The sequence below is a fragment of the Pelodiscus sinensis genome, chromosome 8, assembly GCF_052426305.1.
Source record: "Pelodiscus sinensis isolate ZL-2025 chromosome 8, ASM5242630v1, whole genome shotgun sequence".
In the NCBI taxonomy this organism is placed as follows: domain Eukaryota; kingdom Metazoa; phylum Chordata; order Testudines; family Trionychidae; genus Pelodiscus; species Pelodiscus sinensis.
In genome coordinates this window covers 35883079-35955167 of record NC_143059.1, presented here as the reverse complement: position 1 = coordinate 35955167, position 72089 = coordinate 35883079, and the positions used below count along the sequence as shown (strand labels likewise).

Genomic DNA, 72089 nt, shown 5'->3' with positions numbered 1-72089 from the left:
GTAATTGAGATTTACAAATACTGGGTAGAGATCTTGAAGTTTCTGGTCTCAGTCACTGGGATTAGAACAGATGCGGTTGTACCTAAGGGCTTGACTATAGATGATGGATCATATGGTATGTCCTGATGGAAGCTGGAGGCATGTAGGTAAGTGTAGTAGTCAGTGGGATTTCTGTAGAGAGTGATATTTAATTTTCCATTAGTGATTTGTACTGTGGTGTCCAGCAAATGGATCTCTCGCGTTGAATGGTCCAGGCTGAGATTGATGGTGGGGTGTAGGTTGTTAACGTCTCTGTGGAATGCGTCCAGTGTTTCTTGGCCATGAATACAGATCATAAAGATGTCATTGATGTAGCGTAAGTAAAGGAGGGGTAAAAGGGGACGGGATCTGAGGAAACATTGTTCTAAGTCAGCCATAAATATGTTAGGATACTGTGGAGCCATGCGGGTACCCATGACTGTGCCGCTGATCTACCAGAGCTACCTTCGTTGACCATTCATAGCTACAAGTGTAGACTTTGACAAGAGATTTAGGGTACAAATAGAGTAAATTACTGGTTCTTTGGGACTAGGAGAAACCTGAATATTATGATTTTTGGTAGAAGGGAATATCTATCACAAGGGAAGACTTGTCAGGCTGGCAAGACAGAGACAGGTCTAGGTCATGGCCATTACAGTTAATGAGATGTTCACTCTTTAACTTGTGTTTGTGCTCTGGTTTGTAGCAGTTTGCCCTGATGGTGCCTGCCAATAGTGTTGCCTGATGCCTGATCTACACTGAAAAGTTTAGTCAACACAGCTGTTTCAGTCATGGATGTGAAAGAAGCTACACCCCCACCTAGCATAGCTATGTCAACCTAACTCTCAATTCTGTCAATGGAAGAGTGCTTCCATCAGTGTAGCTACCTATCATTGTTGAGGGAGATAGGTTTTTTTTTTTTTTTTTTTTTTCCCTCATCCATGCAGAAAAACATTTTCCCTCAGAATAGGCTGTATTTATACTACAGACATTTCAGAGGAGTAGCCATGTTAGTCTGTAAGTGGAAAAACTTATAACACAACAAATAGTCTTGTAGCACCTTAGATAATAATAAAAAATGTAGATGGCATCATGAGCTTTCATGGGCATAATCCACTTCTTCAGATGGATGGCATTTAAGGGGTTCAGTTTTCAAATAAATAGCATGGAGAAGGAATGGGGGGGGGCTGAGAAGAGGAGGAAAAAGAAGGGAAAAAAGGGGAAAAGCAATTGTCAATTAGAGTGTCCATGCTAAATTAAGCTGACAAGAATACTTAGTATCCTTTATTTTGTTTTTTATGTCATTAGGACGTGGAATGTAGTGGGCCATCCAGCCAATGTCTTTGTTTAGACTTCCATTGTAGGAATCAAACTTGTAAATGAAATTAATTTCTGTAGCTTCCCTGTCGAGCTGGCTTTTGAAATTGGTTTGAAATAATACAGTGACTTTGAGATTCAGTATTGAGTGCCCAAGCGAGTTAAAATGTTCCCCAACACATTTTTGTGTCCAGTTTGGACAATATACCTGGCAGCAGGGCATTGCTGACATTTGATGGCATAGATCACATTGGTGGATGTACCTTTGTATGAGCTTCCCTGGCCCTGTGCGACATCCTGGGAGGGGAGGTACTGGCTCCATGGACAAGCTGACCTACTGGCTAGTGGACATGGTGTGTTGGCCACCTCCTCCTCAACCGTCACACCCTCTGGGACGCGTGTCCAGGCCAGAATCGACAACAAGGGGAGATAACCCGCCCCCCCCCCCCCCAGGATGCCATCAAGCTTGGTGAAGAAGTGATAGGTCTGGGGTGTCACTCCTGCTCAGGAACTTCTTTCCCTGCCTTGGCGTAGACCTGGCAGAGTTCTTTTATTTTCATTTTAACCTGGTCCAGAGAGTGGCTGTGCCCCCTCTGGCCCACGATGTCTGCCATGGGGCCACAGACATCCTCATTTTTGCCTGGATGTTGGAGTGTTTCCTCCAGATCTCCATAAGATCCAGGATCTCTGTATCAGTCCACGAGGATGCCCTCCTCTTTCGGCCCTGGACAGGAGGTGGCTGCCTGCTCCTTTGCAGGAGTGGGGGGCTCGGAGGGAGCACGGGGATTTGACATGGCAGCAGCGATAGCTTTCAGGGCTTTGCTGTGTGGCACATTATGAGCTGGGTCTGCTGTGTGCCACAAACTCTTTTCCCTATGGCTGCAGCTTTAAGGGCTGCAGGAGAAGTAAATCTATAGAATTCTGATGAGTATGGATAGAGTGGTCACCAGGGCACATGAGGGAAGCCCTGGAGGCCACTTACTTTGAAATAACTCTAGCTGCACTGTCTACACACATCCTATTGTGAAGTAACTATTTTAAAATAGTCATTATTCCAGGTAAAATGAGGGTTACAAAATGTGGAATAAGAAGCCTGATATTTCAAAATAATTTCAAAATAACGGGCTTGCTCTGTACACACTCACTTTGTAATTTTTAAACAGTGTTAGTTATTTCAAAATAACACTGATGTATAGACATGCCCAGAGAGCAAGAGAGAGAGAAATTTCTCAAGGATTAAGTTAGACTGAAGAACTTGTCTGCATCCCAATAAAAATCAGTGGATAATTACGACTTTTTGTCTTCTACCTGGTTTTGATTTTAAACCTACAGTCTTATCTATTGTGAAACAAATATCCCATTTATTTTATGTTTTTAAACCTGTTGTTGCTTTTCACAATACAAAGCATTTGGCTCAAAAGAAGTGACAAAACTGTTTATCAGCAAATGTTCCAACATGACAGAAGCGAGAATTATTGACATCATCAACCCCAAGACAATTTCAACCCACAGCTGAAGTTAATTTTGTGTGAAGCCATCAATTCTATTCATGATTCCATCGCTGTCTTTCATTGAAAAATGAAATGAAAAATAAAATTAAGTGATGGGGTCTTTCATTGAAAAATTATATAGAAATAATTAAAATAAAATGTATATTTCTGCAAATGTGCAATTGAGGCTGTTAAGACACTGCATGAGCAAGCATACTTCACATAATCAAAGGGAAAAAAGTTCTCATGTTACTGTTATCAGGTATCATTATATACTAAATGGGAAAACTGAAATTTAATGATTTAGCAAAACATTAAAAAGTAATATTGATACAGGTTGCAAGGGTTGCTAATGCTCCAGGATTGGCCTGAGTCCCCAGCAATTAAAGATTATCATAATCTATAAGAATATGTCCAACCAAAAATGACAACAGTACTGTTTGTTACAAAGCCACATACAAAACATGGTTTATTAGCTCTTAGCTATTTTATAAAGAATTAGATGAGGAATAAGTTAGCAGCAGGCTTTAATTGCTATTGTTGTAAATGGGGCCCATAGATATAATCACACATTTTATGATTAGACAGAAAAGCTATTTTTCCCCATAAGTGTTTATAGAAAGGCAGTCTGGAGAAACTGAGAAGTCTATATGTTTCCCTAATGTATGTACTGGGGATCAGAATTGAGTTTGTCAGCAATGACTAGTTTCTAGACAGTATATATTTGTTCTAATTTGATGTAAATAGAAATTAGGTCTTGGGTAGTTGACAGCATCCCTTTTACACATGAGCTTTATTGGCAAAGCTTAAATGAAAGCTTTGTGAATCACACATGTGACAAAAGCACTTTTAATGTGGGATTTTTTAACTAAAGCTTTCCAAGATCCTGCTGAAAAGATTAGATAGGATCAAATGATAAATGAGTTTCTAACCCAGATAATTAAAAAAAAGGGGAAAATGTATTTTTATATATGCATATGTAATGCACACACAAAGACCTTACTATAAACTTTTATAAGATTTGCAATATTAACAAATACTATATGATCCAAATATGGCAGAATGAGAATACATTACTCCATTTTAGGATAAAAAAAAGTCTGCGAGAGAAGCAGTTTAACAGCCTTGTAAACTTAAAACTGCTGGAAAGTCATGAACAACTGTTCAGACCAAAGATTCAAGTAGCTTTATCTTTTGCATGTCCTTCAGCATGGTGATCCCTTATTTAAAACATACTTCAGCAAAACCGTAGCCTTCCTCTAGAGGAAGTGTACATAAAAAGAAAGTAGACTGAAAAATGAAAATCAAAAGAAGCACATGCTCAATATGATCATCCATTCCATTCCTTCTCCCCCACCCCACATCTGATCTGCTACCCATATGTAGTAATACAGTAATTCCTCATTTAACACTATAGATGCGTTTCTAAAAATGTTTGTGCTAAGCGAAAATGTGCTATGGGGATCAATTTCCCATTAAAAATAATGAAAAAGGTGGGGGCTGCGTTTCAGGTGGTGGTGGCAAAGTCAATTTTTGTTGGTGCTGGGCCGTCAACGTCAACATTAGATGATGTAGATGGAACAGGGCTATCTTGTTCATCAGCTGATTTTTTTTAGGTTGAACATGAAAAAAACTTGATAGATTACTGCTTTGCTCCTTTTTGTGTTTTGTTGTAAAGCTGCTTGTAGCAAGATATGGTGCTTTCTAAGCTTTTCGCTACTTTTGAGCTCCATTCACGATAAACACATGTCGCCGCGGTTTGTTAAAACACAAAGATAAACATGTGAGTGAGCGGAGGAGCACTGTGACCACATGTAATCATACGCTCATGTGTATTACCACTGTTTTCACCAACTTATACTGCCACGTGAAGTAGTCCACAACTTGATTATTTTCATGTTATTTCAGGGATGGTCGTGTTATTCAAAAAAGTTCCCTAAAAAAAATCATGCTGTTACAAAAACGTGTTAGGCAGGCACGTGTTAAAGAACCAATTACTGTATATAGCCCATAGAATGCAATCTAGTCTATGAAACTAGATCTAACCTACAGCAGTGTTTCACTCCATAAGCTTGGATGTGCTCAGATACCAGTTATGGGCATAATATAGTCCCAGATTTCAGAATACATTATACAGGATTGTGATTTTATGCAGTGAATTACTTCATTATCCATAACAATGATGTTAAACAAAACAAAGAACAAATGGAAATGAATTCAATGAATTCCTATTTCCTAGTTATTTTTTGTGTGGAGAAAGAGTGAATCATTTTATGGTATTTTTTCACAACCCTTCACTTCCCCCCATTCCTAAATAATTTCACAGCAGGAAGGTAACAGGAAAAGTTTGAAACAACTGCTGGTGCCCAGTCACCATTTATTAGCCAAGGCTTACTCCTGGTGAATTAGACACAAAAAATGAATGCTACCAGGGGAAAACAAACCTTGTTTTCCCTCCCTTTCTTATGGAGAAAAACTGACAACCATGAACCTTAAAGCCTCAAAATCTAAAAGTTGTGTTTTTTACAAATTTAAAGTCATGATTTGTATGCCAATCTTATGGTATTTGCAGGTTTAAATCTTGGGTTTGAAAACTTGGGTTGTGAATAATCATGACTTATTGAAACCTGTCATGGGGAGTCATACTATAGAAAACATGAGATCAATATATAGAGACTGGCTAAATGAAACTTATGATATTTCTTCTACATAAAAGAAATCTATTTATTGTATCCTTCCTCTATAAAAAGTAGCTCTATGGAAAAGTATATTATCAAATATAGTGTGTGTGTGGGGGGGGGGGGAGGGAGAATTACAAATCCCTTTTCCTCCCGTTTTAGGTACATTTATTCTTTTTTAATTAAGTCTCTTTTTTGATTTAGGCCTCCTTCTTGTCTTCTGTCCCACAAAGCCTGAAAGGCAGCTCAAAAGACAGTAATTCATGCTCAGACATGTATCTTTAATTCCTTTTGCATTGCAAGCATTCAATTGGCATATTACACAACATGGGTCCAAACTACAGGCAGTCCCCGGGTTACGTACAAGATAGGGACTGTAGGTTTGTTCTTAAGTTGAATTTGTATGTAAGTCGGAACTGGTAAATATTGTAGGGGAAACTCTAGCCAATCATTTCTCCAGAGCTCAGTTTTACTCTCCCACACCTCACTTCCCTCAGTCCTTTATTCTCAAGCTGAGGTGTCTGCTGGGAAAAGCTGCTCCGCACCTCCCTGGTCTGCTGGGGGGGACGCTAGCTTCGCGTCTCCGTGGTCTGCTGGGGTGAAGCAGCTAGTGCGGGGTTGCCTCACCCCGTTTGTAAGTAGGGATCCGATGTAAGTCGGATCCATGTAACCCGGGGACTGCCTGTACTTTGCACAGCCAGGCTGAAATTAATGGACCAACCTTGTGGAACAATTCACTAGACCAACATAATTGCTGCAACTTACATTTTGGGAGCCAGAACTGCAAGACCCTAGAAAAACTTGTTTTATTGCCCCAACCCTGGTTTGTTGTCATTTATTTTGAAAATAGGAGGTGAAATGGTGGTGAGAAAAAATAAAGTCCCTTCCACTAGACCACCATACATTTAAATACAACAGGAGTCAGAATTTGTTTTTAGTGATAAAACCTAAGTGTGCCAATGGGATCTGGTGTGTGTTGTCTTCACAAAGACACTACTAGCCAATCAGAATGTCACTTTGGACAATTTGGCCACAGCCAAATTGTAAGGGTGACTAAAGCTTGTTTCACCATTTACATTTGGCTTTGATTTTAACCTCAGGATATTTATACAAAAGTCTAGGAGGGCCCCCCTCTTAGATTACAAACAAGAAAACTGAATAATAAATTGAAGATGTGATAAGGTATAGAATGGAAATCATGTGCCATTCCAAAGATGCATACGTTTTAGTGGTTCCATGATGGTTTATTCATGAAATGATTTTAAAGCAATTTAAAACTTTCATTTGAAAAGAGCTATACAAATATTACAGCAAGAATTAGAATGATGTTTAAGATTCATCTTTAGAATTAAAGGTAACTTTTAACATTTGATTCTTAAAACTGAATTAACCATAAAACTGTGTGTGGAATGTCTACTCAAAATTACAGACCAAGGGTACATCTAGACTACATGCCTCTGTTGCCAGAGGCATGTAGATTAGGCTACCAGACATAGTAAAATGAAGAGGCAATTTAAATAATCGCCGCTTCATTTAAATTTACATGGCTGCCGCGCTGAGCCGACAAACAGCTGATCAGCTGTTTGTCGGCTCAGCGCAGTAGTCTGGATGCGCAGGTGGCGACATCAAAGGTATTTGTCGACCACCCAGGTAAACCTCATCCCAGAAGGCTTACCTTGGTGGTCGACAAATATCTTTGAGGTCGCCACCTGCGCGTCCAGACTATCGCACTGAGCCGACAAACAGCTGGTCAGCTGTTTGTCGGTTCAGCACGGCAGCCATGTAAATTTAAATGAAGCGGCGATTATTTAAATCTCCGCTTCATTTTACTATGTCTGGTAGCCTAATCTACATGCTTCTGGCGACAGAGGCATGTAGTCTAGACGTACCCCAAGTGTGAATGTTTCCACAAATACAGAATTTTCTTGGTTTGATACAAATGGACTCAATATTTTAAGAAAATCACCATTACATTACTGATTAGTCAACTGTAATTTTTCAGTAAAAGTGTGATCGGAGGAGGAGGAATGGATCTGCAGGAAGACTTGCTGTTGATGTGGACACAGGCAAAAGGAGGGCAGACATGCACAGAATTAAAAAAAATGAACTAAAAATAAGCTTATCAGGTAGCTTAATAAAAAATAAGCTTATCAGGTAGTTGACTGGAGTATTGACTGCTTGTTCCCCCCCCCTCCCCCCCGCTGCCTCTGAGAGGCAGCAGGAACAGAGGGGGAAACAGGAGCCAATTCTGGGGGGAGCCAGCTTAAAAGTTGGTCCCCCCCCAGCACTGTCTCCGTGGTAGCCAAGGTTGGCCATGCAGGGGCTGCTCCAGCAGTAGCCCTTGTCCACTGCGAGTCTGGGCCACTATGAAAAGGGGCTGGTGCTGGAGCAGCTTCTGCTTTCAGTGGCCAGGGCTGGCCACGGGCAGGGGTTGGTCCAGTAGTAGCCCCTGGCCACAGCCAGCCCTGGCTGCTGTGAACAGTCAGCCCTGGCCGCTGTGAATGGAGCAGTCCATGCCTGTGGCCAGCCCTGCTTACCACAAACAGAAGCTGCTCCGGCAGCAGCCCACAGCAGCCCCTGTTTGCAGCATCTAGGGCCTGCTGCCAGAGCAGCCCCTGCTCACAGCTAGCCCAGGCCACCACAAACAGAGACTGCTCCAGCAGCAGCTCCTGTTTGTGGCAGACAACCAACAAGGGCTGTTGGAATCAACATGCGCTGGCACCGAACAGTCCTGACTCACGCTGATCTGCAACGCTGCGCCTCTGCATTTAAAATGTAGTTTGAACCACTGGCTCTTACTATATTTAAAATGCAAAGCCGCAGCACGGGCAGCTTCAGAAGCCGTATTGAGCTGGGACTACATGATTAGCCATATAACTGCAATTTAACATCCTAAATGCACATCTCACCCTCAACCCCCAATTTGGTACTAAGCATCTTCCTACTTAACCCACTGCAATTTGAAAGTTCTGCAAGGAAGGCAAAACAAAACAAAGCCCTAAAGAAAACAAAACCTCCCTGGTCCGAAAATCCTTCTTAACCCCATAAGTAGATGACCTGCAGCATCTGCCAGGCCAGGTTCCACTCCTAATTCAAGTGAGCTGCTGAAAAAAAGCCAAAACAAACTCCATGTGGTCCCTGTAAGCTAAATCCTAGGAGCAGAGGAAAGATGGCCAATCTGCACCCCTCTCCCCCAACTGGCAATGGGTGCCAGAGATTCCGAGGGGAAGGAGCTATTTATCATCACTCATCAAATGTCTCCCTCCTTTGCTACTGGGACTTTGCTACTCCCTCTTTTCACCACTGGCCCCATCAAGCTCCCTCAACCTGATCCAGGTGAATGGTATTTCTGATAAGCCCAAACTTTTCAAATAGCTATGTTTCTGATGACATTTGTACTGTATTTCTGATGACATTTGCTTCTGTTTCTGTTCCAGGCTGCCACCTCAGAAGTATTGGCCGGGAGAAGCCGAGAAAATTTTCTAAAATACATCCCTTATGGGGTGTACGTCCAGAAGTGAGACTAACGCTATAGCGCTTAGGCTTAATTCTATGTCACTGATACTTTGCTTGTCATAAATGTGGTCAGGTTGTTCAATGTAATACAACCACACAGTTGCTTATTTAAAAAAAATCCATTTTAAGATATATCTTTATTGTTACACCATATTTAGCTCATTACTAATACTAAAAAGTAAGTTTATTAATTGATTCTAGATGCTGCATTTCAACATCAAGTGTTCACTCTCTTCCCTAGGCCATCCTATTCTGAATGTCTAAATATTCTGGACACACTGCAAGGTAAAGATATTTGGTAGATTATCTGATAAAGGTGTGGGTGGTCAGTAACAGTTAAATATAGTTATTGATTACTGGGTAGTTTTAAAAATTGGAAGGGGTACTAAGAAGCAGAACCAGAGTAAAGTCTTTGTAGGCCGTAGGCACTCTCATAATCGTAGGTCTTTAAATTAGATCATATATAAATATATAAGGAATTCATGGTATCTGATTCTAAAATATGAAGGTTTGACCAAAGACAAAGAAAGGCACGTTTATAAGCAAAGTGAACAAAGCCATCCTGAACAAGAACTTTCACTGATTAAGTTCAATTTTAGTCTTAGAAGCGTATTTTTCCGTTTGTTGTTTTTTTTTATCGCCATTCTTTCTACTTGCTATCATTTCAACCTATGTCCTTTTGTTAAGGAAACTTGTTTTTCTTTTACCATAAGCCAATTCAGTGCTTTGACTGAAGTGGAGCATTTGTCAACCACATTAATGTTAATAAGCTGCAGTGTAATGTCTTTTTAAAGAAGCAGCAAATTGAACTTCTGTAAGTTTTAAACAAGAGGGTTGAACGCTACTGTATAGGGAAGACAGTTTTGAAGAAATTTGGGACTGGAAGGATGCTGGGGTCACCCTGTAAAAAGTAACTAGGCAGTGGAAGTCAGGGTATGACCTGCATGCTTATATGTCAGCTGTTGGTGTCAGGGCTGTGAGACACAGCTGCATAGCATTTAAGAAACCCAGAGTTGCAGGGCAAGCAGTGACACCACCCCTTTTGGAGCTCAGTTGAACCGCAAAGCATCACAGTGGGTAACCCAAAGCATTGCACATACAGTGACAGTGCTTAGACTCATCAGATATAACATTACACCTGTGTGTTTGTTGACTAAAGATAGAAAATTAGCAAACTATTATGTTTGACTTAGCAGTTTTCTTATTTTTGAATCAAATATGAATATTTTAGGCCCTCAACTTTTCATAGGCTCTGAAATTTTTCATGGGCCCTAGGGACTGTGCCTATTGTAGCTAATGGATAATCTAGTCCTGCTAAGAGGACATGTGATGAGCACTCCTGGTATGCATGTGATGGGAGACACTCATTTCTTGAATGCCTCCTAGAAGATAGGTACAATACTGCAATCTTTCCCCCACTCCTGGCTCCCCCAGTAGGGTTGCTATCGTTGCCAGGATTTTCCAGTCCTTCAATGACTCTGCCCTCCTGCCAAGTCACATTGCCAAAAATGGACCCCTTCCAGAATAAGGAAGTTCACCAAACTGTCTGCTCTCATCAGGGTCTTCATCTCTATCTCAGCATCTTTTAGAAGCCCAAGCAAAGGGCTGCATTAAAGAAACCTTGTCCCATTATGAGGGCTTAGACTACTTTCTCAGTGATTGGTGGGGAAACCCAACTACTCCAGGTTCCAACATTGGGCCACTATAAATACAGTAGCCACATACTGCTTTCTTTAAGTAGTTGCATCTGTATTCCTGGTCCCTCTACCTTTGACCATTACCTTAGAGTTAAAGTTTTCAGGTTTTTCTTTCCGAGCCAGTCAAGGTCCATAGAGCAGCACTCTTACTCACCCCTCTGATCCCAAGTATGAACTGATCTGCTAAGTTTCTGCAATTCCTTTTATCTGAGTCTTCTGAGCTCTGATTGGCTGATTCTATGAAGCCTTTTTAGGCAGGCTTGGCAGACTCACCTCCTCTGTGCCTCTCCTGGGACAGCATGTGGTAGTATTACAGGGCCTCCAGCAAGGGCCCAAAAGGAACCAGGTACATCAAGTCACAGTATGTATTAAAAATGAAAATAAAGATACAGATAATTCACTTTCAAAGCACCAAAATTCCATAAAAAGTACCAAAAAGGTTATTCACTCTAGTCACAAGAATCTTTCTCTCTACTCCAGAGTTTCTACAATAAACTATTGCTCTTGTCTGCAGACAATTTCATTTGATTGATCTTATTTTAATCTTTTGCAATCATGTTCTCCAGAATGAATTTATGACTTTTATTTATGTGAATTTTTTCAGCTCCTTACTAAGAAAAAAAATAAAATCAGGGTACAATTAATTCTTTTACTGATACTTTATGAAATGAGTGCCAACTCTGTCTTTTCCTTTACTACAGTCTGGGAGGCCTTAAAAATGTAATTTAAGAGGTGATCTTATAATCACTTCCTCATTCAGGAAAAAGCAAGAGGAAGAAAACAAGTCTCAGGAAATATAAAACGTATAGAAGATGATTATTTTGTAACTATAGTGAGGGGAAGTAGTCTATGTTGTGCCCTTTTAAAGTGGATTATGACACTAATTAAGCAACTAGTCAGAATTCTACTTTAGAAGGTTAAATTATGCATAACATACAATTAAAAGAAGTCTCAAAAGGCAGGAGTCAAAACCTTCCACTTAAAAATAAACCAGACAACACCAAATCAATTATTTTATATGGTCAACAGGATACAATGTTCACTTACATGTAATTCATCATAAGAAATACATAGGAGGAGGGGGCAGGAGAAAGAACTCTGAAACAGTCAAACCTGAAATAATTCCCAGTTGTCTCAAAATACATAGATGAGAATCATGGAACTTCATAAATAAATTTGATGCAATGAGCTTTTTAGTCACAAATCAAGGTAATGATTTTGCTTAGTTTTTAACTGTAATCAGTATTTTTTGCTGAATCACAAGTATTTCTTCAGATAATGTAGTTTTAAAGTGGATCAGTTAATAAGAAATATTTTTTTAATCCAAAGAAGAGTTTTTGTTGGCTTTTACAATTTTCCATTGAAGTGTTGGCAGTCCAAACAATGTAATAATGTTCTAGAGCATGAAATGAAAAAGAAAAATGGCTTGAAATAAACTATAAACAGAAATGAAACCCTGATTCATCAAGTGAAATTCCAAACCTGGAAAGTATTAAAAAGATGAAAAGTTAATAAGATTTTTACTTTTTTCATTTAATAATGAATTGTTAAGAGGGAAACACTTTTATTCTTTGAAAAATGTATGATTTTGCAACCTATAAAAAGAAAGATTACTAGGTGTTCTATAATAGTACTGAAAACCCAGGTGGTGCTTATGGCATAATAACAAAAGGACAAAACCTGTGACCTATCCTTAACACAATTTACCAGAATTAACCAAGTATTCACTGAGATAAGCGTTTTAAGCTTCCACATTACCAAAATACCTTTCAAGGTGATCAATCAAAAAATTGTGATCAGTAATGTCAAAGGTCACTGTTAGATCTAAAAGAACAAAACAGTCACTCCCCCCACCCACGCCTATCTAAACTGGTCAAAAGGTCATTATATTCTGTAAGAAGGTTTTGAAAGCATGCCACAACCTAGAACCCTAGATGATACCCAGGTTGAAACCTAAGCCTCGCGCTGCACATTTGAATTGGCTGAAGATACGTTATTTAAGTAACAGTACTGAATATGCAAAACATTATTCATTATGAGTCTTCTATAAGCATTCCTCTTTATACAGATTCCATGCTGGTTTATGGGGTGCAATAGGGTTCCTAGAGACCCTGAGTCTTCTGAGGGAACAAGAAGATTTAAACATGAAGTGGGGTGAAATACTCTATCCACAACACACACTATGGAGCAACCTAGCTGAGACCATAATTTCACAGCCATTTCCTACTGGACCTCTGGTACAGAGCCTACAGGCTCTGTCAAGGGAAGAATGCCCCACACTATGTATCATAGTGGGCATTTCACAAGAAAGATGCCTCATGCTTTTGAATGGAGCAGCATCAACAGAGCTAATATTCAGTCTTTGTGACTACAGGCAGTCCCTGGGTTACGTACAAGATAGGGACTGTAGGTTTGTTCTTAAGTTGAATCTGTATGTAAGTCGGAACTGGCATCCAGATTCCGCCGCTGCTGAAACTTATCAGTTTCAACAGCTGCTGAATCTAGACACCAGTTCTGACTTACATACAGATTCAACTTAAGAACCCCAGACGTCCCCAAGTCAGCTACTGCTGAAACTGATCAGCAGCTGATTCCAGGAAGCCCGGGGCACAGCAACTCTGCATCTCTGCATCGGGCTTCCTGTAGTCAGCCGCTGGTCAGTTTCAGCAGCGGCTGACTTGGGGACGCCTGGGGCAGAGCAGCTCGGGTGCTGCTGGGTTGGTCCCGTAGCGCGGCCGCTCCTCGGCGCTACTGGACCAACCCAGCAGCACTCCAGCTGCTCTGCCCCAGGCGTCCTGATTCAGCCGCTGCTGAAACTGATCAGCAGCGGCTGAATCAGGACTCCTGGGGCAGAGCACCTGGGGTGCTGCCGGGTTGGTCCAGTAGCACCAAGGAGCGGTGCTGCGGGACCAACCGGCAGCGCCCCACCTGCTCTACCACAGACCCCGGGCTTTGCTCCACATCTCCCTGGTCTGCTGGGGGGGGGCACTAGGTGCGTCCCCCCCCCCAGCAGACCAGGGAGACACGGAGCAAAGTGGCGTAGGACCCGGGGCCGGACCCGCGGCGCTAATCTGGAAGCGCCGCGGGTCCGGCCCCGGGTCCTCCGCCGCTTTGCTCCCCGTCTCCCTGGTCTGCTGGCTCCCCCAGCAGACCAGGGAGACGGGGAGCAGCTTTTCTCGCCCCGGAGGAGGCGGGCGGCGGGACCAAGTGTCCCGCCGCTCCAGTCCTCCGGGGCGAGAAAATCCCCGTTCGTAACTGCGGATCCGACATAAGTCGGATCCGCGTAACTCGGGGACTGCCTGTACTGTATAGCTCTTGGGAAATGGGACAGGAGAGTTTGAAACAGCCTTACAAAAAGAGATTGATTCTCTTCTCACCACAAAGGGAACCAGGTTTCAATAGGAATGTTTCAATTGCTTTTAATGGATTTTGAAGCAGGCTTAGGATGTTAATACTTTTTTCATCATAGAACCCAGGTTTGCAGAGATGTTTGTATAGATGGTGAGGTGACTGGATTTTTTCACTGTAGAGATCCACTGCATCTATTCCATGCAGAGAAGAATACAGCAACTGCAAGAGGCTACAGAAGCCCTGAAGTAATGAGTGCTCCTCAGTCAATAGATAGGAGACTCAGACAAGATTTGAGAGAGATACTATTCTCCTGTTGGATTACTGTTTTATAATTATTAATAATGTATACTGCAGCAGCATTTAGAGAGGCCCAGTCATGGAACTTCACCACTGTGTTACACACTAACCAAAACCAGAACTAAACAGTTCCCCACTCCCATATCCACTCCCCACAAAGTTTATGGCTTGGATGAGACACAAGAAAGCAAGTCAACACAGACAGCCATTGGGGAGCACAAGAAATCAGTGAGACAACACTGGTCAGGGCATTAGGCAGTAGTCATGTCACACCAGCCGTTAACCACTGTGAAGTATTATTAACCATTGTTTTGCAGTTTGCCTAAACTACCTTTATAACCACTACTAATTGCACTCACACAGCACTTTATGAACATGGCTACAAACAAGTGATTAATCCCATTTTCATTTTCTCTCTATATATCAATTATCTGGGCACTCGCTTTGCCAGAAACCCAAGTACCCAGAATAAGTGTTGCATTATTTCATCCATTTATAGAAGTAGAAGTCCGGGAAATAAGGTTCTAAAATCTAAATGAAAGGTACATCAAGGGTCAAAATTATAAGCAGCTTTTATATACAAAAATGGCCTTATATAAACCTAGCTAAAGCAGCCACAACATTATTGTAGATAATGAGTTAAAGCTATTTATACCATACCAGGTCTGAATTTTGCTCAGACAACAGCTCCAGGTCATTTGCTTTTTTGAGGCATTGATATATTCAGACTATACTGCCAGGAATCTTCAGGAAGCTCTATTATTATCATTTGAAGCTGTGGGCCACAAACTGTTGCCTTCAAACTGGACCAATCTAGCATTTCAAATTTGCCCCAAGTTCCAGGAATTGAACCATTTTATGCTCAACAGGAGTGAATCACATTTTTTAAATGGCTAGAAAGCCAAATCAGTCAATAAATAGTGTGTGCGTACACTATTACAAACACATTCTTGTGTTATCAATAGATATTATTTGAAGCTAAATATTCAGAGCTGTAATGCATGGAATAATGTCATCTGTACCTATGATAGGAAATGAAGAAATAGCTTAAGCAGCTGGTGAGGTGTGTAACAGAACTGAGTGTAAAAGGATTCATATCAGAGTTAATGCAAGGATTGAGAAAGATGTGATGTCTAAAAAAATGTTGGTATAGATTAAGCATGTCCAGCTGCAGGAATCTGCTATAATGTACCAATAGGCACCCTTAAAGTAGACAAATGCAATTTAAACTTACACAGACAATAAAGCACTCATTCAGAGCAACACATATATCCGGCAAGGCTCAATCAGTCACTGCATCAGAACAAGCCAGAGTCTTTAATTTTGGCACATCACATATAAAAAATGCGATTCACTTAAAATGGAGTACCAATACTTATTCCCAGTTGACAAACTGCGGCAAAATCCACTCGCCAGCCCCACACTGCGCATGTGCCAGACCCGCATTGCACATGTGCGCACCGCTGGTGAACGGGGCAACCGGCTGAAATCTACTTGCCATAGGCGAGTAGATACACTGATCTGTCGAGCCCTACCTATTTATTATAGCAATGTGGCACCTTGGAGTTGACAAACACACCATATACATAACTCAAATTATGGGATTTCACGTACATACCAAAATGCACAGTTAAACCCATTAGTGAGATTCTAAACAGGAGTGGGGGCAAATGGATTTCTGATGGTGACTATATCTGGGACAGCAAATTCACGTATATCTGTGGCTCATTTTTGTGGATATGGATAGAGCTACAAATTTTGTATCTAAAACCCTGCAAATTTGCTAATATGTGTTTTATATCTGTGGGTACCGGATGTGGATATCTGCAGATAATTTTTGTGGATGAAGATACAAATTTTGTATCCAAGCAGGGCTCTAACTAAAGGTGCCATGCTGCTAATTGTCAGAGAGCATGGCCGTGCATATGGTTTTACAGCAATATCCTAGGTCAAGTATATGCATAAAAAGCCACTGAAGGGAGACAGAGTCTCGGCTAAGAGCCAGCCTACTGCAAAATATATGTACAAACAATATTAAAAGGAATTATGTATCTATTCTGAAAATTATGTCCTTAAAAAGGTACTGAAATTAAGGTGGGTTACCGGGAGGTGACATACAAAAGCTACGTTCTTCTGAGGCAGGAGGTAACAGACACTTATCTCCCTGTCTAGTCATTTGGATATTGTATGTAGCAGGCCTGTCACAATATGCTTATTGACGTGCTAAACCAGTAGCAAATGAAAGACTACAAAACCTTCAAGTCACAACAAACTGCACTGGGTATTCTGTTTATGAATACAGACAAAGAATGGGACTGATTTGTGATGGAGGACGAAGAAATGAAGTAAACAGTGAGGTGACAAAATCTGCAGATGATACAAAACTGTTCAAGGCAAACTGAACTGTTCAAGACAGTTAAGTCCAAAGTAGACTGTGAAGAGCTTCAAAAGGATCTCAGAAAAGTAGGTGACTGGGCGGCAGATGAATTTTAATGTTGATAAATGCAAAGTAATGCACATTGGAAGACATAATCCCAACTATACATACAAAATGATGGGGACTAAATTAGCTATTACCTTTCAAGAGAGAGTTCTTGGAGTCATCATGGATAGTTCTCCGAAAACATCCACTCAATGTGCAGCAGCAGTAAAAAAAGCAAGCAGAATGTTAGGAATAATTTTAAAAAGAATAGAGAATAGGACAGAGAATACCATATTGCATCTAAATAAATCCATGGTATGCCCACATCTTCAATGCTGCATGCAGATATGGTTGCCTCATATCAAAAAAATATTTTGGCATTGGAAAAAGGTTAGAAAAAGGGCAAAAAAAGTGATTAGGGGGTTGAGCAGCTGCCATACGAGGAGAGATTAATTCAAGAGGGACTTTTCAGGTTAGAAAAGAAGAGACAAAGGGGGATATAACAAAGGTCTATAAAATCATTACTGGTGTGGAAAAAGTATAATGAAATGTGATTCACTCATTCCCATAAAACAAGAACTAGGGGTCACCAAATGAAATTAGTCGATAGCAAGTCAACCTGTGGAACGCCTTGCCAGCAGACATTGTAAATCCTTGATCTAGGAGTCAAGATGATGGCATGTATGGCTCATGAAAGCAGAAACATGGCCAGACCTTGCTGTGAGCGTTTCAAAGATTTTAGGTGAGAACCAATCTCTACATGACATGAAAATATTTTCTTAATTAAATCTAGACTCTAGAAGCATGTTTTGATTTTATTTCACATGTAACCCTTTGTTTTCAGTGCTGCTTCTACTTGCTATCAATTAAATCTCTGTGCTTTGTTAAATAAACATATACTATTCATTATAAACATAAATAAGTGCTGTGTGTTAAGTGGACTGGTGAGCGGAGGTGCTCTGTTTCTTTGGAAGCAGAAAATCTGAAAATTCCATGTGTGGAGCAAGGGCTAGACACTCCAGGGAAAGTTAGAAAGGGTTGCAGCATGTCTCTTACTGACCTGTAGCTTAACTGCAGGCCTTATAAGACCAAGAGGAGAGAGGCTGCGTTCCCTATCAAGTTGGGGAATTGACTTCTGGCAGGCACTGACCAGGTTTCCTCATGTTAAGGGCAGGTAATAGCAAGATGCCTCACGATCTTGGGTAGCTCTTAGGAAGCATCGCTCTGATTTACCTTACTTAACTATAGTCTTCTACAGTGAGCATCTTAGCAGGCTTCATAGCATAAAGCCAATTTACCTAGCAGGAAAATCAGTTACATGAGTGTATTTGTATCTCAGGGTATGTCTACACTACCCTCCTAGTTCGAACTAGCGGGGTAATGTATGCATACCGCACTTGCTAATGAAGCCCGGGATTTGAATTTCCCGGGCTTCATTAGCATAAGCGGGGAGCCGCCATTTTTAAATCCCCGCTGCTTCGAACCCCGTGTAGCGCGGCTACACGGGGCTCGAACTAGGAAGTTCGGACTAGGGTGCCTATTCGGAACTACCGGTACACCTCGTTTCACGAGGAGTAACGGTAGTTCGGAATAGGACCCTAGTCCGTACTACCTAGTTCAAGCCCCGTGTAGCCGCGCTACACGGGGTTCGAAGCAGCGGGGATTTAAAAATGGCGGCTCCCCGCTTATGCTAATGAAGCCCGGGAAATTCAAATCCCGGGCTTCATTAGCAAGTGCGGTATGCATACATTACCCCGCTAGTTCCAACTAGCGGGGTAGTGTAGACATACCCCCACTTCCTCTAGCCAATGTGTGGGAGGGCTCGGGATTACAGCCCTTTGTCCTCCTTTCTCAGTTGAAAATGGTATCACCAATATGTCTTGGGAGAGACGGGGACCCTGGGTAAGTCACAGATTATCTTGCTGATCCGGCTGCTCTTTTCTTCACTACAATGTTTTGCACACAGTACTGTATGGCATGCAAGAAGAGCACCCAGGGTACAAAGATGAGAAGTAGCATAGAATTAAAAAGTAGATAGCCACATCTTCCAAGACTTGTTACTCTAGTGACTTAATACCTTGGCCTCATGACAAAAAAATGGCAATACATCATTCTACTACAGAAAAAAAACAGAGGTCTTCTATTCAAACTTCATTCTATTCTCCATCAGTTCCACCTAAATACCTGTCCAGACATAAATTGGATTTGGGGGAATATGATGGGATGTGTAGCTCCTACATCTAAAATCCCTGGGTACATAGTGACACATGTAAGGCAGGGGTCTGAAGGACTGCTTGCAATGAAGCCAGCTGAAGTTGTTGAGCTCTGCAAAATAATTAACTGTTCATATGTAAATACAGCTCTCACTGGGATGGGGAAGGAATCCGGGGGTGTGGTTATGTAAATCAAATTCAGCCAAGGCTGATGTAGGATAAGTTGTTAGAATGGAATGTGATGTACTGTAATTAATTTGGGCTGTTGTGGGGTCACAAACCATGTTACCCCTAAATGTAGGAACAGTAAAATATGACACCAGTGCTTGCAGGAGAGACACCATCATTATAAGTGGTCTCAGATAAACAAGCCTCCCCCTTCCAGAGTTGAGAGAACTGAGTTGGGGGAAAGGGCTTGAGACAGCCTGCTTCATGCCTACCAGGTGTAAGCTGTAAGACTGGTTCATCTTATTCCTCCCCCCCCCCCAAGGATAGACCTAAAGCAGATTCCATCAGGGCTATGTCTACACTCACGGCTTCTTGTATGAGAAAAATGCAAATAAGGCTAAGCATGGAATATTGCCGAGCCTCATTTGCTTACCTAGTGAGCTGCCATTTTTGCAAAAGAAGCTCTTGCACCAGAAGGCGTTGTCTACACTGTCCTTTCTTCCGCAAGAAAAACCCTCTTGCGTAATGCTGTTATTCCTGAAAATAATCGGCGTAGTGGCACTGCACAAGAGGGTCTTTCTTGTGCAAGAAGGGGCAGTGTAGACAGCTCCTTCTGGCGCAAGAACCTCTTTTGCAAAAATGGCGCTGACTGGACAGAGCTGTAAGTGGGGTATTTGAAGTGGGGTACATAGAAAGTTTGGGTAAGTGAATGGGACCCTTACAATGTTGGACTAGTGAGCCTGAGAGGCAAAGGACATTGCTCAATCCTTTTGAGCTGGGATGGTTACTCGTGAGTGGTTATGAACTCTGGTTATGGTATTTTCCCAAGTTAATGCTGTGTGATTTCTCTCGATCTTTCATTAAAAGTTTCTGTTCTACACTCAGATTCTGCTTGTGAATGGGGAAACATTGCCTCTCAGAGGTGCCCAGGGGAGTGTGAATTTCCCAGTTACTGGGTGGGGGCTCGATCGAGTTCTGTGTGAGATGGGTGAAAAGGCACCCCTACATATTGAACCTGGCCCTGGCTGCTGCCGGCACTATCCAGCAGAAGGATTACACATACAAAAACCCAGGTAAAGGGCCTCCAGTGACAGGCTTGTCGTTCTTTCAAACAATGCTGTCTGGAATAATTGCACTTAGAAAAATAAAATAGTGTTTTTGAATAAAGCAGACATAAGAATATCTGAGTAGCATGCTTCTTTACCTTACAGTCCCATGGCTTGAGATCTCTCAGTCCTGCCCGTTTTCTAAGATGACTTATTCAGTCCTTAAGGTTTCCATTTTAATGTTTGATGAGCTATTCTCCCAAAGTCATATTGTCTACATTTACATTGTAGCCTTCTTCCAAAAAAGCTTATGCAAATGAAGCGCAGAGTGCAATATACCCGTGCTTCATTTACATAATTGATTAGCAGCCGTTTTTGCACAAGAGGCTTTGGCACAAAAAGGAGCTGTGTAGATGGCACCTTTTTGCACAAAAAACCCCTCTTGCACAAGAGCCGTTCTTCCTCATTTATTCAAGAAGAATGGCTCTTGCGCAAGAGGGGGTTTTGCGCAAAAAGGAGCCGTCTACCCAGCTCCTTTTTGTGCAAAAGCCTCTTGCAAAAAACATCTGCTAATTAAATATGCAAATGAAGTGCAGCAATATTCCACTGCATGCTTAATTTGCATAAGCTTTTCCGGAAGAAGGCTACAGTGTAGACATAGCCATTATGTCTAGATCAGTGTTTCCCAAAACTTCTGAAAGCTGAGCCCCAGTTCAGCCAAATGAAATCTTCATGCTCACACCTAATCCCACCATGTTTTATGAAAGGTTTATATCCTAATTTATAAATCTTACATGCCACTCAAAGCTAGATCTCTTCACCCCTTTACTTTGGGAAACACTATGATAGCTCTTCATATTGTGACACTTCCTCTTCTTTACATTCTTTCAGGAGCAGTGAAGTAGTTCAAAATGCTGCCCTTTAAAAGTATCAGTTCTCACCTCAGATCTATTATTCTCTGCATGTGTTAAATTAGCCATGTTTTCGAGATTCCTAGCAATTGTAACAACTTGAAATTCTCTCTCTCTCATTCTCTCTTTTAAATTAAAAGAGCGAAAGATAACACCTTGGAGAACTGAGAAATCTGTTCTTACTCCTCTTCCAGCAGGGCATGCCCTACATTTTGGCAAACATTGATGATGGTAACAAAATTACACCTGAAAGAGTAATGCAAAGGCCAAATCCTGGCTTTATTCATCATGAGAAAATTCCACAGAAATCAGTGATATTTGCCAGTGTGGCAATGGCAGAACCAGGAGTGTTGATTTGCAACTGAAAGGTAGAATTTTATTGCTTCTTTTCCACTAATTCCTCACTGAACATTATATTTATAGTTTTACGAATTAGCACACATCTTCCTTTCTTCCAAAAAATTCCACTCAACCATTGAGAGTATCTATAAACAAGATAATTTTATGATTAATCATATTTTTAGATGTTTCTCCAAAACATCATTAGCAAATTTCTTGTTGTTCCCATGTTAATCTACAGACTTATTGTTGGCATACTGGTCTGACATGTCAACATTTTCATTCTGGCACGACTGCAAATACTAGATCAGATAGCTTACTAATACTGCCTCCCGGAAGAGACTGGTTGCTGAAAATACCACTCTTATGATTCAGAAGCATGAGGTCATATGGCTGTGTTAACCACATCCCGCCATTACAGTTATTCTAACAGCAGTATTGTTGGGGACCAATGGAAGAAAATAAGTTCCTGCTGGAAGCAAGAATAAAGAAACTAAAAGATCTTTAAGTGCCCTTGGAAGCATTGAGTGTGTATACACGTATACCATACTATTCCTCCTTCCAATTATGTACAGGTAGAAGCTATAAAGTAATATTCTTTTGTGGTTTGTATTAAATGTTAAATTACTAATATGGCACTAAACAGAGAATACATTTATTTTTAACCTATGGTTATCCAAAGTTTTTTTAAAAAAAGAAATAGAGGACTAACTGCTAGTTATATTGCAGTATAACTGCTTCCATTTGGGAATACTGTGACATTTCTTATTAGCAAATGAAAGTAAATTGATGTTTAATGCTGACATCAGCAGTAATAGGACTAAGTAGCCACAGTTTTAACTACAGATTATATTATGCTTTATTAACTCCACATATCCTGGTTGTAAAATCTCTAATACCTTTTTTTAAGTGGCAGCCAGTGCATTTCCTGTAATACCACATAAAATTACCTATTACAGGACTATAAGGACTAGGTGGGCAAATTCATCATCAATGTAAGAAATTACTTTTAATTCAGCAAAACCAATCAAATTACAGCAGTTATGGATTTAGCCATTTGTGAGTTGGTGGGGTGTTCTTTTTCTTGAAATAAAGTTTTTGGCCAGGCGTTGGTGTCTTTCTGTGTTTCTTAAATGCTACAGTTTTGCTCGTAGAAAATGCAGCATTCACATGACCAAACATTGAGCAAACAGCTTGTAAGCATCACAAGTTTTAAAATGGATGTACCTTTGACAATTAAGGACTACAATGTAATACTTCACTGATTGACAAAAGCACACATTAGTTATGTTTCAGAATAAGCTCTACCAACCATTTCTCTGTCTACCCTATCCTGTCCTGCCTTGGTATGTGAAGAACAAGGAAACTGGCAAGTTTTGAAAGCTGCACAAGGTGATTATGTTACTAAAATGCTAAAAACATGACAAGTGTGGGCTTGCTGTATGTGCAGATAATAAAAAGTTTCTTTTTAGCTAACTTTATTATTCAGCAAGAGCAGGGCAGGATTGGGGGGGGAGCTAGCCGGGCAGCAGCCCAGGGTGCCTACGTATGGAGGGCGCCTTTTGGCAGCTGTAAGGGGCGCCGTGCACTTGGCTGCGCAGGGCCTCTTAGAGCTGCAATCAGGAGCCATGCGGCGCCCCTTAGAGCTGCCATCAGGCGCCGTGCACCCGATGGCAGCTCTAAGGTGCGCAGCATGCTGGGGGGCGGGGCTGCACATGCGCCTAGGGGTGAAGCTGCGTATGCATCACGTGCCTGCTGCCTGGGGCGCACGAATCGCTTGAGCCGGCCCTGAGCAAGAGCTGTATGCAGTCTGGGTGCCTCATTTCAAAAACGATATAGTAGACATAGAAAAGATACAGAGAACGGCATTGGAAGTATGGGGCAGCGTGCATATGACGAGAAATTCAAAGTCTGGGACTATTCAGCTTCGAAAAAGATGTTTAAGGGAGAATATTATAGAAGCTATTAATGGTGTGGAAAAAGTGAAGAAAGAAGTGTTATTTACCCCTTCACATAACACAATATCCAAGAGTCACCCTGAAATTAACAGGCAGCAAGTAGAAAACTAACAGAAAGAAATACATCATGTGACATAGTCAACTTGTGGAACTAATTGACATGGGATATGTGAAGGTCAAAAGTATAACTGGGTTCATAAAACTTAGATAAGTCCAGTGATGGCTATTAGCCAAGATGGTCAGGAATGCAACCCCTTTTTCTGGGTGTCCCTAAGCCTCGGACTGCCAGATGCTGGGACTGGATGACAGGGGATGGATCACCTGATGATTGTCCTGTTCATTCTCTTTGAAGCATCCGGCACCGGCCACAGTCAGAAGACAGGATACAAGAATAGATGGACCTATGGTCTGACCCAGTATGGCCAGTCTTATGTTCTTAGAAACTGAATGAGAAAAAAACAGCCTCAGATATCCTGTCTCAACAAATATGTAAACATATCTGTAGTGCATCAGTCAACTAGGAAAACAGTGAAAAAGCAAATACTGAAAAAGTTTTTTTTTTTTTTTAAAGCCTGTGTCAACAGTTAAGTGGAACCTGAAAGTAACTTATATGTAGGCTCTACTTCAGGTCACTGTCTGGACCACAGAATTATGGGAGCTAATTTGGCAGCAATACTTTAGGCAGACTGCTATCATGAGTATATCTGAAATAAATCAAGATTCTTTATCCATTCAAAATAAGCATTTATGAAGAGTTAATATTAGTGACAGGCAAACTTCAAATAAGTTTGCAGATCTGTGAGACATTAAAGCACAAATTATTGTTTAAACTTTTCAGCAGAAATTAGAAAGAATTAAGATATTAGAAAGAAAGAAACTAGAAAGAATTAAATGCTTAGAGGCTTTGATAGGTGCAATACATATAAACATTGAGTTTGTTCAAAGACAATAATTGTAATAAGTTTTCTGAAGAACAGCATACCTGGAGAACTGTTTTAACTCATGGGAAATATCTGTTACTGTCTAGTGTATTTCATTAACCTTTTTATTTTTTCTTAGGAAAGGCTGTACACTTGAGAAATATTGTGAGGAAGCAACTGACGGGACAGGATAATACAGATATTTAAATTAAAAATAATCAAATAAATAAAGTTTAGAAGCACAAGAGCATGTAATTTCTTGGTCAAGAATAAGAATTTTTACATGTCCAAAAAAATTGGAGAATGTATGCTCAAATTCTGTAATGATGAATGGCCAAGGATAAAAATATATCAGTTTGTTTAAAACAACAATAAAAAGAAATTAGGGCAATGCAACCTCCTACACACACTTGACAATTATTTTTGAACTTTTCAATCAAAAAATCTTTCAGTAATGTTCTTCTCTAGACTAAAATTTAGACTAATCTTATATATCAAAAGCTTTAGGGGGTAGCTGTGTTAGTTTGTACAGGATAAACTTAAAAACAACTAGGCATGGTGTGGTAGCACTTTAAAGACTAACAAAAAGGATGACCGGAAGAAGTGGGCTGTGCCCATGAAAGCTCATGATACCATCTACATGTTGTGTTAGTCTTTAAAGTGCTACCGCACTATTTATTGTTTTTTATATATCAAAATTATCCATCAGAACACAAAGACTTCCCACTGGATAGATGGCATGAAAATGTGATTTAAAATGAGTCATTTCCAGGTATGTAATTAACAGAGCTGGAGTTGTGTATCTCAAGTCATCTTTCCCCTTTAGCATAGACCGAGCATAAGGTGACACAGGACTACTCGTTTTTAAAGTTACAGACTAACACGGCTATCTCTCTGAGACTGTATCTTTGTTGTATTTATTTTGTACAACTGCTGATTATCAAGAAATTTATGGACAGCACTGGATGGCTTCATTTTAAATTCTCACAATTAATGGTAATGTGAAATGAAATACAGAAAAAATACAGTTTTTAATCAATAAAATGCTAATACTTCACACTTAAATGATGTAGACCCTTCTATAAATAGAACTAACAATGGCACACAAACCTTATAAAAACAACCAAATTTCTTTTCTTCCTTTAATGAACCATGGGGTTTCATACTTGCCTTCAAAGTAACTTGGAAGTGGTAAAGTAGCTGTTAGTGGATTTAATTTGATATATTCACGGGCTGAGTCTAGACTGGTCATTTTTTCCGGAAAATCAGCCACTTTTCCGGAAAAACTTGCCAGCTGTCTACACTGGCCGCTTGAATTTCCGCAAAAGCACAGACTTCCTACTGTAAGAAATCAGTGCTTCTTGCGGAAATACTGTTCTGCTCCCGTTCAGGCAAAAGTCCCTTTTGCGCAAAGCTTTTGCGCAAGAGGGCCAGTATAGACAGCTCAGATTTGTTTTCCGCAAAAAAGCCCCGATCGCGAAAATGGCAATCGGGGCTTTTTTGCGGAAAAGCGCGTCTAGATTGGCCATGGACGCTTTTCCGCAAAAAGTGCTTTTGCGGAAAAGCGTCCGTGCCAATCTAGACACTCTGTTCCGAAAATGCTTTTAACAGAAAACTCTTCCGTTAAAAGAATTTCTGGAAAATCATGCCAATCTAGATGCAGTCATGATGTTTTGACAAAGCTGCAATTTCAAGTATTCAGTCTAAAATATCAATCTTTCACAGGTCACCATTTACTACTAAGTGTCATATTTTCATTATAGATGGTGGGATCAAATGTAAACTCCACTCTACCTACCTGGAATTCTGTATATAAATTCAAATTTGCATCTTAGACCAGCTCAGATCCCAGAGCATTAGGAAAGTATCCCGCTGTGTCAAGTTGATCAGTGCTATTTCCTAGTTTGTTTACTTTTGAATAAATACAATTGTTTTGTACACCATTCAAAAATGTTTCAAATTCACACTTTAAAAACAGAGTAAGCCTTGAAGACACAGACTTAAATTAATCTCTTCACAGAGGGATAACATAACAACTGAGTATCATTTACATCTCATTTAAGGCCTTGATCCAAAATCCATTTCAGCAAATGGGTCATTCCATTCATTTCATTTGGAATGCTAGGCACTCTACCTTTATCCCACTCAGAAGCCACAGGGACAACTGGGTCTGCTCCCTGGAGCAGTAAAGGTGGCAACCAAAGACCTACCACCAGTATTTTCCCACAGAAACCAGGGAGAATCTGCAGGTACATTGCATTGGTTCTCTCTATCCCCACATATGTCCTCTGACGATACGGTGTTGACATGGCACCTGAAGTATTAGGTCTTCAAATGACTAAAGCAATTCACCCTTCTTTGAGCTACTGTTTCAGGCTGCCTGCAGATTTGGCAGACATAATAATATCAGTTAACATTCATTTCACATTTTCATGGATGCAAAGAAAAGATTTAGAGCTAGACACTGAGGCAGAGCGCCAGCTGGCGTAAATCATCATAGCTCCACTACAGTCAATGGACCCATGATAAATCACAAAACTAAGGATCAGCCCCTTACTTTTCGATGAAAACTAACATTTTAATGTAATCACATAACTTCAGGATTTGAGGCTCTGAATAAAAGTTCTCAAGACCTATGGTTTTGTTAAAGGTTCAGCAGAAAGGTAAAAAAAAAAAACTCCTCTCCTCTTATACATTAAGACGAGTATATATATGGTATGATATTGTGGCAATGGTTCAATGCAGAAAGTAAGCAGAACTATGCTGAGTGACCTTACTCTAACAGCGGTTAGCAGGGCATTGAAAAAGATTTAATAATAATCTGAGATTTTATAGGGTGATTATCCCCCATACTTATGAGTGTGCAGTGAATGTGAAACGTAGCCATGGAAGATATTTTACTTTGTGGGCTTTTTGTCCCAAAAGTAGATTAGGTAAAGTAGGACTACTAAAATGTTACTTTTGGCTAGAGGGTGGCAACCGGCACAAAACATAACAATAATGGTGGCAGGAGATTTATTTTTTTTTAAATGTTTGAGGCTAAAGATCCTGGAGCAAATTCCTTTTATGAAAAATGCCACAGTATCTAATTTCTACACAGAACAAACAAAACCACAGTTTTAAGTGTATCATTTAAAATTAGTCTCTGCTTCATAACATCTTGATTCATTCCAGAGCAGATGGTGGAAAAAGAAATAGTAACAATGCAATGTACATGGGAGAGGTACAATGTATCCTGAATGAACCTATAATAAAGGTTGCAACTCCCCAAACCGGAATTCTCTGGTCCGGCAACATCCATGGTCTGACAGGACCACAGTTGTTCCTTGATCAGAGAACCTCGGTAGGCTAGTGGCAGGAGGGCAATTCAGGAGGGGCTGAGTTGAAGCAGAGGGACAGGGCAGGAGCTGGCGGCAGCCCGTGATAGCCTGTGGCACTGGGACCGGGTCGGGGCAGCCCCTGGCAGCACAGAATTGGGCCAGCAACAGCCTGTGGCAGTGCTGGGCAGGAGCCAGAGCCCCAGGGAGCCCATGGAGGTAGACCAAGGCGGGGGCTGATGGCAGCCCTCAGCATCGTGGAGCTGGAGCCCCACAAAGCCTGCAGAAGTGGGGCCAGAGCCTGTGGGCTGCAGCGGAGCTGGGACCAGGGCCCAAGTGACTGGCAGCCCAACCAGGGCCACAGCAAGTCCCCAGGAGTCCGTGGTAGCGTGGGGCTGGAACCTATGGAGCACAGGCTTATAGAGCCAGGCAGGCAGTCCAGCTGGGGCAACAGCAGCAGGATAAGTGACCCAGCTGCAGCAGTTCAGCAGAGGCTGGAGGAAGTCCCTCCGCCTCTCCCTGCCTCCCCCAGCTGGCAGAGTTGGCAGCTGGGGGCTATGGCAGAGAACCATCTCTAGTCTCTCAAATTCCCTGGTTTGAGTCTGGTCAGGTTCTGAGGGTGCCTGGATAAGAGATGTCCAACCTGTACTTCTCTATCAGTTACATCTCTGTAGCTAATGTTATTCATTTTTAATTTTACGGAAATCCATTAAGTATTTGGCACATTTTAAGGTCTGTAACCACATTGAAAAATTTACAAAAAAACAAACAAACCCTCCATAGAAACTTTGAAACTATGTGTGAGAAAAATAAATGGCCAAGGAACATTTTACCTTTCTCAGTTGTAGTGGCCAATCTGAAAATAATGAATGTACTATGTAATAGATATTTTGTTATAATGGAAATTTAACATTATTGCTCTCTTATTTTCAGCACTAAATGTTTCTGAAGGACTGCAAAACAATATAGCCAAAAACAGTCCTTTAAAATCAAATTGTTCTAGTACATATGTTTTGCATTTTGAAGGAGTCACTCTGGCAAATGATTTAGTGGCATTATTTGTTAATTAAGTCTTTATCTTGAGAAATCATATCAACAAAGAGGATAGCTCTATTTCACAGTGGCTACGTCTAGACTGGCCCCTTCTTCGGAATAGGCATGCTAATTTCGAACTTTGGAATAGGGAAATCCGCAGGGGATTTTATCCCCCGTGGGATTTAAATAAACATGGCCACCGCTTTTTTTCAGGCTTGGGGAAAAGCCGGAAAAGAGCGTCCAGACTGGCGCGATCCTCTGGAATAAAGCCCTATTCCGGAGGATCTCTTATTCCTACTTTCAAAAAAGCGGCGGCCATGTTTATTTAAATCCCGCGGGGGATATTTAAATCCCCCACGGATTTCCCTATTCCAAAGTTCGAAATTAGCATGCCTATTCCGAAGAAGGGGCCAGTCTAGACGTAGCCAGTATGTTTCAGTTGGAAAGCAAGTAACATTATAGGAAGAAAATAAGACAGCTAAAAATATCACTGCAGAATTAAGAACTACATTTAAGAAAGTGACTGAAACGTCTCTGTTGAATGCAAATAATTAAGTTCAGTAGACACTTTCTTGTATTATTTTTACAGTTAAATTTTAAAAGCATTGCATGAGATCAGAGCCACCAATAGCCACACTGGACTCCTAGGCAAGGATGGGGGCAGCTCTGTGCTCCTGAAAGGGGTGTGGGCTCACGCAGAAGGGGTAGGGCAAAAAGATTTGAATACATACCAGATGCATTATCTTGCACTGAAGTATTACACAGTTATTTAACAAATAACGGATAACAGAAGTTTTCTGAAGTCTCAGCAATACTGTAACTAAAAATCTGCGCTAACCTGTTTTATTTGGGGATTACACTAGATTTACCTTTATTCTTAATCACCTACCGCAGGTTCTTCAAATATAAATTCTAAGTGCTCTTTTGTAGATTTAAAAACTCCCTACAAAGTATTCTGTAGAAATCATGACAATGTCTTTAAAAACATGAATGCAGTATTATATATTTCTATTTCTTAAACTAGTTACACTTGTTAAAGGAACATTTTTTTTAAATGTCAAAAATCACATAACCATAATATCTATCCAGACAGTAGCATTCATATGATCTAAACATGGAGGGATAAAATACCTTGCCATCAGCCAATTTGTATTTTTTCAGCATAAAAGCTTGTGCTCTACTGTACATTGCTCAAGCTACAGTAATTTCCTACAAATCTTGCCTCAAATTTCAAGACAAACCAAACTCTCAATACTTGACCATTCACATTTAGGGGCTTAAGCCAGTCTCTAGCTATCAGGGATAGATAAAACCATGGAGGGACAGAGTATACCTCATCTGCCTGGTCATTACATACCTCTGACAGATCTGCCTCTGGTAGAAATTGGATACTGGACTAGATGTCCTGGTGCCTGATCCTACATTCCTACATTCACTTCATGGGACAATAAACTAAAAGGATGGCCAAAGGGTCAAACAGGCTTGCTTTACCTTTGGGATCTAGCAATCCGGAAGAAAAATAAGTTTTTAGGGAAAGGTTCCCTGGTTTCCTAAATCAACGGTACGCAGGAAATAAAGTAAGCAGAGATAAACTTCAAGGAAATTATGATGTGGTATATATATTTACTGGTGGTCTCACATACTCTACATAATAGCTCCCTTTCAAAGACCGTGGAACCACCAACCTGGCACTCAGTATCATCTGAATCAGTCCAACAACAGTCCCCAACAATTAACATAATCTCTCCAAGCTGGGTGACTAGACAACAAAATGCCAGTTGAAATACCGTGCTGATAAATGCAAAGTACAGTAAACTTCCGATAATCCGGCACCTTTAGGACCCAGAGGGTGCTAGATTATCAGATATGCTGGACTATCGGAAGGGGGGGCTATGAGGAGTCGGGGGTGGAGTGGGGGGGATGCACCCTGATCCGGGACCAACCCGGCAGCACCCCAGCTACTCTGCCCCTGGCTTCCCCGAGTCAGCCGCTGGTCAGTTTCAGCAGCGGCAGAATCGGGGAAGCCGGGGGCAGAGCAGCTCCAATTGTCCAGCTGCCCAGAGCACTTCTGGGTTCCAGATGGTGCCAGACCATCAGGAGTGCCAGACCTTTGGATGCCGGACCACTGGAGTTTTACTGTAATGTACACAATCTCAGCTATACACATAAAATAACAGGGCCCACATTAGCTGTTACCACTAAAGAGAGAGAGATTTGCACTATTGTGGATAGTTCTCTGAAAACATCCACTCAGTGTGCTGTGGCAGTCAAAAAAAAAAAAATAAATAAAAAAAAGGGAACAGAATCTGTTGAGAATCTTTAAGAAACGGATAGAAAATAAGACAGAAAATATATTCCCTCTATATAAATCCATGATATACCCCCACCTTGAATACTGCAAGCAAATGTGATCACCCCATCTCAAAAGAGATGTATTGCAATTAGAAAAGGTTCAGAAAAGGGCAACAAAATTGATTAGGGTTATAGAATGGCCTCTGTATGAGGAGAGATTAATAAAACTAGGACTTTTCTATGGGGAAAAAGAATGATTAAGGGGTGGAGGGATACTATAGAGATCTCCATGACAGACATGGAGAAAGTGACTAAGGAAAAGTTATTTACTTGTTTCCATAACATAAGAACCAGGGGTCAACAAATGAAATTAATAGGCAGCAGGTTTAAAAAACAAAACAAAAGGAAGTTCACACAAAATACTTCCTTCACACAATGCAGTCAACCTGTGCAACTCCTTGCCAGAGGATGTTGTAAAGGTCAAGACTATAACGTGGTTCAAAAAAAAGAGCGAGATAATTTCATGGAGGATATATCCATTAATGACTATTAGCAGGAGAGCCTACAGAAGCTGGGAATGAGTAACAAGGGATGAACCACTTGATGATTATCTGTTCTGTTTTCTCTGAGGCACTTGATACTAGCCAATGTTGTAAGACAGAGTTCTGGGCTAGAGGACCTTTGGTCTGACCCAGTATGATGGTTCTTATGTTATTAATCACAATAATCTCATAAAAGTCATTCAATCTGGCCTGCATAACTGAGATCATGTTGCATGGCTGTCCAACCTAATGTTAGTTCAGCTCATTCCAGCAGGCTTCTCAGTGCAGCACAAGCCCAGAAAGTGTAAAGAAGGTATAACAGTCACATGACCAGCATTCCTTAGTAACAGTGTCATTGAGGGTAGGGGATGAGGAAGGTGACTTGGAGGGAGGCCTGATATGACTTGAAGTGAGTTGTGCGGGATGACTGAGGGAGAGGAGATAAGTGGGGGATAGTTGTGATGGGTAAAGAGATGAGTAAAAAGTTTACTGGATTATGGGAGGGGGAGAGAAAGAGCGAGAGAAAGAGGGGTGCTTTAATATATTTGTTTTCTTTAACAGCACATACAATGGACACATCTACTATTTTTGCCTTACTTGCCCAATCCCATGCTTGCGATGCCAGCCTTATACCAAATCAACTCATCTGGAAAGTTTAAAAAGAAAACAATATGCTGTAGTTAAAAAGAACGTACTTTGTGCAAGTTTCATGACCTGTGTTACAAGGAGGTCAGACTAGATTATAACAGTCCCTTCTCACCTTGGAATCTATGAAGATTTATATAAATCAAGAACCAGAAATACATACTTGTTACAGAACTACTGGGAGTTTGTAAAAACCACATACGCCAACGTTTAATTATGCGGTTTCCATAAGTTTGGTAGCTGGGAAGAACAGATGAAGGGGAAACAGCAGAAGAAGCAGTTCAGCACTTCTACGTTTTGTCCCACACTATTTAAATCCGGACACACAGAGTGGGGTATATTAGCAGGATCAGGGCCATGTGTGCTCATATGTGCATTCTTTCTCTCAACTATAAAAGGTTTTTTTCCTATTACCATCTTAAGCATTTTGTGAAAGGTTTTGTAAATTGCGTTTGTTTTACCACAGACTCTGAATGTTCTACAACATTCAATTCCTAAAAAATAAAGTTGTACAGATTAACTATCTTAAATGGATTAACACAGGAATAGTAGTATTTTATACAGAGAAAAATCAGACATGATACAGCTTCTCAGGAATTCTATGACAAAATTAAAAAATGTTGATCCATCTAGAGCAATGCAACAGATCTGATGAACCTCAGGCAGGATTCTGCATAGTCTTCTCCAGCCAGCAAAACTGTAAGTTCAAGCTTCCAGGGTAGCATTGCTACATTATCCTGATGTTGAGTGGTGGGCAGCTGTGAAGCCAAGAAGAACCATACTAATTTCAGTCAGCAGCTGTTGGGACTCTGGTGAGAATATTTTGTTTTAGAAGCACCCTGTGTGGGTGATTCTAAAACCAAATTTACAGAATTTTGTAAAGAGATATAGTTGAGATTCAACTGGAATGAAACCAACATTTCAAAAAGGTTAAAATTTCCTTTCAAATAGAGATTCCAAGTTAGGTCATGCTCTACTGCTGAGACTAAAAGTCTTGGAAAGACCATTACAAAAACTTCTCATATTACTATAGTGAGCAGATATTTATGTACAAAACAAAATACTATAAAGTCTATTCTGAGAAGGTTCATTCTCATTTCTTAAAATTGGTGTTTACTTATTCACTTTCACCTCATGCTATAGCCACAACATTCGCAAGCCTATATAAAATTACATTACCTGAAAAAATACAAGTTTTAGGATGACATTGGTTATTATGTCATTGCTTTTATGAAATGGGAATGGAGAAATGAGACATACAGATCACAGACATGCTTTTGCACATGAGTATGGACTCGGATTCTGCATGATATCACTGAAACAATCGAAAGATTCTTTCTGTTAAGTATTTTTTAAATCATTTAATGATCTGACATACCAACTGGGAAAAAAGTCTTGATGAATGCTTGTGCTTAAAAATATCTGTTCTACTTTCCAGTCATTTTGCAGCAGCACAATGAAAGCATTAATGAAACATTTAATAACATATGCAGTCATTGGTGTAATTTCTTGTGTGCTATTTTTTACAATACCTTTCTGTGTCAAAAGTACATTTGTTCTGAATCACATGATAATCATGTCCATAATACATGGAATCTGACAAACTCATTGTTTTAGAAATAATGCTACTTTAATTTTTATGAATTTATCTCACTGGTATTTCAAACACAGAAAAATGTAATAACATATAGTCAGCATGAAATAGCACTTCAGTTACTATTCTTTGGTTTCAAACCTTAGGCTTAGGTTCTAATGTTTATATGAATAGGATTGTAGTCCATTTATCACAGTAACAGAAATGGTGAGATGGTTAAGTTCAGATGATTACAGAAAAAAAATGTTCCCAACACACAGGCATCATCTTAATCAGGATTTTTTTTCCTCCAACAGAAAACCTAATAAAAAAGGAGAAAAAAAACCCCACAATTCTTTGCTTCATCATGCTACTCACTATAATAGTATTATTTTATTGACATAGCCTTTGTTAATTTACCTCACCTTCCACCCAATCCTTACTACTGTTTTGTTACTTTTGTCATGTCAAAAATGCATTTGTAATCTCCTCAAAGCACATATATTGTTTCATCTCTGTTTTAGGAGTTGCTTTCACACTTTTAGGGGATATCAAAAGGGAAATTTTTATGAAGAAAGTGAAATATGAAAACAACTCTTAATGTCTTTAAAAATTACTCCCATCTAATCTAGGACTAGAAGAACTAAAATTAATTAATCATCATATGGTTGTCAAATAGAATTAAGTATAGGGCACAGTTTAAATGGTTTGGTTGCCTTCACTGTGTATTTGCATACTATTTACATACACACATTTGGAATTTTCTCAGGCTTAACCTTAAAGTTAAGAGTTGGTAACACTTCTGAACTGATACCAGAACTGTCTTTGAAGGATAACATCCCACATGGTTATTTTCTATTATATAAATATTACATTTTCTTGCAGCCTGTTGTCCTTCCTTGCAGCCTTTTAGGTAAGATGAGGAAAGGAGAAGAAGAAATTGGCTGGCTGAAAGTTGTTAGCTAAATATTTCTAAAGGATTTCCAGGCCATAGAAAACAATAGATTGACAGGTAGCTTAAAGGCAGGGGAAACTAGTCACAGCAATCTCACACTTTCAGCAAGAATGTATTTTAAACAAATACTAATACAGTAAATTAAATACATTTCTATCTTGGTACCACTGTGATGCACCATTTGGCAAGATACTGCTATTAATTTTTTGCTAGCTCTGTCATTTTCACATACAGAAATAATTAATACAATTTATTTTTATAAGATGTCAATAAAATTTGCTAGTGTTGTGGACTTTGCTAGTGTTGGAAACCTTCTGATTAGGTTCCGAGTTTCTTTGCATAGTTTTTGTTCATTGACAATTGCAGGATTTTCAGGAAGAACCACCTTCATTGACTGGTTGGAAAAAGATGGATTAATAGATGTGAATTGTTTAGAAGCAATACTGAGATGGGGAGTTATAAAGGTTTTATCCGCTCCTCCCCACCCCAACTTCTGCTATGGCTGAACCTTATATTAAGTTCAAAAGAAGCCAATTTACTAAGGCCTCAATTCAGCAAAACAATAAAGTATGTACAAATATATAAGGGTATGTCTACACTACAAAGTTAATTCGAACTAACAGACGTTAGTTCGAATTAACTTTGATAGGCGCTACACATGCAAACCGCTAGTTCGAACTTAATTCGAACTAGCGGAGCGCTTAATTCGAACTAGGTAAACCTCATTCCACGAGGACTAATGCCTAGTTCGAATTAAGTAGTTCGAATTAAGGGCTGTGTAGCCACTTAATTCGAACTAGTGGGAGGCTAGCCTTCTCCAGCTTTCCCTGGTGGCAACTCTGGGCACCACCAGGGAAACTCTTCTGCCCTCTCCCGGCCCCGGAGCCCTTAAAGGGGCACGGTCTGGCTACGGTGCCCGTGCCAGGTGCAAGCCTGCCAGCACCCAGCCAGCAGACCCTGCAGCTGGCACCTGCTGCCACCCAGCCCTCCGCCTCTTCCCGGGACAAGGCTGGCGGCTCCCAGGAGCCTGCCCAGGACCGCAAGAGGCGGGCGCCTGCCTGGTCTAGTGCAGACATCGTGGACCTCATCCACGTCCTCTGCACTAGGCACAGGAAAGTGGCCATCTAGGGCAGGATAGCTGCCAGCCTGGCCACCCAGGAGCAAGTTGGCATGAAAATCAAGGTGGTCAAGTGAGACCCCGACCCTGAGCTTAGAACATAAAAACATAAGAATGGCCGTACTGGGTCAGACCAAAGGTCCATCTAGTCCAGTAGCCTGTCTGCCGACAACAGCCAACTCTAGGTACCCTGGAGGGGATGGATCAAAGACAGTGACCAAGCCATTTGTCTCGTGCCATCCATCTCCAGCCTTCCACAAACTTTGGGCAGGGACACCATTTCTACCCCCTGGCTAATACCACTCCATGGACCCAACCTCCATGACTTGATCTAACTTCTCTTTAAACTCTGTTCTAGTTCTAGCCTTCACAGCCTCCTGCAGCAAGGAGTTCCACAGGCTGACTCTTTGCTTTGTGAAGAAGAACTTTCTGTTATTAGTTTGAAGCCTGCTACACATTCATTTCATTTGGTGTCCTCTAGTCCTTCTATTACGGGAACTAATGAAGAACTTTTCTTTATGCACCCTCTCCATCCACTCATGCTTTTATAGACCTCTATATTATTCCCCCTCAGTCTCCTCTTTTCTAAGCTGAAAAGTCCCAGTCTCTTTAGCCTCTCTTCATATGAGATCTATTCCAAACCCCTGATCATTTTAGTTGCCCTCCCCTCTCCCACCTCCTTTTCCCAGTCTCCCCCAGTTTTATTCAATAAAGAAAGTTTCTATTTTTGAACACACATGTACATCATTTTGTACATCAGGAAGGGGGGCTAGAGAGGGGTAAGTGGAAGGAGGTGAGGGAGAAATGGGTACGAGTCCCTAATGGGGAGGACTGGGGTGGCTCTGCGGGCTCCTCGGGGTGGAAGCTCTCCTACAGCCCCTCAAGTGCCCCTCCCCCCCGGATGGCAGCCTGCAGCAAGTGCAGCCGGGCTGATGGCCGAGTGCTGTGATGTGCCGAGTGTGGGCACTCAGGGCACTCCAAGCCAGGACTGCTTTGCAAGTGGGGAACTCCTGAGAACTGTCTGTCCAGGGTGGGGGTTGGGTCCCTTTAAGCACAGCCCTCGGCTAGCCTGAGACAGCAGCTCCACGCTCTAAGTCCTAACCTGATGCCCTGCCAGCACTGCTTCGGGTCAGCCTTAACCTCGGTTCAGGGTCCACTCAATGTGGACATGCTAGTTCAAATTAGCAAAACACTAATTCGAACTAGTTTTTAGGTCTAGTTGCACTAGTTTGAATTAGCTTAGTTCGAATTAACTAATTCGAATTAAGTTAGTTCGAATTAGTGCAGTAGTGTAGACATACCCTAAGAGTGCAAGTGCTGGGATTATTCACATGCATAAAAGTTATGCATGTATTTCAGTGTTTTGCTGGATCAGGTCTAAGTTTAATCTTAAGATATGTTATGCTTCTAATAAAAACAGCAGGATGGAGCCAGGGAGAGAAAAAATAAACAAAAGAATAGTTAAAATAGTCTCTTCTCTCCCTCCTATCCCCAAATCCTAGAAGACCTCTAAAAAGATCTCTTATTTGAACAGAAACAGGAATCATAGAAACTTCATGAGCACCCTCTACTGTCTACTTTTAGAAATGTCACTGTAGAACAGGGAAACGTATGTAGGCGTAATAACCAAATTGCCATTCATATTTTTACTAGTCTAAACAAATAAGGAGCTTCTTACTGTTTCTTTCCTTTCTGGAGGGAATCCATTTGAAATATCTTTTAGGTTGGAAACTTTGGGGGAAGAGTTTCTCTACCTGCATACTATGAAAAATATAATTTGATCCTGATAAAAACTAATACACTTACTATGCAAAGACTTACATATTTGCTTAACTTTATTCACTGAGCTTCAGATGCATATGTATTGGAAGGATTGATGCTAAAGCAGTGAAAAAGCAAGAGAAATAAAATTTAGCAAGTCATCAGGAATGGCAAATCTGCCAAAACACACAACCTGCTTGCTGTCTCAGGCAGACGGGATTTGGTTAGCTCAGCAAAGGCAAGAAGACTTTAAAAGAGTCTCCCCTTCCTCATAGGCATTCAACTTCTTCTTGGTCTGCACAGGGTGGCAAGGCAGCATCTTCTGATCAGAGAGTCACTGAGGAAGTCTCTGCTCCCACTCACATGAGGGCATATAAATCACTGTATCCAAGCTAATTGTTGGTGCCTCCTAGTGATAGGTATCTGGTGAAGGTAGCCATTCCATAGGAGGCCTAGTTCCCTCAAACCGGTATTAGAACTGGACTTCAGGGAGGGTATCTGAGGAATGGAGTGAGACTCCTAAATTCTGATACTAAGAGAGACAATTTTTTCTCTTGCCCTTTAATACAAGGGGAGGGAAGTTGGGTCCTAGTCAATGTTCCCTCTAATTTTTTCCATCTATGTGTAGAATACATTTTGTTTCTACTGATGGTGCACCAAGGCTCATGTGAATGTGCACCATCAGCAGAAATACATGCTGCCGGCTCTGAGCATTGTGCTAATCAGCAAACAGCACCTGAATCTCTCCTGGATGACCACCCAAACACACAGCTTACAAGGAAATCTGCAAGGTGAGGAGCTGATGGAACCCCTTCCACAAGTGAACTGCTATGGGAAGGAAAGGTGACCTGCACTGTAAAAGTTATAGTCAAATAACTTATCTGGGTACAAGTTAATGGCAGCCTAGTGAAATCACATACCTTGCATATTGTTTTTCTTCCTGCTCATCTGAGGCAATACCTTAGGTAGTAATCTTTGATATTTGTTGAAGCATTATTTTATTCAGAGTGCAATCTGAATGGGAGAATGATTTGTGCTATATTAGTCTATGTCTAGACTGCAGTCTTCTTTCGGAAGAAGCTTTTCTGGAAGAGATCTTCTGAAAAAAGTCTTCAAAAAAGATAGCGTCCGCACTGTGAAAATGCATTAAAAAAGTGATCTGCTTTTTCAACAGGGGTATGTCTACACTACATGGCTCCATCTACAGAGCCATGTAGATTACCTTTGTAGACATAGGAAAATGAAGCGGAGATTTAAATAATCGCCGCTTCATTTAAATTAAAGTGGCTGACACACTGTGCCGATCAGCTGTTTTTCAGCACAGCACTGTAGTCTGGACGCTCCGCGGTCGACATCAAAGGCATTTGTCAACCTCACCGGTAAACATCATCCCACGAGGCATACCGGGGAGGTCGACAAATGAGTTGACCACGGAGTGTCCAGACTACAGCGCTGTGCTGACAAACAGCTGATCGGCACAGCGCAGCAGCCATTTTAATGTAAATGAAGAGGTAATTATTTAAATCGCCTCTTCATTTTCCTATGTCTACAAAGGTAATCTACACGGCTCTGTAGATGGAGCCATGTAGTGTAGACATACCCACAGTGTCCACACTGAATGGACACTATCTCATATGTAAGCTGTGATTACTATGGGCGTAATGGCCACCAGGACACCTGTGTTTTTTCCTCTTTCATCTTCTTGCGAAAACTCCCTCTTCTCTGTCCACACACGCCTTTTTGCGAAAGATCTTTCGGAAAAAGGCTTCTTCCCTGTATAAAGAGGTTTACCAATGTCAGAAAGACCCCTTTGTTCTTTCGATTTTTCTTCCGAAAGAACACAAATACAGTCTTGACAAAATTGAATTTTCAGAAAAAACGCCATTTTTCCAAAAAAAACAACCCTCTGTAGTGTAGACATACCCTATATGAGGTCAGACTAGATCACAATGGTTCCTTCTGGCCTCAGAATATCAATTAAATCAACTCTGCATTGGCACAGAGAAGTGCATTAGCAGATTGTATTGCAGGGATGACACCTAAAATAGAACATTTTGGCAAAGCTAAAAGAGAAACAGAACTGAGTCTAGAGGTTAAATTTCCTTACTCCTCCATCTTCAGAATAGCCTCATGTGAATATCTTTTCAAGGAACCATGACTCCAATAGCATAAGATTTGCATTGAAGATGTATCCATCTATTCAAATCATATTGTTGTGTTTCATTTTTTTCCTTCAAGCTAACATAGGTTTTAGGCACTCCTGTCTACAAAATTCAGGTCTAATAAACTGCATGTAACAGTAAAAATAAAGTATTCCTTCACCTCACAAAGGCTCATGGAATCCAAGATTTAGTCTACAACTACAGACAGAGTGGAGAAGGCATTAGTTGCAATAATTCTTGTTTTACTATGGGTTAATTGATATTACCAAGACCTCTCATCAGGGTGCCTTGCCTTTTTTGACCTTGCTAATGCCAGATCAGATTCTTTGGATCCATGTCTGAGCTCAGATGAGTACCAGACTGATAACTCTTGACCCTATCATTCATATTACTTCAAGATTTTTTCAAAGATTCTCTTCTATGTTTTGTATTCATTTAGCAAAGCCAAAATTGTTACTGTATCACTTCATTTACACAATTGACAAATGGCTTGATAGCCACAAACATTTCGCATCTAATAAAGCAGTTTTACAAGGCCCATAAAAGGTCTAAAAGTAGGAGTTTTTAAGATATTTAAGTAAGTTCTTTAGTATGTGTCAGTGAAGTAGACCATTTGAACTTTATCAAAGTTGTCATTCATAGACCAGCATTTCCTTGTATTATAGCATAATGGGGGTAATTAAATTTGCATAAAGTAGATGTTGGATTTAGCTCGTATTGAGAGTCTATTAAATAGTAATTTCACGTTCACTATTTTAGCTTCATTTATTTGAGGGCTATTCTTTTCCCACACATCTAAATTTTTGCAAGAAAGGTTAATCTTTGAAAATGCTTGTTAGTATGGAAACTGCAAGACTTTCAAGAATGCTTTACAGATAATTTTAGGTAATTCTGTACAGCCAAGCAAAATCAATAGTTCCTCTGCAGTCAAAAGTAGTCCTTGTGGCTACGTCTAGACTGGCATGATTTTGTGGAAATACTTTTAACGGAAAAGTTTTTCCGTTAAAAGTATTTCCGCAAAAGCGCGTCTAGATTGGCATGGATGCTTTTGCGCAAAAAGTGCTTTTGGGCAAAAGCATCCGTTGCCAGTCTAGACACGATTTTGCACAAGAAAGCCCCGATCGCCATTTTAGCCATCGGGGCTTTTTTGCGCAAAACAGTTCTTCCCTGTCTCCACTGGCCCTATTGAGCAAGTATTCTTGCACAAGAGGGCTTTTTCCCGAGCGGAAGTGTGAAAGTATTTGCGCAAGAAGCATTGATTTTGTATATTACAAAGTCAGTGCTCTTGCGCAAATTCAAGTGGCCAGTGTAGACAGCTGGCAAGTTTTTGCGCAAAAGCAGCAACTTTTGCGGAAAATTTTGCCAGTCTAGATGCACCCTGTAGGTTTATGAAATTAAATGATGTTTCCATTTCCTCAAAAAATATCACAATGCAAAGTGTAACCTACTAGTTTAAATTGCAGTATCTTAATGGAATTAACATTTATGCCTCTAATTTCAATCATTAGGACAAAGCTTGTTCTCAGATACACCAGTGCAGCATAGGCATTCTTGTGTATGACATCCATTTCAGCTAATAGTACCAAGAGAGCCATTTTATCTTAGAACAGAAGAAAACTTTGTCTCTTTTACTTTGCAAGGGCAGACAGTTTATTTTCTTGAGACATAGGAATTGCCCAAATTACAACATTTCATACATTCTCTAAATACTATGGACCCAATTTTGCTTGAGAGTTCACAGTGCATTCTGGGTACAGTTACTAGTAGCTAATCTCTTTGTTTAGTACTAGCATACAGAATTCCAAACATTAGGATCAATATTAGATGGCTACGTCTACACTGGCCCCTTTTCCGGAAGGGGCATGTAAATTTCAGCAGTCGTCGTAGGGAAATCCGCGGGGGATTTAAATATCCCCCGCGGCATTTAAATAAAAATGTCCGCCGCTTTTTTCCGGCTTTTAAAAAAGCCGGAAAAGAGCGTCTAGACTGGCCCCGATCCTCCGGAAAAAGTGCCCTTTTCCGGAGGCTCTTATTCCTACTTCAAAGTGGCAAATAAGAGCCTCCGGAAAAGGGCGCTTTTTCCGGAGGATCGGGGCCAGTCTAGACGCTCTTTTCCGGCTTTTTTAAAAGCCGGAAAAAAGCGGCGGACATTTTTATTTAAATGCCGCGGGGGATATTTAAATCCCACGCGGATTTCCCTACGACGACTGCTGAAATTTACATGCCCCTTCCGGAAAAGGGGCCAGTGTAGACGTAGCCGATGTGTATAGTAGATTAAAATGCCTATTTGAAATGTAAAAGCCTTTAACAAACTTCAACAAACCTTCAAAACTAAGTAATAAACAACTGCATCTACTCATCACACAATCACACACAAATGTAAACAAAAAGCCCATTAAACTATGTTATGTAAAATACCCTACACCACAATTATACCAATTTTCATGTTTCTATCTCACGTGAACAAAGATGGAATTTGCAACAAAATAAAACTATTTTGGGTACAGAACACAGAAGGCCTTAACAGCAATCCTTAAAAAAAAAAAAAAAAAAAAGGAGTGTGGGGGGGGAGGAGGAGGAAATCTAGCAAGTACTATCCTGAGTTCCTCTGTTCTGTTTGGATCAACTACAGTATTACATGATCAAATGAATGGCATTTTCAGCAAGCAGACCTCAATTAATGTAAGGTCTATACAAATATCTTAATAATCATCTTGAAATCAATAGGATATCAATGTAGATCATAGTGTAATGTGCTCCCAGTCTTCCTTACCAAGAATGCAGCTGATCACTAGCATTATAAACTGGTGTCTGAAGCACAGTTTTTTAGTTGTTTCACAAAAAAAATTAAGACTTTACTCCCTCCCACCCATCAAGAAGGGTTTTATTTGTCTGTTGAGAGGTCAGCCCAATACAAGCATTTTACATTCACTGCTTTTGGAGGAATAAAACAGCGAGCTTTACATAAATAAAACAAGTAACAAGGAGAAAGCACCAAGATCTATTCCATCCTAAACTCTTATCTGCTAAGGGATCTGAAAATGATGAGAAAAAAAACCCATTTGCTGACATCTGGGTTCAGAAATCAAATTAATGGGTTAAAACAGTGTTTCTCAAAGTGGTCCATGAAACAACCCTGAGAAACCTGCCAACTGGCTGCTCCAGCATGTTTATTTACTGGCTCGGCAGCCATGGTGCCTCACAGCTCCTATTGGCTCCAGTTTGGTGTTTGCAGCAAAGGGGAGCAGTGGAAAACAGCACAGGCTGGGCTGCTACTATGGCTCACCTTGGCTGCAAATGGTGACCCGGAGCCAATGGGAGCCATGAGGCTCCATGGCTGCGGAGCCAGTAAATAAACACATAGGAGCAGCCAGTTGGCAGGTTTCTCAGAGTGGTTTCATGGACTAGTTTGAGAAACATTGGGTTAAAACATTAATAATACTTTTTAAGGGCCTCCTGAGACCCATTATTAAGGTGATGTTAAAGGAGATTTAGTAGGCCCCAAATAGAGCTCTCAAGAGAAAGTCTATTTCTAGAGCAGCTAATCTTCCTATCCAAATAATTATATAGCTCCCCTATCACCATACAATCTGAATCCTTCAAAAACATTAATGAATTTGTCCTCTATTATTCCTGGACTAGCATTTCTAGCAACAGACCAAATTTATTATCCTGCTTAATTAATAGCACCATTTTCAAGTTTAACTTTTTGCAGTTTTAAACAGGAGCTAAAACAATCTTTTCAAATGCAAATTTAATAAATTAACTGATATTGTAGTGTCTAGAAATAAAGGTAGAACAACTGCTAGTTAGATATTAAATGGGACTGGTGGTCATTCTGTCGACTCCCGTTTGGCCAGACTTAAGCTTTAGGACTATAATGCTAATTATGGTTTCAAAAATTTATTGTTGTAACCAGGCAGACAGGCACTCTGAAGGAACAAAAGGATCATAGTAACAAGTATCAAACCTTCTTTAATAAATGATGGGAAAGAATTTATCTTCTTGTCTAGACATAACTGCCTTTTTGAAGTGATGTTATTACCATGGGTGATATGATACATAATAGCTAAAATACATTACTCTCAAAAAACTACTACAGGGGTTTGAAATTTTACTAAATAGTGGCCCAGACTGGGTTGAGAGCAAAAGGGAATGTGTCCAGTGGGCTATAGTTCCTTTGGCTGGAGGTCTGGTGTGCATGAGTTCTATCTGAATTACTAAACAATAGTTCTTTCATACTTGTGGCTGCCACTATTTTTTGTAAGCCCAGTTTCACCCATTTTTAAACTTCCCTCATACTAAAATAGTCCTACTAAAATTTCAGATGCCAAATATCGTATCAGGGTAGAATTTTTCTGGGAAGTGTGGAAATAATCACATAATAGATATAAAATACATGGCTAGGCCATAAAGGCATAAGCCAGTATAGTTCTGGTGAAATTAGTGGACATATGCCAGTTTACACAAGGGGTATGTCTAGACTACATGGCTCCGTCGATGGAGCAATGTAGATGAGTTTAGACATTTTGCTATGTCTAGTAAACTCATCTACATGGCTCTGTTGACGGAGCCATGTAGTCTAGACATACCCTAGCTGAAGATCCTGATCATGGCATTTTTTCCCCAAATATCTTACCTAATGGTTTTGACAAATTTCTGAATAGTTTTCGTACCTTTATATTTCCAAAATTTCTCGAGCTAAAACATCCACAAAATTTCTGTATTTTAGGCTAAGCATGATTCAAAACAAGACATTCAACTGAAAAAAAAAAAAACATTAAAAATCCCATGTGTTAAAAATCTGGAAAAATCATAAGCAAATTTATATCTGATAGTTTTCATATCTGATTCTCATAATAGAAATTTTGGCAGTTAGTAGTGCTTAGAATTTGATTTTTCCAACCTTTTTATTCTATGGAACACTTGGTAATCAATTCTCTTGTCAATCACTTCCACTTACTCCTGCCCTCAACTTTCACTGCTTGATTCTCAAAATAATTTATTCTTCAGATCCACAGCCAAGTCTGAGAACTTGAGTCTTGAAAAGAAAAAAAAAAAGAAAGAAAGAAAAAGTGGCTAAAAACCATCCTACTCATAATAATCTTTTCTGTACTAAACTTATTCTGGGATTTTATATTGAAAAAATGAAAATATGATTACAAAAGCAAACACTGGTAAAGAACAGCACAACTGTCTGAAGCCAGAAGCTTTATTTATGATATCTAGAATTCTGTGTTATGTGAGAATCATTAAAAATCAATTGACTATATACCATTACCACAACTTAACCCTTTCACTGCTGTAGTTTAAATGCAATCTTCCTTTTTAAACAAGAAATGCTAGCAGTTAGAAAAGACACAACCAAGTGCAGTAACTTTCAACAGAAGAAAACTTTGTTCTTCAAGGGCTTCTATACATTCCATCTTTCCAGATATGGCATCTAGCCATCAAATAGGAGGAACTGCTTTGAAAAGTCGCGGCATGCATGATAGTTCTCTCAAGAGGGAGTCATCACCCTAATATATTTGCAGAAGTGCACATTCATCCCTGAATTCACAGAAAGTGAAGAGAACTCTCGTGCATGTGCTCAGCACTAGACTTTTCTACAAGCCTAACTTTAGAGCAAGGGTGGGAAAAAAGGCTTCCACGGGCCAGATCCAGCCTGCCAAATGGGTTGATCCAGTCCGCGGAGGCCCTGCCACTCTCCTATCCGCAGGCCAATTAGGGTCCTGCAAGGAGCACACCGCCTGATTGGCCTGGGGATGGGAGGAGCACGTGAAGTTTCCTCTGCCCTCCCCCCCTCCCTGATAGGAGCGTGCGGCACTTCAAAGTGTCGTACGCTCGCGCAGCATGGGGGCAAGGTGAAGGAAGCTTTGCGCAGCTTCCCTGTCCCCAGGCCCTGATTGACCTTGGGGAAGGAGAGTGCGCAAAGCCTCCTCCCACCCTGCGAGGAATGCGTGACACTTTGAAGTGCCATGTGTGCCGTGCAGGACAGGGCAGGGCAGGAGGAGGCTTGGAGCACTCTCCGCCATCCCCAGGCCAATCAGCTTCCTTTGCCCTGCCGCGACCCCGCAAGAAGCGCATGGCACTTCAAAGTGCCGTGCACTCCTCGCAGGGCAGGAGGAGGCTTCGCATGCTCCCCTGCCCTCAGGCCCTGATTGGCCTGGGGGTAGGGGAGCATGCCAAGCCTCCTCCCACCCTGACAGAGACATAGGTGCCTAGTGGGAAGGGAGGGGGGGGGGGGGACAGAAAAAAATCATGGTTTGTGGATGGGAAACCCCAGGGTTTAGGCCCTGCCCTTTCAGGGGCAGCCCGGGACTACTTCAAAAAAATTTTAAGTGGACCCCCAGCCAAAAATTACTGCCCATCCCTGCTTTAGAATTTTCTGTATATAGCTATTTTATAGTAAAAGACTATAGCCCTCACCAACCCAGAAACAATTGGCCTTAACTGGGACTATGTCAGGCCTTGAGAGCGCCATAAGGACTCAAAGTGAATCTATTGTCTACTGATAAACCTGGAGACTCCTTACCACTACTTTTGGACTTCCTGAGCCTGAGTGGTAGCTTTCCACTGAGGTTGCCAGCTACTCCTCAACATGCGTTTCTACTATCTCACTCTACAATTTGTACTTATTCTTCTAGTAACAATTCACAGCTACCTCAGAGTATCTTTGACGCTTTCACAGAAAAACCTGTAGAATCTGTAGGAACTGCAATTTAATGTTACACGGAGTCCCAAGTTTCTAGGGGCTTCTTTATATAACTGAAAATCTAGGTTAGTTTTCCAATTAAGTGAAATCTGTCTGAAATGTGGCTGTGAACCAGCTAAATTATCTGGCAGTTAATTCCCTGCTCCTGATGATTTTATTTACGCTATTTGGGCCAACAACCCTTGCAAACATGCATACTATTGGGTTTACTATTACTAGCTAGCTAGGAAAGATAGGTGCTCTCTCAGAGCCCAGGGAATTAACCACACAATGCAATTTGTGACCTTAATTACAATTGTAGCATTGTAAGCATGCCTTAATGGGAACATACAAAATAATTAATTGCAACTAAATAGGAAAGTGTGCTCCTATAAGAAGGCCAAATCATTATGCTTATTTACAGCAATAAAGCATCTTGTAGAGCTGTGATAAATCTGACACGCAGCAGCATTTAGTAAAGCTTAATAATTAGAGCTTTTTGCTCAAGGTTAAAACCTGTTTCCCACTGGTGAAACAATATCCCGTTCCACTTAATAGGGGTGCTCTTGTACTTCTGTAGAGACAAACTGGACATGCACTGAAATTTATTCCAGCGCACACAAGCAGTGTTATGATATTTTCAGTATCTCTGCTGAACTTACAACAATTCAGAGGAAAATATTTTAAAGAGCTTACATTCACTGTTGCAGTCATTGTTAGTTGAAATGACATACCAGCACTGTGTCAATTCAGGCCTACTCTAGGATTCCTCACTGATACTGAGCTGTTATATAGCAGCAACTGCATGTAATAATTCTACTAAATCTGCTTTCAAGGAAACTCTGTCCTATCCTGACAGATGATGACCTGGCCTCAATTTCTTATGCCTTCATCACTTCTTGGGTAGATTACAGCAATGCAGTAAACCTGGGTATGAAGCTTTAACCTTAAGCAAAAATTCCAACTAGTTCAGAACAATGCAGTGCATGTCTTCAGCCACACAGGCTACTGCTAACATATCAAACATGTCCTTCATTCTCCTCACTCCCTTTCCACAGTATCTAGATTCATATTTAATGTCTCACTCCTTATCTTCAAAAGTGCTCCATAGCCTAGGCCCAAAGTCTCTAAGGGTGTGTCTACACAGCAAAGTTATTTTGGAATAACGGCTGTTATTCTGAAATAACTATGTGAGTGTCTACACAGCCATTCCGTTATTATGAAATAATTTCAAAATAATGGACAGCTTATTCTGACTTCTGTAAACCTCATTCCATGAAAAATAATGCCTATTCCAAAATAGGCTATGTCTACACTACATAGTTATTTTGGAATAGGGGCTGTGTAGACGCTCCACTTCTGCTATTTTGACATAGCCCCTCACCAGGGCTATTCTAAGTTATTCATTGTGGGGCTCTAAATCAAGATATCACATCTACATTAGGGAAACCTGCATTGGATTAATTTTGAGACTTCCCTATAGTGGAGAAGTGCTATTTCGAAATAAGCTATTTCAGAATAACTATTCTAGAAAAGCTTATTCCAAAATAACTGTGTAGTGTAGATGCAGCCTAAAAGACTGCTTATAGCTCTGGGATGAAGATGGTGGTCAACAACTACGGTCCTCTAGCACAATGAAATTTTCAGCAATAGCACTAGAGCTTATCTGTGTGGGAAACAGAACTTTCTGTGGGTGTGACCCAAGACAGTGGAATGGGGTGATCCAAGACTGTGGAATGAACTCAGCCAAGAGTTAAGGAACATCACAAACCTCACAACTTTGTTCCAAATACAAGGCACATTTCTTTGACCTTGCATTCACTAAAAATTATACAGCAGCAGATATACTTACATTTAAACAAAACAAAAAGACATGGCCAAAACAGGACATTCCACTTGTGAGGGGGTCACTCACCACCGTAGCGGGAGTCCATCGTCTGTCCCCGGAATCAGTCCATTCCGCCCGCATGGGCCTCCGCTCACGTGGCGTTTCCCCTCTGGAATCTTCTGGTCGCGTTGCTCTCTTCGCCACACTGCCCTCCGGCAGTGCCCAAGTCACTCGCTCTGAGCCCCCCTTCCGGGGGTTTGGTGTCTCTCCAGCAGGCCTGTCCGCAGGCCGGCCGGTTGGCTGTCCGAGCGCCCTGGCCCAGCCTAACTCTCTAGCCCTGCCCTAGCTCCAGAGAGCGTCCTGCTCCCTCGGCAGCCAGGCTCACAGCCTTGCCGCAGGCCTAGCAGGCTGGCCGGTTGGCTGGCTGTCCAAGCGTCCTGGCCCAGCCTGACTCTCTAGCCCTGCCCTAGCTCCAGAGAGCATCCTGCTCCCTCGGCAGCCAGGCTCACACTGCCTTGGCTGAAGGCAGCCCTTCCCTTTTATAGCCCCCAGCTGGGCCTTAATTGGCCAATGCCGCCCAGATGGGCTGAACTCCCCGGGCCTGCTCCAGGCTGGGGTTTGGCTCTTAAGGGGCCAGTACAGGGCAGCTGCCCTGTTACACACTCCATGCACTTCTCCACTAGGGGAGAAGATGAGAAAACAAACAACTCTTGACAGATATGTGATCATGTTGCTTAATGCACTACATCCGTGGAACACAACTTTGTAATCCATCAAGATAATCTGATTGTGGGCTGTGAAATACTTTGCTGTCATTGACTGTCTGCAGGCACCACACCTTGAAGCTCCCAGTGGTTCTCTGTTCTGGGCCAATGGGAGCTGTGGGGGCAGTGCCTGGAGGTGAAGGGGCTCACATACTGGCTGCCACTTTCTACAATTCCCTTTGGCCAGTGCCATTTCCCATTTACAGTTACTGTTTGAAATCTATCAATTAACAAGGTGTTGATCCATTTAAAATGGGCTATGTAATTTTTTATCATAACTTATTTATTGTCCTATCATGTGGCACTATGACAAATGCCTTACAGAAGCCTAGGTATGTTATGTTGAAAGTTAGTTTTTATGAAACAGATCTGTTAATCTAACAAGCATGGTTTTTCACTTTTCCAAAACTTTCTGGAGAGACTTTAAATATATGCTACAATCCTTTAATGTTTTTACGGATTTCATCATATATCAACCTTACAATGATTTTTCTCAGGATCAATGTTCATTCACTAGTTTATATTTACTCTGATCAACATTTTTAATAGGGCTGTCAACTGATGTGCATTAACGCCTGCGATGAATGCAAGGCAGGATTAACGCATTAATCACAGGTGTTGCTGCCCCTTTGAAGTGCCACTCTGGTGCTTCAAAAGGGCAGTGCATGAGAAGACGGGGAGTCCCCAGCTGACCCCAGGCTCCCACAGTGATGCCCCTTGGAAACGCCGCCGCTGCATTTCAAAGGGGCAGCTTGTTGTATCATGCAAGCAAGGTAGTAATAAACTTCAACAGGCCTTTATTTACCAAAGGTGAAATCTCTTTACAAAGCTGCTGCTGCTCCCTTCTGTAGCTCTCTCTCAGGCCTGGCCCATCTCCTCCCCCCTCCTTCCTGTTTCCTGTGCTTCCAGATTCCCAACAGCCAGTGCTTCGAGTTCTAATAATTACAAGCAACACAGCTGCATTAGCTGGAGGACTCCAGCTGATCCTGGGCTTCCGCAGCGCTGCACCTTTGAAACGCCACCGCAGTATTTCAAAGGGGTAACGTGCACGATTAATCGTGATTAAATTTTTTAATTGCAATTAATTTTTTAACCGCTTGACAGCCCTAATTTTTAACTGTTGGTAGTCTTTAGACTTATGACACAAACGGTTCGTGAAAACTGCATTGCAAGTCAAAACATAACACAGAACTGCAATCCACTCCATTATGGAACCAAGTGTCATGAAGTTGAAGCCAATATTGTAAATTGAATCAGTATCAATTCAGAAATTACGTGACAACTGTCAAAGATGGAACGTTGTAAAGTCAAGGACTGCCTGTTTTAGCTTTCAACAGTTCTCTGGAACATCTCTAGTGTTATAAGATTTAAATTTTAAATGGAGTGGTTTAAAATTAGTGAACATGAGAAAGTTAAAAAAAAAAATCTAGATATGGCTAACAGTAGCAGAAGCAAATCCTAGAGCCAAACACAGGGCAGATTATATTATAAACATTTTTAATATGAATATATTTCTGATTGTAGAACTATTAGCTCTATGTATCTTTTTAATTCCTACACTTAGCAAAAAACTAAAATATATATAAAAAAATCCCTCTCCTAAAGGACGACAATATGAAGCAGAATCTAAAGGTCATCTAAAAGTAACAGAGACTCCCATTGCCTACAACAGGCTTTAGATTAAAACATTGATAAGCTTTAGAAAAGTTAGAACTGAACGCTTCCTCTGTTATTGTTTTGTAGTCCTCAAAATGCTTGTCTAATTTCAACTAAAACTTTAAAAACTAACAAAATCTAACCTTAATAAACTTGTAGTGTAAAATTTAAAATAACTTGGTTGAGAGTACTGAAGTTAGAGAAGGGACCAAAAATCTGGGGAGTGACAGGACATTTATTTCAATCAACTAGTCCTTTCACAAAAAGCAAAGAAAAATAAAAAAGTAAGGACTTCATTTCCAAAAATTTTTTATTTCCAGATAAATAACACTGAGAGCATACCCCATGTATGTATAACTACTACTGATAAAAAACAAGGTGCAGATTAGTAACCACAGTCTCAAAGTAGGCTGACTTTGCCAGACAGATATAAATTACAATAGTCAGCAGTGGAGCCAGACTGGCAAACACCGAATTGCCACTAGCGAGAGAATGAATTCTTGAGATTGGCATGTGGATCTTGTAAGATCCAAGCTTGTGTCCTAAAAGGTTATGGACACGGTTACTCAAAGTGCTGTAAAAGAAACTATGGTTTCAACAGATGATGCAATGCCCATAAGTAAAAATGTACTATATGTGTAAGTGTCCTTGGGAATTGCTTCAGTGTACATACAGTATCTGGAATTGTTAGGAATTGTTAACTGTGACGATAAAAGGCTCTAGATGTAGTTTATATGCACCAAACCTTACAATTCTATTGAGGTTATGAAGGATAAACTATTAGTTAGTAGGAATTGTGTCTGTATAGACCACCAGAAGAGAGAACCACAAACTGCTACATACAACCGTGCACCCAGAACCTACTCACCACTTATATAGACATGCATCTAATTTTGCAAGCCCTTATCCCAAAAGCAGAAAATGATAAAAAGTTTACAATGCAAGATTATGTATTGATAGAGCTAATTATACCAGCGGCAGAAATGTTTCAGATAAAATGAGAAGAGTCCTGTGTCTTCATCCATCTCAACTCCCAATTCCTCTCACTCGCTGCCCATACTCACAACTGCAGTACATTTGCCTTGATCTTTAGGAATGGCATGAAGGCTTATTTCCCCGACTTTCCACAGTAGCAGTTCAAGGAAAGGAAATCTTCCTCTATCCCTCTGTAGTGGCATAGGTCATAAAGTATGATCCAGTTTACTTAACACCAGCTCCTGCTACTGTATTCCAGCATGAGCAGCAATAAGGGGGGCTCCCAGCAAGCACCTCCTAGAGAAGGGGTGAAGCAAAAGAGCCAGATCCAGCCTGCCAAGCAGGTTGATTCGGCCCATGAAGGCCCTGCCACTCCCCTGCCCCCAGGCCGATCAGGGCCTAGGGACGGGGGAGCGTGCAGCACTTAGAGTCAACCCTGGCAGTTGACTCTGAGCCCCATGTGCCAGAGGACAGGGAGCGAGAGACTTAGCGATCTCCCACACCCTCAGGCCAATCAGGGTCTGGGGAGAGGGGAAGCACATGAAGTCTCCTCCCGCCCTGCCAGGACTTCACATGCTCACTCCACCCCCAAACCCTGAGGGGCCTGAGGGTGAGGTGAGTGCACAAAGTTTCCTTCCACCCTGCCTCTGTAAGTAGTGTGCCACTGCTCAGCTGGCAGTTAACTCTAAACTAGGGATGTAATGGTATAGTTGGTTAAACAATTAACTAATAAGCAAAAGCTTATAGGTTAATGCTACATAGTATACACATTTTCCACCACCTCTACCCAATACATTTTTTAGCAGGCTGGCCAGCAGCCCAGCTCAGTCCTAGCTTGTACTGGGTCCTGGACCTACCCCTGCTGCAGCTCTGCATTTAAAGTGTATTAAGAGCCAGGTGAGCAGGCAGCTCACTCAGTTCCAACTTGTACTGGGTCCAGGGGCTCAGAAATCTCCCCCTCGGACAGGGGCTGCCCAGGGACTATAGAATGGTTGACTAACCGATAAAAATTCATGAGGTTAATCGACTATTCAATTAACCGATCCCTAAGATCCCTATTCTAAATGCAATGCTCCCTTGCAAGGTGGGGGCAGGGAATGAGAGACTTTGCATGTTCTCCCTCCCCCAGGACCTGATTAACCTCAGGGCAAGGGGAGCTCACGAAGTCTCCTCCCACTGTCAGGACCATGGATATCTAGAGGGAACCACCAGCTGTTCAGAACAGCTGGCCGTTCAATGCGTGCTCCCCCCCCCCCACCAGGATCTGTGGATGGGGAAGCAGAGAAGTGTCCTGGCCCAGCCCCTTCTGCCTGATGTCCTGCCTCTTTCAAGGCAGCCCAGAGCCACTTCCAAAATTTCTGAAGTGGCTCCTGATCAAAAATTATTGCCCACCCCTGTCCTAGAGTATCCATGCTCATCTGAAATCATACGGGACTGAAATTGGCATGCCACAATGGAAAACAGGCCTGTGGTAATGAAAAACTTTATAAAAAGGGAGAAAATCAAGACAGTCTCAGGAAAGTTGTGCATAAAATGTTCAGGTCTTGGATAAATCCTGGAAGAGCATTTAACTTTTTGTATTCGTTACCAAAGAGAGAGCCTGCAAACATCTGAAGGTTCCTTCACCACTAATTACACCTCAAATTAAAACGAAAAGAATGTTTAGAAAGAGAGATTAAGGGCCTCATCCTTTTCACACCAAAGTCAATAAGCATTTTGCCAATGAGCTCAAAAGCCAACTCTGTGGCAGCTTCTGATCTTAATTACACTAGTGGAGGGAGCTGACAGACTTTGCAAAGTCCCTGAACAAAGTGTGGGGGGCCTTGGCTCCACACTCTCCAAAGGTGTGGGCCTTGGGCAAAAGGGGCAGGGCTGAGGCAACCAGCCCTCAGCACCACCCAGAATATACCACGTCACAGCCCCACTTCCTATACAGCTCTCAGAGACACCCAGAGCGTGCAATACAGCAGTCTGGCAGAGATTTAAAGGGCCTGTGGCTCTGGTAGTGGAGGCTGGGAGCCCTGGACCCTTTTGAATCACTGGTCCCTAGGACAATTGCCCTCCTGCTCCCCTCTGTCAGCATTCCTCCACTACTGCAAAAACAGATTCAGAATCTGGCTGTTGCTCGCTCTTTGGAATAATTTCTACACTATAAATAACCTTTCGATACAAGGATTGTAATTTGTTTAACACATATTGGTATAATTTAAGAATATGCAAAACACAAAAAGCATTTTTATTTTATTTTTAAAACAAACCCCTTAAGATTTCAAAGTACTTGTAGAGATTTCAGGCAAGTCTTTCCTCTAGTCCCATGTCTATGGAAAGGGAGAGTTAAATTATAAAATTTGCACAAATAAAACAAAGGAAAGGCAGATGTTCAGCAAATTGATCACAGGAATTACAGGAAACAAGCTTTTCAATAATTTTCAAGTGTAACGTACAGTCTCCTCATCAAACAAGATGATAAAACATTATATATCTCAGTTCTTTTTACTTTCTTAAATCCTCTCTGAACAGACCTTAAGCTAAATATTTCAATAGCTTAAAATCATTGAAGTTAGAACAGCATACTTCCCTTTCAGCATACTTCCCATACTGCCAGCATGTATGAAAATGTCACACTGGACTTGGAGAAGTATGTATTGTTTTATATTACAATTTGATAATATTCTGTTATCAGTTCTGCTATGGTTAGCTATATAAACACAGTTATACAGTTAGGCTACGTCTACACTGGCCACAATTTCCGGAAAAGCCATGCAAATCAGGTAAGTCAGGATAGGGAAATCCGCGGGGGATTTAAATATCCCCCGCGGATTTAAATAAACATGTCCACCACTTTTTTTCCGGCTTTGAAGTAGGAATAAGAGATCCTCCGGAAAAGGGCTTTATTCCGGAGGATCGCGCCAGTCTAGACACTTTTTTTCCGGCTTTTCCCCAAGCCGGAAAAAAAGCGGCGGACATGTTTATTTAAATCCGCAGGGGATATTTAAATCCCCTGCGGATTTCCCTATCCTGACTTACCTGATTTGCATGGCTTTTCCGGAAATTGTGGCCAGTGTAGACGTAGCCATACAGTTCTGCTATGGTTAGCTACATAGAATGTAATGTACCATAACTCAGGACGTATGGCAGTTATTTTCAAATCATGCTCTGTTTGATGAGCGTTCTGAGTAGGAGCTTGCTGAGTCATCCCAGAACCTGAGGAGTCACCTGTGAGTCTGAGCGTTCTAACCCTATTCACACTGAGCCTAATTGGACTCAGAACCCTCTGACTCAGGGATGATTCATGGCACTCCAGGACCTTTCTCACATAGAATGCTCGCCAGCTTTTCCTGGAGAGATGACCAAACACATGATCATCTCTGCTTCCAGTTGCTGAATTTGACTACTAGACAGTTAAAACTGTATTCACTTATTGCTTGTCACTGTAACCAATTGCTAGTGTTGCCACAGTTCAATTTTATTGACTGATATTTCTTAAAAGCATTCTGCATCTCTAAAAACTGGCAGAATTTCTCAGATAGATGAATCTATCTTTCTGAATGTTGAGGTTTGGGTCATAGCTAGTTGTTATTCATATTACTGAAAATTCATGAGTTTTCACACAAACCTGAAGGAGTGTATCTCAGGCGCATGCAGGTCAGGTGGATGTAGGCAAGGTACCCATAAAACCTCCATCAGGAGCTATGCTTCTCTGGCAGATTTTATCCTATGAAAGAAAAGGGTTCATTGTGTAACTACCCATACATATGTTCCAGCAGCTGCAAATGGACCTATAATAGTTAATGCACAGCTGCTAATGAATAATGTATTTTATGTCAGCAGGTGAACTTCCCATAAGTTTTCTGCTTGCCTATGTAGAATCTTCATCCTCTCATTAAACAAAAAACAAAACAACCCCCCCCCCCCAAAACCACAGACCCACTAGCTAACCATATCTCAGATATTTGTGTAATATTTTTATGGCTCTTATACACTTTATATACCTGATCCAAATACACTTGCAATTACACTCGCAGGGGTTCAGTTACCAAACATTACACACTCTATTTTCTTCTACACACATACATGAGCCTCAAAGCAACACTAAATCACAGCCCTTGCACCAAAACTTCTACTCTAGCAGGCTGTGTCTACATTGGCACCCCTTTCCGGAAAAGGGATGCTAATGAGACACTTCGGAATTGCAAATTCCACGGGGGATTTAAGTATCCCCAGCGGCATTTGCATGAACATGGCTGCCGCTTTTTTCCGGCTCGGGGTTTTGCCGGAGAAAAGCACCAGTCTAGACGGGATCTTGCGGAAAATAAGCCCTTTTCCGGAAGATCCCTTATTCCTACTTGAAAGTAGGTTAACTTGAAAGTAGGAATAAGGGATCTTCCAGAAAAGGGCTTATTTTCCACAAGATCCCGTCTAGACTGGCGCTTTTCTCCGGCAAAACCCCGAGCCGGAAAAAAGCGGCAGCCATGTTCATGCAAATGCCGTGGGGGATATTTAAATCCCCCGCGGAATTTGCAATTCCGAAGTGTCTCATTAGCATCCCTTTTCCGGAAAGGGGTGCCAATGTAGACACAGCCGCATTGTTTTCCCTGTATGCCCTTTGAAAAGGTCCATCCTGTACACTGAATCAGGCAATTAGATTGTAGCACGGTATTTAAGTCGCAGGGGGTAGAGCACTAAGGGTACATGGAAAATATATATTCTGGCATTTCCTAATTTTCAAGAACTTTGCTTAGCAATCTAAATAATATTCTTTTTATTTAGTACTGTGGTACAATTTATTAGGCTTTGTTAAAAGGAAAAAGTAATAAAGAAATCTTATGATGTGCAACTGCAAACATCCCTGCATAATTCATAACTGAGAGGGTTTAAATCCTGAATCATCAGCACATCATGAGTTGGTGACATAATGTGGCTATTATCCAGGTTAGTGAGGAGGAGTGAAAAGAGGGGAGATTGTGCTACTGCAGTCCCTGCTTGTTCTCTCTCCTGCTCTGGCTCCTGAAATTGAGGGCACTACTTCAGCACATGATCGTCTACATATATTGGAGGACAGCAACTCAGACAGCATACTGAGAACAGTGTGGAACTTTTGGAGCAGCCCAGCCATGTTCTATTCCTACTCTCCTGAAGAGGCTGCCTGCTGTCAAGGTTCCTAGTGCATTTGCTTTGGAGGTGGCATGAGCATTCTTTTTCCTTTTTCAATTAAAAACATGTGAATTAGTAAAAGAATATCCAGTTATTTTTGGCATAGTCTCAAAACATAGCTGACAATGCAAAAAGACAAAATGGAAACAGTTAATTTCAACGTTTCTATCTCTGCTAAGCTAAAACATACAATTCCATGAAACAAAGAAAAAAGACTTTTTGCCCCTTGTACTTTTTCCCGGACAGATCTCCAAAACCTGTTGTAAACAATGGTTGTGTTTTGCCAACAATGGTGGTGTTTTAGCCTCTCAAAAAATATGGAAGGAACTTTTTTTATGATGGGAAGTGTAGGATACCTTAAATACCAGTTCCCCTTGATCAAGTGTGAGAAGTCAATCAATAAATGTCCTCTCAGCTAGCCTATACAGGCAGTCCCCGACTTACGCGGATCCGACTTATGGCGGATCCGCACTTACGAACGGGGCTAGTGTGCCCCCCCCAGCAGACCAGACTTTTGTTTTGGACCCTAGGGCAGAGCAGCTGGGGCGCTGCCGATTGGTCCTGCAGCGCCGCTCTGGGCACTACTGGACCAACCCAGCAGCACCCCAGCTGCTCTGCCCCAGGTCCTGATTCAGCCGCTGCTGGTCAGTTTCAGCAGTGGCTGAATCAGGACGCCTGGGGCAGAGCAGCTGGGGTGCTGCTGGGTTGGTCCAGTAGCGCCGAGGAGCGGTGCTACTGGAGCAACCCAGCAGCACCCCAGCTGCTCTGCCCCAGGCGTCCCCAAGTCAGCCGCTGCTGAAACTGATCAGCGGCTGATTCCAGGAAGCCCGAGGCAGAGTTGCTCTGCCCCAGGCTTCCTGGAATCAGCAGCTGATCAGTTTCAGCAGCAGCTGACTTGGGGAAGCCTGGGGTTCTTAAGTTGAATCTGTATGTAAGTCAGAACTGGCGGTCAGTTTCAGCAGCGTCTGAATTTGGACGCCAGTTCCGACTTACATACAGATTCAACTTAAGAACAAACCTACAGTCCCTATCTTGTACGTAACCCAGGGACTGCCTGTATATACGGAATTTGAACCTGATGGGACCATATGACACATGCAAATTTTGTAACTGTCACAGAAAGTCATTTCTGAGTAGTCTTACAGAGCTTATTGCCCATTGGGGGTATGTTTGCCCTAAAATAACACACTCGAAGACAATACAGGTCAGAACTGAGGCAATGTCATAATGCATTCAGTAGAAGGCAGTGACCCAAGGAAATGGGGTACAAGTAGCAGCTGGGAGCTGAGAGAGTCCAACTCAAGACAGAATGCACGGTACACATTACTTTACTGATACAATCATGGATGAGATTATCAATATCATTCTATATGCGGACTTTGCAGGATAAAAACCATTAGCACTAGTTTATGTGTGTAAATAAACTCCTGAACTTCTAATCAAAATGAAGTATTGGTTAATCCCATGCTTGGACAGAGAAAGCACAAGCGAAAATACCAATGGTAATGCCAAAAAAAAACAACCACAAAAACAAAAACCATGTTGTTTTTATAAAGTCTACTCAATTGATCAGTTGACCAATCCTTTTGTGAGCAAAAATCATGTTTTTCCCATAACTGGTTTTATTGTTGCACAAAAGCAAACATTCTTCAATTTTCATTTAATAAGTCAGTTATAAAAAATGTATTCCAGAAGTTAATTCAATATTGAATAACTGTAGACAGCAAATATTGCAACTGATTCTGAGTTCTTAGTTTTCGTCTCACCATCAATACAGCAGTTTTAATGTTAGTTTAATAACTGAAAATAGGAGTTTCTAAATATAAAACAAAGAACAGCAACAGAGATTGTTAATGAGTTATTGCATGCACAGTCACATTACATTAATTTTTAAGGTATTTACATAGATTTTTTTAGATTGAAAGTTTTTGTTGTCCTGTAGTGCCACCTTTTGGTAATAACCAGGACTGCAAACTATACGTTTTGTGGAACTCACAGAAGTTACTTCCATATAAGTTCTGCAGAAGCCCCCAATTTTGATATGAAGTGACCTCACGTATACAGAAATTCCCTCAATCCCCTGTTTTTCATTGGGATTTCTGGTACAGGGAATTGCCTATTTGTCCAAAATAGGGCAAGTCTCAGAATATTCCACTTTTTGGATGCTAAGACATCCAGGGCTATTTCTTTGGCTGTAGCAAAGTGTGCACACAACACACTTCAGCAATGGAGTGTCTGGAAAGATGGCTAAGTCACCTTTTCACTCTCCAATCCAGTGGACTGAGGCTGGTCTCAATATAAATTACAATAAACTAATGTACAATTGCCAAGATCCACAAGTAGCCACTGCAAGCAGCTGGTGTGTATTATGGTACTGAGCAGCTCTAGCTATGTTCCCTTTCTCTGAGGTGTTGGTGTTCATTCCATGGGGATTAAAGGCAAATGGGGGCTGGGTATACCTATTATTCTCTAGTCTGCCAATGGTGGGTGCTTCAGGATGGGCTGCCTTTTTACAGAGAGATTACACACATCTCTAGTCTGACTGCCGTAAATCTCTCCACTCTGATTGGCTCTCCTTTAGAACTTGCCCTAGACATGCCCACAAGCATGGCTACCTCAGCTTCACTCATCCAACCTAACCCCAGATATTCAAGGACATTTCTTTAAAAGTTATTCTCAGTTTAATTGTGTTGCCAGATAATTAAGGTCTTAACCATGAAAAAGTGACATGCTTGCTCTGAATCCAGACAAAGAATTCAGTGTAATATTGCTTGCTGGCTAAAGAAGCAAGACGCCAGATTGACTAACCCAGATATGTGGTTTTCCCAAAGTGATTGAGTGAAGGTCTCACTTCTACTTTGTATTTTTTTTATTGTTAAGATCCAAAGGGAGTGCTCTTTAGTAACTGAAAGCCAGCTTATACTTGTTTATACCATTGGGTGAGAGAAAACTGAGGCACGACTCATGTGAGGAACCATGCCTGACTGCAAGGGGACATCCAAGGACAACTTGTAGCAGGATAATGCCTAAATGAATTCTGCCCAAAATATATGAGCTGTCTCCATTGTTTAACTTTTTTTTTTTAAACAGTCACCCAAGACTGTTTAGAGAGCAACCCACCAGATCTGGTCACAACAACTGCTTTTTCATAAAGTTACAAAATAGCCCTCAGCAACAAAACAAAATCCATAGCCCAGAATACATGTATTAGGATTATCCTAAAATAACTATACTCAATGATCAGGAATCAAAAATAACCCAAGGATACTATCCCTCCCTGACAAAGTTCAACAAAAGTTCATTGATAGGAAAAAGTCAACAGCTCAGTATAGTACAGGTTGGCCCTTCCTGCTCCAGCTCCTTTGGGATCTGACTGGACCCAGCTGAGGGATTTTGCCATAAAAGGAAAGGTGATTTCTGACCCCCTTGCTGCTGTCCTCACCCAGCTTCCTGGCTCCCCTGGGCAGCCCAACTGAGCCATGCACCAGGCTTCCTGGTTCCTGCTATCCCTCCCACTGCCCTTCCTGAAGCCCAGTTGGGCCACATGCTGGGCTCCCAGCATGCTCCACCTTCCCCTGCATTACGCTGGGCTCTTGACTGTCCCCCCTTTTCTCTACAGCATGCCAGGACTTCCAAGATCAGCAAGTCCTGGCATGCTGTAGAGAAAAGGGGGGACAGTCAAGAGCCCAGCGTAATGCAGGGCCATGGATGTTGCTTGGCCAGAAAGAATCACAGTTTATAGAAGTGCAACTTGGAACTAGAACTAGAGGTGGACGTAGACTATCCAGCCTTGTGTGTTTAAAAAAGGTGATTATTCTGCCCCAAGTCAGTCCCACATACTATCTATGAATTCAAACAGAAACAGCGTTTGTGATGTCTTGTGGAGCAGACATCTCTGGCATAGCCAGAAAAAGCAGAAATCTCCCAGGCAAGTTCCTAGAGAGGTCCACTGGAATACCTGATCCAACCAGAAGCAGACTTAACTTCCTCTAACTCTGAACATGGGTGACTCATAGGAAGAGTAGCACCTGCTGATCGACCATCACCTGTCAGAGATTAGTTCTTTGGATCTAACTCAGGTTCTTCAGAAGACAAAAATCGTCCAGTTGGTGGTCATGATTGTTTTCCATATTTTCTCAATGTTGACTATTGTTTCTTCAGACAATGTTTCAAGAAAAACAAGTGTGTATGCATCAGTGGCTTCATTAGTAGTTCCACAGGTAATGCCATAATGGGGGTTTGAGAGATTGTTCTATAATCACACAAGAACCAAGACAGCCTCATGTGCAGTGATCCTTTAGTATCTTTCTCCGGTACCTTCTTAAATGACAAAAAGCCCTCTCCGCTAGCCTGTTCCTGGATTGGTGATAGGCCGCAGATGCCCACTAGCTCTCAATAGGGGCTGGAATTCCACAATCTCAGACAGTCTACATGTGTTAAATGAGAAACTAAACTTCTCAATAGTTAAAGATGAGATACTTTGGCCAGAATGACTTAGAATGGGCATCCATCTAAGGAACACCAATTAAAGAAAGAGGCCAACATTATGTAGTCTGAACCTGCCCATTCGCAGGGTGATAGTCAGATACTGGAGACCCATAGTCTTAGTTGTTGGCATGTGGCTACCTGACATAACTTCTGGCCAGAGTTTTTATACTGGTAACCTAGAATTTGTTCTGTGTAGTTCCTCCAGTGTTAACTTTCTTGCCTTGTGAGATATTATGACTCATGATGCTCAGTGAAGAACTTCACAGTTTTAGTTCCAAATACTTGTGAAAATAAGGGCATAAGTCCAAAGATACTGTCAGCTGGGCCATTAAATGCTTAGATATACCTGGGACAGAAAAAAGGTTTCAGTGGGTCCACTGAATTATCTGCTTAGCTGACAGTAGAGTGCCTTCTACTCTAGCTAAAGTTAGGACCACTTCTTGAAGTGGAGAAGTGATTTCTGAGTTTTACCCACTGGCAACTGATTGAAGCCATCTATGTTAGCAGTTACTGGTCCAGGCTTATAGTTTAGGTAAATATTGTTAGGCTGTTAACAGCATTTTCCATGCTATACAAAAGTACTGCCCAACACCATATGGTAAATGTCACAAGTATTCAACAGGATATGGTCAGATTTAAAATGCACCAGGTGTTTGGCTGATTTCTCTGAAAGCAATCTCCTGATTTTTACTCTAGTGCCACCTTTCCACTTTTTTGAGCATTGCATAAAAGCAAGCCACCTTGATAGATTTGCTAATAATATTTTAAGAGGCCAAGATATGCTCTCATAGTCTTCATATTCTCATTTTGGAAGCACTGCTTTTTTATTGTGCTGAAAGTATTTTTGTTGTATTCTGGGCATTCAGGAGAATTATTTTAGAAGTTCTTAAACATGTATTCCCAAGAGGGAAGTTTAGTCTGATTCCTGAAAGTCATTTTGAAAGTTAATAAAGAAGCAGTTATGGAGACCTGACCTGCTCTGTTGCACTCTCTGCGAATACTGAATGGCAGCATTATATTGGTGATGAGACCCTGATCCAGGCAAAGCACTATATGTGAATATACTGTAAGAGGTCAAGGTGCTCCTGAGGCACTGTTTGCTGGGCCTGGCTGTCTTTTGGAGTCGAGAGAAGGGACCTACCATCCTGAAAAGCTTTTGTGAGTACCCACAGTTATAGAGATGAAGACTCTCTTGAGTTCTTCAACCACACAAGGAATCAGTACGCTACAACAGGATGCATCAACCTGAACTTCAAAAGGAAACAAGAACATGTCTATGGAGAATATGTCTGCTTCTATATATTGCTTGATGATGTAACAGGGGAGACAAAAGACTAAGTTTATCATCCTCAATATTATGGGTTGTGAGACCTATGGACTGATTCTTAATCTTCTGGAGCCAAATATTTCTGAGACTAGATGAAGCCCTAAGAAGGTTAAGGGAAGCCAAGCTGTGATGCAAAAGTTCAAAGTGAGTTTTCTTGGAGGAAGAGATATTTAGGACCTCATGTTTTGGGAAAAAGACTACAACCACTAAATGAGAAGGCTAAGGTCATCAAAGAAGCTCCGTGAGAGGTATAAGGATCTTGCACAGAAAGGGATTTTTGCATAAAAAGGAAACGTCCACGCTGTTTGTTTTTGTGCAAAAACGGAACGAGAGTATGCAAATGAAGTGCGAGAAAATACTAATCCGCGCTTTATTTGCATTGCCTCTTTCGGCGAACCATGTAATGTAGACAAAGCCAGAAAGTATAACTTTGTCGTAACCGCTTAAAGAAAGCTTATGTCAGTGTGCTGGCAAACTCTTTTGCGATGAAGAAAAAAGAAGTGTTTTGATCTGTGGCAATATCCTTACAGGAAGTATGAAAAGTATTAGCATTAAAATGTTAGTCATTTTTATCAATAAGCATCATTCAATTGCATATTTCTATTGGAAACCCATATGATTCTTTTATTCTCTAGAATATATTAGTGTACTTGGAAATCAATATTTTCTATCCACACAACTTCTTGCTATAGCTTTCAAATACAATGTTATTGTTGCCATTATGTCAGTCTTTTAGCTGAATCCCACTTGTTAAATTCACCTGGCATCTAGAATTTAACATATACAGCTTTACAATAGGAGAGTCACACACAGAGAAACATCATTACTTTGTATATTCCTAAAGGGGTAGAATTTTGAAATTTGATACTTTCACTTACTGCTTAATATCGAAAAACACTAAATGTGAAATTTGACCTTTCCATCAGAGGTTACAGCAAGTTCAATACTTACTTTAAATGAGATTGCAACCAGTCTAAAGGTCTCTAAAAAAAAATCACATTAGGGATAACTATACAGCTTAAATTATTTTCTTCAATAAATCAGCCACACTGGGCATGAGGCCTCCAAAGTATGCTAACAGGAAGGTCATTAATTCTATTTACTAGATTTTCAGTAAAGAAAATGTTCATGAGACTGGCACTTAAAACTTACACTGCTCAGTTTTGCATGATGCCATCTAAAAGGCTATGCTGTAGTCACAAATGTGGTCACTGGCTATTATTAGCATTCCAGTGAGAATAGAAAGCTGACCTAAGTGTAATGAGGGAAAGTTAAATAACTACTAAAGGACCCCTGTTAAAATCCTGCAGGTATGGGGTTTTCCTGAATTAGGATCCATCACCCATTTGGTCACTGACAGGAGAGAGAAAGAGTAACTGTAAGATAAACTCACAGACATTTATGTTAAACAAGGAAAACAGCTTGACTCCCCTTTTCCTTCACAGATAATGGTTACAATATCCTATACTTAACAGGTAAATTTTCTTCGGATCACCAAGAGCTGATAGTCTCAGCCTGGACCCAGACCTACAGCTGCACCTGGTGAAATGGTACAGAAGGAACTCAGGCACTGCTGATAGCTATGGGTATGTCTACACTAGCCCCCTAGTTCTAACTAGGGAGACTAATGTAGGCATTTGAACTTGCAAATGAAGCCCAGGATTTAAATATCCCTGGCTTTATTTGCATGTTCCCGTCCGGTTGCCATTTTTAAATGCCACTAATCCGGACTAATTGCCCATGACTACACGAGGCAGTTAAACGGTAATTCGAACTAAGTCCTTAGTTCAAATTACCCATTACTCCCCCTGGAATAAGGTGTAACAGGTAATTCGAACTAAGGACTTAGTTCGAATTACCATTTAACTGCCGCGTGTAGCCATGGGCAGTTAGTCCAGACTAGTGGCATTTAAAAATGGCGACCGGACGGGAACATGCAAATAAAGCCCGGGATATTTAAATCCCAGGCTTCATTTGCAAGTTCAAATGCCTACATTGACCTCCCTCGTTGGAACTAGGGGGCTAGTGTAGACATACCCTATCAGATTCAGGTAAGTGAATTCATCAGGGTAGTTGAGGTGTTTTCAGGCTCTCTCAGTGGGTCTTCATCCAGGGAGGTGAACTGATCTTATGCCACAGTGCCAATACAGTACAACTTTTACCATATTCTGCCTACCTGTGTTTAAAGATTTAATTACTTCTGTTCCTAACAACATTATTAAAAATATATGTTAGTAAGCTAACTGCATATATCTGAATTAAAAAATGATGTATTAATCTAAAGTCACTCTTCAGTTAAAATACCTCCAAATAACGTTACAACAGTAAAAGCCACAGCCCTCCAAAAGAGGAGCTATCAACTAGTAAATTGACAGTATGAACAGAGATTATTCGCACCTCTTTCCCAACTACAGAACTTCTAAGGTCTCCAGGTACTATTATAACCTTGGGTGGGCTAGACTTTTTCCAGTGCCTTTAAAAAAAATCTCATAGAAAAGTAGAGGAAGACCCAGATTTCAAACTTTGTGCAATTCTCACTGAAAATCCTAAATGTGAGCATTTCCACAGGCAAATCCCAAAAGCAACTAAAGAAGTTAATTTAATTAAATAACTTTATAAATTCTTATGACAAAAAACAAACAATAAATCTAATTTTTACAACATAGCACAGCTATTTTATAACCCACAGACATTTATATTACAACAAACACAAATAAGGAGAAAACCAAAGAAAAATTGAGTAGTTCAGTCCATACAAAACTTAGTAAGAAGAAACTGAGAGATCCCAAAAGCTTAGGTTTAGTTCACTTAAGTCTACATTAGTGTTTCTGGTCACCAAATATCTGCCCATATGATGATCTGTACCATCTTTCTATTTGCTTGTACAAATCCTCAGCTGGAATTTAGGCAGACTCCTCCTCTGCTGTGGACCACTGCTACACAGCCAGCAAACTGATTAATTAATTCATTAAGTTACAAGTATTCAGATATAAAGAAAACTCAGTTACAACCAAATACAAAAACTGAGAATACCAACATAGAAATAACTTTTGACATTACAACCTTTAAAGAAAAGCATAGAATAATACTAACGGAGAAAGTTAACTAGAACATTTTGGATAAAACCAAACAACATTCAAAACATACAACCAAAACAGAAGTTATTACCCTCCCACTTTCCCCTTGCTACAATTAACATTGCTCATCTTACCTGGCAGACATCATCACAATCTGCTTCAGGAACAAGAGACAACAGCCTGCTTTCTGCTCCTGAGCTCAGAGTCTCACAGAGAACACATGGCCTTAGAAAAACAACCTCCATGCCTGCTTGCTCATGAAGTTTGACACCAGCAACAGAGACAGAACCTATTAGAGCAGACCTCCAAACTACCACACCCAATGCCAGAAACTTCTGGGTGTGGCAGTGCTAAATCTGACTAGCAACAATGACTCAGAAAACAACTGGCTGGTATGCCCCCCCCCCCCCCATCCATAAGTGTCTTAAAGAGATATCTCTCTATTAGGTACATGGCAAGAACTCCTTATCTCCCCCCCCCCCCCCACACACACACACACACGATCTGCATGAGCACTCTTCTCCATCCAGTTCACTCTCCTAAGCAATGTAGCAATGTAGCTGAATAATCAATTTAGTGAGATGGCAAGTAACTGATTCAACTTCCATTGACTTTAATGTCAGGTGGATCAGACCCCAAAGTAACCATGCCGTAAATAAACTTAGTAAACACAACCAAATATATGATTTTCTTTAAAAAGCCTAACCCTCTGATAACTTAAATCAAAAAGAATTTCATCCCTCCCATACAGTGCTCATCTCTCCCACAAATGGGGTTATTCCAGGCTAACTATCTACTTTCAAACCTTGGTCATTTAAAAAGTAGGGATAAAAGAATTTTTTTACATGAGAAAAGTGTAATTTTTCAGTTTTCCCTCATGCTTCAACTTTAAGCTGAAATCAAACCTCGAAAATTTCAGAAAGGAAAAAAAAAAAAACAGTAACCAAAAATGAATAGCTGCAAACTGGATTACTTCCCTTATATAGAGGTTCCCAACTGCTGGGCTGCGGACTGCTGCTGGTGTAATCATGGGTAGGCTTCACTTCACTGCCCTTCTCCAGTATCTAAAAGAAACCTCCACTCCCATAGCAGTACTGGAGACCCAGAGTTCAGTCTGTAAGGAATTTCAGCAAGGATTGGCCAGTGTCAGCCACCCTACATTCAAGTTCCAAAAGAAACTAAAGAAATGATCCTTAGTACAGGATCTTTCGAAAATGGCTTTTCTTTTCGAAAGAACTGCGTCTAGACTATGGTTTCACTTTCAAAATAGTGTTTTTCGAAAGAACGACATGATGCAATTATGCAAATGAAACACGGGAAATTCAAATCTTGGCTTCATTTGCAATTTCAATATGTCTAATTTACATCTCTCTTTCGACAGAGGGATGTAGTTTATACGTGCCCCTAGAGCCTTTTAAAAGAAAATCCTCCCTGAAGGGATGGGGAGGAGAGAGTGGAGTGAAAGGAGACCAGAACAGATAGGGAGAGAACCAGACATACTAAGAAAGGTGACATCAACATTGCCAGAGACAGCAAAGGGGGATGAGGAGCTCCAAATGGGTTTCGGTCCCCCCTTTTCCTGACAGCCTGAGAGCCCAGCTGAGACCTGGAGAGGATTGTTTTTGCAGCTCAGGCTGACCCCTGGGAATCAGTCACGATGCTCTTTGTGGCTGAGGGACAAAAGCTCAAACCCTGCCAGGGGCTAATAGCACGGTACAGGCAGTCCCCGGGTTACGTACAAGATAGGGACTGTAGGTTTGTTCTTAAGTTGAATTTGTACGTAAGTCGGAACTGGCGTCCAGATTCAGCCGCTGCTGAAACTGACCAGTGGCTGACTACAGGAAGCCCGAGGCAGAGCTTCTCTGCCCCGGGCTTCCTGGAATCAGCCGCTGATCAGTTTCAACAGCGGCTGAATCTGGACGCCTGGAACAAAGCAGCTGGGGCGCTGCTGGGTAGGTCCCCGCAGCGCCGCACCTCAGCGCTGTGGGGACCAACCCAGCAGCACCACAGCTACTCTACCCCAGGTGTCCCCAAGTCAGCTGCTGCTGAAACTGATCAGCAGCTGATTCCAGGAAGCCCGGGGCAGAGCAACTCTGACGCGGGCTTCCTGTAGTCAGCTGCTGGTCAGTTTCAGCAGCAGCTGACTTGGGGACGCCTGGGGCAGAGCAGCTGGAGTGCTGCTGGGTTGGTCCAGTAGCGCCGCTCCTCGGCGCTACTGGACCAACCCAGCAGCACCCCAGCTGCTCTGCCCCAGGCGTCCTGATTCAGCCGCTGCTGAAACTGACCAGCAGCGGCTGAATCAGGACGCCTGGGGCAGAGCAGCTGGGGTGCTGCCGGGTTGGTCCAGTAGCGCCGAGGAGCGGCACTGCGGGACCAACCCAGCAGCTCCCCAGCTGCTCTACCACAGGCCTCCACGAGAAAAGCCTGGTCTGCTGGGGGGGGGGGGCGCATTAGCTGCGCCCCCCCCCCAGCAGACCAGGGAGACACGGGCGGAGGGACCGCCCAGACGCGCCGCGGTCCCGCCGCCCGTGTCCTCCAGGGTGAGAAAAGCAGCTCTGCGGCTCCCTGGTCTGCTGGGAGGGGGAGGCCCCCAGCAGACCAGGGAGACGCAGAGCAAAGCCGCAGGGGACGCGGACGGCGGGACTGCGGCGTGTCTGGGTTGTCCCGCTGCCCGTGTCCTCCGTGGCTTTGCTCCGTGTCTCCCTGGTCTGCTCCCTGGTCTGCAGAGCCGCTTTTCTCGCCCTGGAGGACGCGGGCAGCGGGACCGTGGCGCGTCTGGGCGGTCCCGCCGCCCGTGTCCTCCAGGGCGAGAAACGCCCCGTTCGTAAGTACAGATCCGACATAAGTCGGATCCGCATAACTCAGGTACTGCCTGTACTGAGATGGCGAGATTAAGGACTGAGCAGGGTACTAGGACCCAGGAGTGAGGTTACCCTGCCACAGTTCATGTCCAACATTTTTTGTGGCTTTGCAATATTATACTTATTACAACATACAAGATGCTGCTGCAGTTGTCTCAGCCATTAATATTCTGGCTATTTCCTGAGGCTTCTAATGTTCACCAGCCCCTAAAATTCCAACTTTTAGGCTTGCTGGCTATCGGCCTCCTAAACTGATTGCTCTTTCAAGATCTCCCCATCTCAGTCAATCAGACTGAACATATTAGTATCAATTATGTAGTCAGCATTTTTCCAGAACTTTCTGCCATTCTCAGCCAATCAACTTATAAATAGCATATTTCTAGACCTTTCCTTCTTATCAGCATATTTTCCCCATGATGTAATCTCTGGGGCTACGTCTACACTGGCATGATTTTCCGGAAATGCTTTTAACAGAAAAGTTTTCTGTTAAAAACATTTTCAGAAAAGCACGTCTAGATTCACAGGACGCTTTTCTGGAAAAGCACTTTTTCCGGAAAAGCGTCCATGGCCAATCTAGACGTGCTTTTCCGCAAAAAAGCCCTGATCGTCATTTTCGCGATCGGGGCTTTTTTGCGGAAAACACTACTGTGCTATCTACACTGGCCCTTTTCCGGAACAGTTTTCCGGAAAAAGACTTTTACCCAAACGGGAGCAGCATAATTTTTCCGGAAAAGCACTGATGATTTTACATTAGATCATCAGTGCTTTTCTGGAAATTCAAACGGCCAGTGTAGACAGATGGCAAGTTTTTCCGGAAAAGCGGCTGATTTTCCGGAATAACTTGCCAGTGTAGACACAGCCTGGTAGTACTCCTCCCCCATTACATCATATTTATTTTTAGATACCAAAGCTCTTCCCTATGAGATGCTGAAACCTTCTGGAACTTTACATTCTCTGGCTACGTCTACACTGCAAGTTTTTTGCGCAAGAACAGGAAGCTCCCCACTGTGGCCACACACTTCCCTGAGCTACTTGTCTGAGGGCTGGGGGGAGCGGGAAAGTGGCCAGCCCAGGCCTCTGGCCACTGGAGTCTTGCTGAAGGGACGGTACACTCCCCAGTAGCCCTGGCTGCGTCTCTGAGGAAATCAATTGACAGTAGTCCAAGAACCCAGACCTCGTCTGCCACACTTGCTCCCATACAATGTGGGAATGTGCACGCAAACATGACTACAGCATCAATGGTGTATGCTCACAGATAGTGACAAGAGTAGAAGCCATGTGCTCTACTTTGGGGAGGGAATGGGCACAGTGCTATGTAAACACACACCTCATGCCAAGTGGTTAGGACACAGACAAAGGGGTCTTCATTCACAGTGATGTCTCCCAAGGGTTACAATCCAAGGAGGATCACTTCACTCCAGGATTTTGAGCTAGTCCTTTATGCGAACATACACACAGGGGATTGATTGGGCCCAAGCCACAGTTGTGTAATGTCACGTGGGGCTCAGGGCAGAGGATACGGGGCTCAGGGACAGTGTGGGCAGGGCTGACTGACTGCCTCACCATTTTCTGTGTTCTGTACAGCAGGACCACCCAGGAGCATGGGACCCTCCAGCCCTGAAGCGATGGCACCAATCACCCAGGCACCAGTCTGGCGGGCCAGGCAGTGCGAACAGCTCCTCTGCCATCACATCCAGGCCATGAAGAGGGTGGAGGCAGCAGTCACCATCAAGCTGCAGGACAACCTGGAGTGGCGACACCAGGCGTGGGGGCATGGTCATGCTCCCTCCAGCTGCCCCTCCAACTGCCCTCCAGCCACTTCTCCTGCTGCACCCCATCCTGCCCTCCTCCCCGTGCTGCCTGTCCCAACCCAGCCTGAAAGACACTGAGGCCTCCGCACCCACAGAGGCACTGGCAGGAGCAGCTCCTGCCAGAAGTAGCTCCCCCTCCTAGTTCAGAGCCCCCTCTCACTGCCCACCCTTTTTCCCTATTGTAAATAAAATTACAGTTTATTCTTGTTTAAACAAAAAACTGTTTTATTGGGAGCTGAGAGAAGAGGGGGAGGGAAGGGTTGGAGATGTGGATGGGAGATGGGCCACATCCCCCACAATGAAGATGTGATTGTCCCCATGGGGGACATGTGATTGTCCCCAACCGTTAATTCCTTCTGGAGAAAGAAAGTGCCCGCCTCCATTCTGCAATACAGGCTGGAGTTTTTCAGAATGTGGGCATCATGTGCCCTGTCGGACCACCCCACATAGATGTCTGTGAAGTGGCCATGGCGGTCCACGAGGGCTTGGACCACCCTGGAGAAGTACCCCTTGAAGTTGATGAAGTGGGCTGCTCAATGCTCCGGGCTCTGGATGGAGATGTGGGTCCCATCCATGGTTCCCCCACAATTGGGGAACCCAAGGGCAGCGAAGCCAGCCACGGCTGCGTTCACATCCCATAGGCGGATGACCCTCTTGAGCAGGATGTTGTTGATGGCTCTGACAACCTCCAGAAGGGCACACAGAAATATAGGGAATGCAAAGAATGAGTCAGGGTGGGTGCATGAGCCCTTGGGAGGTGCCTGCCCACCTGTGCTGCCCTCTCCCACCAAACACACCAGGGCCCCTTGCCCCAGAGACCCCTCCCCCCCCCGTACTACCAAGGCTATGTGATGGAGGGACGGTACAAGCCCATGGGTGACAGGGCTTCCCTCACTCCGTCTGTCTCCGCCCCCAGCCTGGAGTCTTCCCTGCCCCTGGGCAGGGAGTGCTGCCCCCCCCCCCCGAGGACCTTACCTGCATCATGATGGCACCCACTGTGGACCTGCCCACTTTGAACTGGTGTACCACCAAGCAGTAGCTGCCCGGGTGGCCAGCTTCCACAGGGTGATTGCGACCCTCTTGTTCATGGGGATGGCGAGCTGCAGCTGGGTGTTGCATCTGAGGAGCTCAGGGGTAAGGCAGGCACACAGGTTCTGGTTCCGCATGTGGAAGTTCTAGTCCCACTGTTCCGGAACTGGTGTCAAATCTTCAGTATCGCCTCTCCACGGTCGGGTAGAGATGCCACAGCAAAGCAGATTGAGCTCGGCAGGAATAGTGAGGCAGCATGGAGTAGCAGCTGCACACACTCCAAAATAGCTGTGTGGGGCCAGAGCAGGCATAGGGCCACACCTGGCTCCATGGCACAGCAAAGAAAAGTGACAAGTCCACAAAAGCACTAGGGCACAAGCTGTGGTGTCCAAAGAGGCAGAGGGCAACCACAACAGGCACTGCGACAGCTTTCAGTCCCTACCAGAGGTCCCAAAGCACGCAGCAGCAGCAGAGAAATGGCTGTCCAGGGAGATCCCTTTAAGCACATGTCTCAGAGGAGCTCCAGCCCCTGCCCCCGGAAGGTCCTAGTGCCCTTTTGCCCTGTCCGAAGTGGTTCCAGGGGGAGGTATTTGCGCAAGAGTGTTCCACCAGTATGGACGCTCTATTGTGCAAAAGTGTATTGCTTTTGCGATGTGCTTTGACCAATGTGGATGCACTCTTGCAC

The 72089-nt window shown here is 42.1% G+C and overlaps 1 long non-coding RNA gene across 1 annotated transcript; it reads right to left on the bottom strand.

Annotated features, from left to right (window-relative positions):
- Positions 1-32304: 32304 nt before the first annotated feature.
- Positions 32305-65995, bottom strand: LOC142830501 (uncharacterized). Its single transcript, XR_012905798.2, has 3 exons — positions 65838-65995; positions 55274-55372; positions 32305-32930 (listed from the first exon to the last, which is right to left on the bottom strand). It is a non-coding gene; the product is annotated as an uncharacterized LOC142830501 (long non-coding RNA).
- Between the last annotated feature and the right edge of the window lie 6094 nt (positions 65996-72089).